The sequence below is a fragment of the Vombatus ursinus genome, unplaced genomic scaffold (genome assembly GCF_900497805.2).
Source record: "Vombatus ursinus unplaced genomic scaffold, bare-nosed wombat genome assembly UNPS02005286.1, whole genome shotgun sequence".
In the NCBI taxonomy this organism is placed as follows: domain Eukaryota; kingdom Metazoa; phylum Chordata; class Mammalia; order Diprotodontia; family Vombatidae; genus Vombatus; species Vombatus ursinus.
The window spans coordinates 16,299,186-16,370,652 of NW_020945064.1; the positions used below are offsets into that span (position 1 = coordinate 16,299,186).

The window sequence follows — 71,467 nt, forward strand, 5'->3', positions numbered from 1 at the left end:
AACAAAACAAAACCCAAGACTAGTTGGACCTACTGGCAAATTCTACCAAACATTTAAAGAGTAATTCTAGTTAATTTACCATGTAAATTGAAAAAAATAAGAAAAGTTCCTACCGAAATCCTACTGTGACACAAATGCAATCTTCGTATCAAAACTGAATGAAAACTTTAGACCAATATTCCTAATGAATATTGATAAAAAGAATTTTAAAATGTTACCAAGGAGACTGCAGCAACGTATCATAAAATTATATACTATAACCAGGCTGGATTATACTAGGAATGAAGAGCTGGTTCAGTATTAAGAAAACTACAAACATAATTGTATTAATAACAAAAATCATATAATTATATCAGATGCAGGAAAAGCTTTCACACCCCTGTTAAAAACCCTCGAAAGCATAGGGATAAGCAGAGCTTTCCTTAAAAAGATATGTAGTATTTATCTAAAACCAAGAGCCAGCATTATTGTAATGGGAATAATCTAGAGACCTTTCAATAAAATCAGGGGTAAAGCAAGGCTATCCATTCTCACCATTACTAATCAATATATTGCTAGAAATGTTTGCTATCACAGTAAGACAAGGAAAAGAAATTAGAGGCATAGGCAAGAAGAAAAGAAAATAATGACTTTTTGCAGGTAATAGGATGGTTTACTTAGAAAACAGAATCAACTGAAAAACTAATTGAAACATTAGTTTCTTTAAACTTATTTAGAAAAAATTATAACAAGCAAAGTTGCAGGATATAAAACTCACACTGATCACCATTTCTGACTATTACCAATAAAATCCAGCAAGAAGAAAGAGAAAATTTCCCCAAAAATAAATAAATGAGAAAATTTCCATTTAAGCAAACTACAGATAGTTTAAAACTTTCAGGAGTCAGCATCCCAAGGTGCACTCAGGAACTATGTGAACACAGTTACAAAACAATATCAATTGCTCATGGTTGGCTGAACCAATAAAATAAAAAAAAAGGACAATACTACCTAAATTTACTCATTGAGTACAATGCCAGTCAAACTACTAAAAGATTATAGAGCTAGGGGAAAATAGTAAAATTCATCTGGAGGAATAAAAGATCAAGGATGTCAAGGGAACTAATTTTTTTTTTAAGTGGCAGCAAAGAAACCTAGCAGTACCAGATCTTAAACTATACCACAAAGCTATAATCATTAAAACAATTTGATACTGAGTAAGAAATAGAAATGTTGATCTTTGGAACAGATTAAAGGAACACTATGCAGATGCAAATAAGCATGGTATGTTGGCATTTGATAAAAGATCCCAGCTTTGGGGGGTAAGAACTCTGTCCAACAAAAACTATTGGGAAAACATGGTCAAAGGTTACAAACAGGCAGTTCTCAGATGAAGAAATTAAAACCATGTATAGTAATATGAAAAAAATGCTCTAAATCACTATTGATTAGAGAAATGCAAATCAGAACAACTCTGAGGTACCACATCACACCTTTCAGATTGACAAAACAAGAAAATGATAAATGTTGGAGAAGATGTGGGAAAATTGCAACACTGATGCATTGTTGATGGAGTTGTGAACTGATCCAACCATTTTGGAGAGCAATTTGGAACTATGCCCAAAGGGCTATAAAAATGTGCATACCCTTTGACCCAGCAATAGCACTTATGGGGTTGTATCCCAAAGAGATCATACAAATGGGAAAAGGACCCACATGTACAAAAATATTTATAGCAGCTATTTTTGTAGTGGCAAAGAATTGGAAATTGAGAGGATGCCCATCACTTAGGGAATGGCTGAACAAGTTGTGGTATATGAATGTAATGGAATACTATCGTGCTATAAGAAATGATGAATAGGCTGACTTCAGAAAAACCTGGAAAGTCTTGTATGGTCTGATGCTGAGTGAAGTGAGCAGAACCAAGAGAACATTGTACACAATAACAGCCACGTTGTTCGATGACTAATGTTGATAAACTTAACCCTTCCCAGCAATGCAGGGATCTAAGACATCTCCAAAGACCTCGTGATGGAAAATGCTATCCACATCCAAAGAAAGAACTATGGAGTTTGAATGCAGATGGAAGCATACTATTTGCTATTTTTTTTCTTCTGTTGAGTTTTGTTTCCTTTTTCTGGTGGTTCCTCCTATTGGTTGTAATTCTTCCTTACAACATCACTAATGTGAAAATGTATTTAATAGGAATGTATATGTATAACCTATATCAGATTGTGTGTTGTCTTGGGGAGGAAAGGGTAGAAAAGTTTTAACCTCAAAAGCATATGGAAATGATTGTTGATAAATCAAAATAAGTTAATAAAAAATGGAAATGACAAATGCTGATGAGACTGGGAAAACAGGAATATTGATACACTATTAATGGAGCAGTGAGCTGGTCTAGCCATTCTGAAAAGACATGTGGAATTATGCCACCCAAACTATTGAACGGTGCATACCCCTTTCCCCTGCAATACCACTAGTATGTCTATAACCCAAAGAGATCAAAGAAATAAGAAGTCAGAAATAATTCAAAATAAAATAATTGATTTTTTAAAAATTTTAAGCAGAGGTAAGAAGTGTAGACAAAATATATACAGAAATATTCATAGTGGCTCTTTTTGTAGTGGCAAAGAATTGGAAATCAAGGGAGTGTCCATCAGTTGGAGAGTAACTGAACAAGTTATGGTATATGAATACCACGGAATAGTATTGTGCTATAAGAAATGATGAACAGGATGGTTTCAGAAAAACCTGGAAAGACTTATATGAACTCATGCCAAGTGAAGTGAGCAGAGCCAGGAGAACATTGTACACAATAATGGTAGTATTATAAGGATAATTAACTGTGAAAGACTTAGTCATTTTGATTAAGATGATTTCCAAGACAATTCCAGAGGACCCATGATGAAAAATGCTATCCGCCTCCAGAGAAAGAACTGATAAACTCTGAATGTAAATTGGGAACATACTTTTTTTTTTAACTTTATTTTTTATCTGTGTTTTGCAGCATGGCTGATATGGAGATGTTTTGCATAACTTCATATGTATAACTGATTTCAAATTGCTTGCCACCTCAAGGAGGGCGGAGATGTAGGAAGGGAAAAAATTTGTAACTCAGGTTTTGAAAATGAATGTTAAAATTTTTTTAACATGTAATTGGGGAATATTTAATGGAATTAACATATGTTTAAAAAAGGATGGTTTCAGAAAAACCTGAGAAGATTCATATAAACTAATTCAAAGTAAAGTGAGCAGAACCAGGGGAACAATGTATATAACAACATTAGAAAGACAAGCAACTTTGAAAGACTTAAGAACTCTGATCAACACAATGACCAACCACAATCCCAGAGGACTCCTGATGGAGCATGCTATTCACTTCCAGGCAGAGAAGTGATAGACTCAGTTCAAATTATGGTATTTTTAAAAACATGACTAATGCAGATATTTGTATTGCTTGACTTTACACATGAATTTGGTTTTTCTTGCCTTTTCAATGGGGGAAGGGAGAGAAGTCAGACCTGAAAATAAAATAATTGAATTTTTTTTAATTGGAGGCAATAAGTGTAGGTGACTAGTGGTTTAATGGGGGAAAGGAAGAGTTATAGAATGGTAACTTGATAGCCCATTTGGGGGAAAAGATAATGAAGAAAGTTTTGAAAACATCAAAAATAAGAGGACATTATCAGAGTAGTGTGAAATGCAGAATGGAAGGGCTGGAAATATAGAATTGTGAGGCATTAAAAAGATGGCAAACAAAGTTATGAGAGCTGATGAAGTTCTTTGGGAATGGGTAGAGAGAAGAACTACGGGCCAATAGTAATTTACTGTTACTATTATTGAGTAAGAGTACCTAGTAAATGGGCATGAAGATACAAAAGATGATAATATTTAAGATACAAAAATGGTAATATTTAGATGGAGCTATCAGGTTTACAAAGCTCTTTCCTCACAACCTTTCAGGGTAGTTAAATGTAATTATCTTTATTCTATAGATGAGGAAACAGAGGCATAGGGAGATTAAATCAAGTGCCCAAGGTCACATAACTGGTAGGTATCAGAGCCAGGCCTTGAACTGGTCTTCTGACTTTAGACCATCATTCTCTTCAAGGCAGTTGTGAGAGAGGAAGAGGACCAGGATGGTGCAGTGTCACAGAAACCAAGGGAGGATGGAGTTTCAAGAAGCAGGTCACCTCTAGGATGTTGCAAAAAGGATAAATAGGGCAAGGACTAAAATAAAGCATTTGGATGTGATTCTTCATCTGCAGGATGAAGGGATTGCACTAACTGGCAGTCCTCTGGTCTGGCTAGGGAGGAGGTCGTGGTGATCTTATGATTGACTCTGGCTGCTCACTGTTGGCCAGTCCCATGTTAATAATAACTTATAGTATTTTAAGACTAAAAGTGTAAGAAAAGATATTGGAAATCATCTAGCCCCATGCCTTTCTTTTACGGGAGAGGAAATTTTGAGGCCTCAAGATTTAGTGACTTGTCCGGCCGCATGGTGAGTGACAGAACTAGGAGCTGAGTGTCAGACTCCTGATGCCCAGTCCCTCTTCTCTGCCTGGTAACAGTGCCTCTTCCAGTGCTGGCCCCACACTTTCATTTTCCTCATTCCTGTACCCCATGCATTGACTGACCCACTGAGGTTTCCACTCACCTTCCTTTTGGCATTATTGCTCCTCAGGCAGATGTTCTCCTCCTGAAATGACCCTATCTCCATGTTCTTCTCCGGCAGTGGCTTCTTCCTGGAAAAACCCTGTTTTCTTGAGAGGGTCCATGACCTCCTGGCAGAAAGCCCCCTGAGCAGCAAGACTCCTTCACCAGTGATAAGCCTGGGCCCTTGCTTTATGTACTTGTTTTTCTTCCTCTCTCTCAGATAGACTTAAGCAAACCTTAGACCTTAGAGGACCCAGGCTTGTTTCTGGGTTAATATGTCAAACCAATCATTTTTCTTTTTTGGCCATGGATCTTGCAGGGTGCAACCTTCATTGCTAGGCCACTGAGAGATCAATTTGCATTCCTAATGGCTGATATTTATAGAGCTTTGTCATTTACAAAGCACTTTGCATACACAGTGTCTAGAGCTGGGTTGGGGGTCAGGAAGACCTGAGTTCAAATCCAGATGCAGATACCAGCTGGGTGACCTTGCCCTCTGCCTCAGTTTCCTCATCTATAAAATGGGGATAATAATATGGCAAAGCATGAAAAGAGCCCTCCTTCACACACCCCAGAAACATATCTGGGGACTGATTTGAAAACATAGACGGGGAAAAAAAAAAGGCAGATGATCCCTATCTATTTACTCTCCCTTTAACTCCTCCAGAGGAGGTGAGACTAGGTCCTGGAAGATCAGCTCCCAGGATTGTTGTGAGGGTGAAATGAGATAGTAATGGTAAAGTACGTATTATCATTATTTGATTCCTGGAAGGTTTATAGTCTCTGTCCAGTTTGGGTCCTGAGATTGCTCACCTAGCTGTTTATCCAGCTGTCACAGCTATTTGGAGCCCTTCCCGACCCCACCCTCTGTCCTAGGTGGGTAAACTGCTTTTTGTTGTATTTGTTCAGTGACCCCATTTGGGGTCTTCTAAGATGGCCAAGATCTTGGAGTGGTTTGCCTGTCTCCTACAGCTTATGTTACTCATGAGGAAATTGAGGCAAACAGGGTAAAGTGACTTGCCCAGGGTCACACAACTAGTAAGTGTTTTGAGGCCAGATTTGAATTCAGGTCTGTCTTACTAACTGCAGGCCCAGCACTCTATGCACTGCACTTCCAGGGTCTAGAGCTGCTGTTCAGGGCCTGTCTCTCCCTCCTCATATATACCTCCTGGCTTCCCTCAAAGGCAACCTTTCCAGTCCTCCCAGCTGCTCAGTCCCTCTCCTCTGAGATCATCTTCCACATACTCTGCGTGTATCTTAATATGTGTGTAGATATTGTTGCCATTAGACTGTGAGCTCCTTGTGAGGGCAGAGACTACTCTTTTCATTCATTGTATCTTCAGTGCATAGCGCAGTGTGCTTGGTATATAATAAACACGTAATAAATGCCTGTTGATTGATCTGGCTGGATGTGGATGTGGAAATGGCAAACTCATTGGACCAGTGGCCATGGCTTTCGTAAGAGCGACCCACACGATTCCTCTTAAAGAGTTTTGTTGGGAGAGAGGGAAGAGCATTCTGTATCTTTCCTTTCTGGGCATGAATTGGCTTTCCTCTCAGAGATTCTAGGTGGAATCAAAGGACAGTCCCCTTGATTAGTCTGCTATGGTGGGGACACATTAAAACAGTAGGCCACATTTTTCTTTTGGCTTAGATGTCACCAATCTTATTAGCTGGTGACTGGAACTTGATTTGATACCTGATCTCAGGTGCCAGGGGTGGAGGTGAGTGTGAGAGGATGAGCCAGAGTTCTTTGGTGGGACCCCCACAGCGCAGTGCAGAAAAGGTAGACAGGAGGCTAGAAAGAGCATTTGATTAGGTTTCAGAACTCTGGCCAGAGGCCAGTTGTGACCTCAGAACCCAAAGGGGGAGGCATGCCTTCGGCCTCTCAGCAGAGAAGTGATGAACCATGTGTGCAGAGCGAGGTTTTTTAAAGGTAGGCCATGTGTTGATTTATTTTACTCGACTGTACTTATTGGTTACAAGGGAGGGATCTGTTGGGATCTTTGGAAAGTTGTAGGAATGTAAAAAAAATACAGTAAAACTTTTAAAAAAGAAAAAATGCTCACTTAACAACAGCTAACATTTATTTAGCACTTGTGTGTCAGGCACTGTGCTAAGCCCTTCACATTTATGTGGACCCTCACAACGACCTTACTGATAACAAAACCTTACTGAACTACTGTTTTAGGGATATAGACTCTATTTCTGCCCTTTAGGGTTTTACTGGACTGAGGCAGAAAACATTCCCGCGAACCTAGGGATGCAGGAATGTGGATCTGCAGTCCAGAGCTTTCAATGCCTGTGTTTTTGTTGAATTGCCTCTTACCCTAACACCCGCTGTGCTCAGAGCAGCCCTGGTCCCTACGGGGAATGAGACGTTTTATATGCTTTGGGATTATCCTATCTGTTCATGTCTTAGCACAAATTATTGAATTCACTGCACTCCTATTTTTCTCTCATGCCTCATTGCCGGTGTTCATTTACATTTACCCCTGCTGTGCTTCTTCCTCCCACATATATATATAAATAAAGTCTAACTTTCTCTTGTTCCCAGCTACCCTTGCTCCTAACTGCTCAGACCTACTTCTAACCTTCTTTGCCCCAATGCCATCCTGGTTCCTCCATAGCATTTATGGGCAGCTAGGAGGTGCAGCAGATAGGTGGACTTGGAATCAGGGAATCCTGAGTTCAAATCCAGCCTCAGACCCTAGCTGTGTGATCCTGGGAAAGTCACTTAACCTCTGCTTGTCTCAGTTTCCTCATCTGTAAAATGGAGTTGATAATAGCACCTCCCTCCCAGGGTTGTTGGGAGAATCAAATGAAATAATGTTTATTAAGTATTTTGCAAACCTTAAATCTCTATAAATGCTAGTTACTATGAATTTTGAACTGGAAGAGACCTCAGAAATCATCTAGTCCAGCACCTACTTCACCTATGCCATTTTACACATTCGGTAAATGACTTGCCCCAAAGTCACAAGGTGGCAATCAGCAGAGACAAGATTTGAGCCCAGGTCCTCCGACTTCAAATCTGATGCTCTTTTCTTGACTTTCACCCTCTTCCCTACTCTCACCCTTCATGCCTCCTCAGTGAATTCTGGCTCACACAAGGGCTGATGCCTTGGGTTTGAATTGGTATGCTAGAATAGCCAGAGATGGTCCCTTTTCCCTCCTGTTTCCTAGCCTCTCCCCCTTAGGGATCCCGGCTCTACCCAGTACCCCAGGATGGAAGGTTTCTTTTTTCCCGGTACTTCCATTGATCCCAGACTCAAGGCCCCCTTGCTCGGAGCTTCTGGACTGAGGGACAAATGGCAGATCCCATCTGGTGGCCCCTCAAGATTGAGTCTATCTCTGTCCTGAGGAGTTTCTGGGGAGGTTCCACTTCACATCATCATGGTCTCAAAGGTTCATTTCTCTACCCTCCCCCACTCCTTCCCCAGTCAGTCACCACTAGCTGGCTCCGTTATGCACACGTACACTTTCCATGGCCACTGAGGGTCCTGATGACAGAAAACTCCTCATAGGTACAGGCTAAAAACCTGAATGTCCCACCCACCACAAACTTCACATTGGCTCCCCCGAGCCCTCATTTCCCTGCCTCAGCTAGACTCGTTAAGCCCAGGGACCACTCTTGCATCCTGACAACAGGTGTTTCCTGTGAAGGTTCCTGTTGGCTTGTTACTGTATTCAACTTCCCCAGCAGGTGGTTACGGGCCAAAGCCAGCCCCCCCACCCCCTTCACTCCCTCCAACTTATCCACCCCAATTCTTTTGGGGGTGGAGAGGATCAGGATGTACGGGGGGGGGGGGTCCCCAGGAGGGACACTGTCACACAAAGAAGTTACCATGAGTCTGAAGTAGAAGGGGTGTTAAGTCTGGAAACAAGTTTATAGTGTAAACACAGACCTGAAAGTAGACACAGTAAGCTTGTGTGTATTTGCTATTAGTACATACAGATTTGTCAGCCCGTCTCCTGCGTTGTAAAGGCAGGGGAGGGGATGTCTGGTAATGACATGTAAAAGAAAGGAGAAGAATGTAATGTACTGGGTAGAGTACGTGAGGGAACCCCTTCCCCAAATGTCTTCCTTCTTTCCACATGACACATGGAGACACCTAAGACAAATACAGGAGTAAGATATGGAATGGTTTGGGAAAGGGTTAAGGAGGAATCGGAATTGTGCTTTGAGCCCTGAGGTCTGAGGGCCCATCAGGCTGTTATTTCCCAGGCCTTCCTAAACGCTGCTGGGTCTTTGATGTGAACTGGCACCTTCCCCTTCTCCCCTGCCTCTGTCGCTTCAACTATACCCCCCTCCAGCCCAATTTCTGTAACTCCAGGTCTCTATGGTGCTCTTGCCCCACTCCGATTACCAGGCCATCCTTCCCCAAAACTCCCTTTGTAACCCTTTTAGGGCCTCCACTGGACTGGAGTTGGCAGCTCTAGATAAGTGAACACCTTTGCCACTTCACCGAGTACTTTGGTAACATAAAAAGGGTTAATTACAGAGACACTGTAGTTCAAGGTTCATCATAGGATCCCTGCTCCTATGAGAATCTAGCTTTAAGCTCTTTATTGGTTCTTTATTTAAGAAAATCTTTCAGAGGTCATCTCTCTTTATCTTGCCCCAGCCTGAAGTGCTGTGATCACTCATAAGTCCGACTCCAGTACTAACTGGTACAGAATATCAAGCTGGGCTGGTCTGCTTCTCCCCAGCAGCCTGGTGGCCTTCTGCTCTTGGGGTAGGGGAATTATATTTGTGGGCCACCATCCCTGGCCTTGAGGCTCTTTAGAAGGCACTTACGTTCCCTGCTGTCCCCCTTCCCTCACACATCTGACACTCATGGTCCTTTGGTCCTCTCGGGACCATGGAAACTGGAGCTGGAACAGACATCAGCTTGTCCAGCCTCAACATTTTGCAGCAAAAACTAAGACCCAGAGGAATAAAAGCAGCTACTTAAGGTCACAGAGTAAGGATTCGAAACCAGGTCCTATGACTTTAAGTAAAGTATGTTTCCACTATACAGCCTTCTCTTATTTCCATCTCCCCATAGTCCTGATCTTTGGCCTCCCCCACTCTCCCCATCAGTCTCCCTCATAAGCAGGACTCCTCCTCTTAGTGAGAAGGGAAATCCTAATAAGACTCCTAGGTTCGGGCCCTACTGTCCCTCCAGGCCAGGCCCTTCCCTTGCACAGAAGTGTTCCTTCTCAGCTCTGCCTGGCTCAGACACAGACTTTGGCGCCCTCTGGAGGAGGTCCAGCTCTTCTAACCAAACCAGTTCAGTCTGTCCTTACCTGCTTCAGTACCCAGACCCACTTTAGCTTGTTTTTTTTCCTTTTCCAGCTTTTGGTTTCTTGGGGCTTTCCTTTATCCTTTGGTCTCTACCTTGCCTCTTCCCTCCCACCCCTGCCCCCACCACTTCCAATATTTTCCCCATCCTCTCAAGAGTCCTCTAGCCTCCTGGGATCCAGCCTTGTCCAGGGTCCTGAGCTCCTAGTATTGGCCACACTAAGGGATCTGGAGGCTCAGGCTTGGTCTCCAAACAAGTTCAAAGACAAATTGCAAACAGAATTAAAGACCCATAGACTGTGACCACCCTTCCCACTAGCTTGCTGGGCTGGGGGAAGGAAGAGAGCTCAGATCTCCATGCTTGTTTATACAATTATTTTGTGCGTGCTTGTTAGTACATTGAGGAAGCAGCCCTGGATGTGGAGTCAAAGGATTACTGGTCAGACAAGATGGTTGGACAAGATGATCTTTGCTAGCTTACATAATCTGGGTTCAGGTTCCTCCTCTGACAATTACTAGCTGTGTGATCTTGGGCAAAAATTAGTCTCAAAGCCTGTTTTCCTATTTGTAAAATGTGGATGCAGTACCTACCTCGAAGGTTGTGTGTGTGTGTGTGTGTGTGATGCTTTGTAAATGTTATTTTGAGCTCTTATTGGGTACACACTCTTCTGCTTGTATCAATATACTTTTCGGTACATAGGCAGAAATACACGCCGAGGTCCCCAGTGAAACAGTGACAATAGTAAGGGTGAAGTAAAAGACACAGATTCTCCAAGTCTCCTCTCTCCCTTGGTGAGTTTAGAATTGGAGGATGGGCGAGATGGTGCTCCGCAATGATGGTGCTGCCCAGAATAGGAAAGAGATTTTGCCTTTTATTTTCTGCAAAACTCTGTAAATAAAATACAAAATCAGACATGAAGGGGAGAGGTGAGGTGACCAGGGATTAGAAGGGGATCCCAGACACCAGTGTGGTGAGGGAAGCCTGATGGAGGCTGGGGAGGCACTTGACTGCAGGTGGCGGTCTCTGCTGGGGGTAGCAGAAGAATATATTAAAGAGATTTATATTTATAGAAATCTGTAGGATGGGAGGGAACCCTGGAGCCTGGGTCCTGATACCCAGCCTACCCCTGCCAATGTCAGTTGGGCCCATCAGGTTGGGGGCTCCCAGGGCAGGGCCAGCCCTGAAAGGTGGTAGTAGGGGAGGGGCTCAGGGAATAGGCAGTGACTCCCGAGTCCTCTGTGTTCCTGGGGCAGAGAGCAGATAGGGAGCTCAGAACGCGGTGCTGGCCATGCTTCCTGGCCCGAAGATCCGGGGCAGAGCTTCCAGAGACTCTTCCAGCCGTCGGTGAGCTGACTGCCCATCCTCCCCTAGAGAAGGCACAATGGGTCAGGGTCAAGTAATGTCCTCTTGCTCAGCAGTCCTTCCCTGTCCAGGTTTGCCTTTCCTTCCCACTCACCTCGTGTGACCACCTCCCTTCCCCCCATCTCTGCCTTCTGCACTTGGTCATGAAGAGCAGCTCAGAACCGTAACACACTCACCGCACTGCAGGAGGCTCTGCCGGGCAGCTTCCCTCACAGCCTCCTTGTCTGTTTGGCACAGATACACCAACGGTTCAATGCCCTCTGGAGCCTATTTGGAGAAAGGACAAAGTGTGAAATGTGAAAAGAGCTGAAACAATCATGGAACGGGTCCCAGGCTGGTGGAGGCACCGAAGACAGAGAGGGTCAGTGGTGAGTAAGCATCCCAAAACAGATGGGATCAAAGCAATGGGGAAAGGACGAGGGGTGGGGGAGTAGAAGCCTAGAAAGGAGGCAGTGGAATGGTCACAGAGGAGTGGAGTGGTCAGTACAGCGTAGGGACTTTGGAGGGGCAGAACAGGAAGTCTGGAGGAACATTACCTTGAGACAGCCTAGAGCCACACACCCTGCCACCCGTGTCTGTATATCCTCATCCTCTAGCTGTTCCAAAAAACAAAGCAGGGCCTGGGGGTAGAGAGAGAGAGGGCAGAATGAGCCCCTGTGCCCACTGTGTTAAGCCCAGGCCCTTTGTTCTGTCCCTGACCTTCTTCCGGAAGTCCGAGCCCAGGGCTAAACTCCGAAGCTGGGTGGTGACAGCAGCCATCACTTTGCTGTTACCATGGATGAGAAGGGAGCTAAGGGCCCGGAGCCCATCCCGGTGGAGCCGCCCCTCAGGGGCCAGTCTCAGTGCCCGGAGCACCACGGCCTGGTCATCTGAATTCAGGTTCTTCACGATCAACACTGAGAGAAAGGGGAGGGAAGGGAGAGGTAGGCTAGGATGATATTGACAAAAGGGGGTCTGCTCCCTGCCCCACCCCATCACACCAGTATAGGTACTGCCAGCAATCATTCCAGTGATACAATGAGGACACTGTGTATATGTGTGCATGTGCACGCACGCGTGCTCTCTCTCTCTTACACATCTGTGGATCCAAGAACGAATGCTCACCCTCTTCGGCTGTCTCTGTGACATAAGCCTCCATGGAGGGACTATTCAAGGCCTCGATGTGGCTCCAGAACTGGAAGATTGTGAGCTGCTCCCCAGGCCCCGGGCGAGGCCTCCTGGGCAGCCTCTGTCCCATGGCGTCCTCCAGGAGCTTAATACACACTGGGAAAGGAGAGAGGAAGGGTGTGGGTGGGTGGGGGCACTCCTGAGGGATGTCATGGAAGACTCTGGACGTGCCCAGGTGAAGGCGTGCCTCAGCCACCTGATCCACGTCACAGATTCCTGACCAGACCCATTCTGGAGTGCTCGATCCCTTCTCTGACCTGTGACAGCACCGACTCTCTCTACCCCTCATCTGAACACGTAAGCTGCCTGGTATCAGAGCAAGAACACTGCGATTCATAGTCAGGACACCTGGGCTTGAGTCCCAGATTTGTCACCCACTACCTGGGTGAACTTGGCAAGTCACCAGGCCTCTCACGAGCTGATTTTGATCCTTCAATAAAGCAGGGAAGCTGGAAAAGGTGGCCTCTTCTGCACCTTCCAGCTCCAAATCTTTTCACCTGACATGCTGTGCCGTCTCCACCTGCACTCTCTGGGGTTGGCCAGTAGGCCATACATTTTTTGTGCATCTCAGTTCGTTCTTCACCTTGAACACGGTACGTACTAAGTAAATGTTTGTGAGTTGGTTGTGCGAGGGATTGGCCAGCACTTGGGGAAGACGGGGATTCTCACTCACCAGCCTCAGCCAGGCCTGGCTGGCGCAGCGAGAGGCGGGCTCCATACTGGCTGCAGAAGGTGAAGAGGATGCGCTCCACGGGACAGACCAAGAGATTGCCTCCCTCGGCGCATAGGTCCCAGAAAGGCAGGAAGCCCGGCCGGGGGACAGAGAGCTGCAGCACTGGCGGGGGAGGCGGCAGGGGAGGAAGCGGTCAGTGGGAGGAGGAGGGCCGATGAAGCGGGGCCGCGGGTGGGTCCATGGAGGGCTTGGTGGACTGGTTGGAGAGTGGGGGCAGGTCTCGAGGGGGAGGTGAGGGGAGGGACAAAAGGCAGAATTCTGGAGAAAGAGGACAGAGGCAGATTTCCCGACTTTGCTCCAGGGTAGAAGGGAGTGGGTGCCTTTACCTTCCTCAGCAGAAGTGGCCTTGCCCACTTGCCCCCCACAAAGTTGGCACACCACCTCCAGCACCAGGGCCTCCCGAAGCAGCCGCTCCAATGCTGATGCTTCCTGGCATCGTAGGGGCCCAAAGGTGCCTAGTTTCTGAAGAGCAGAGACCAGCCAGGGCCACCTCAGACACAGGGAGTAGGAGGAGCTCTATTCAGCCCCTATTCAGGGTTGGGGGTGGTGGGTAGCACAGGGGGCCTAGAAATATGGTGTGGAGCCCAGGGACTGCAACTCCCAGCATGCAAAGGGCAGGTGTGTGCATGTAAGGTTAAAAAAAAATGCTGGTGGAGATTACAAGCATGCAGCGGGGTAATGGAGACTAAAGGTCCTAGCATGCTAGACTCTTGGGGTCAGTAATGGGTTAATGTACTGGTGGGGAGGGCTGCTGGCCTCACCAGCAAGAGGTGGCCACAGTGCTGTAGGTGCAAGACCAGGGCTGTGTCCAGGGCAGGGCAGCCAGTGCTGAGGGGGCCAGGTGTAGAGGAGTCCAGGGCATCCTCAGACACACCACTAACCCCAGCCTCAGACCCAGGCCCTGGGCTGCTCAGCATCCTGTAGGAGAGACCTGAGTAGTGAGCCCCTGCTGTCCAGACCATCAGAGGCAGAGTATCACCATCATTGTGCCCAGTGTACATTTATTGAGACGCATACCCATCCTCAGCCCCTCTCCCACCTCTAGGGACAGACAGGATGGATGGATGGGGTACAACAGCACGTGGACAGTCAGATGGAGGATGACTTCACATACACAGACATGGCTGTGGTAACTGGACTTCCTGGATGTGGAGGCCTTTGAGCAGGGGCCAACGTGGGTTGTAGTGATGGCAGTGTATTTGAGCAGGGGTGAAAGGGATTTCAAGGAGGGCAGAGGGTAAATGTAGTCAGAGAGGCAGAAGACTGGTGCTGGCATTTTGAGTATTGGGAAGAGAGGTCACCAGGTTGGCGATGGCAAGGCTGTTGGTGAAGTGACCGTCTGACAGAGCACCAAAGGAAGGGACAGGGGCTCTGGCGGGAGGACAGAGGCGCTGAGGTTTGGGGCCGGAGCAGAGGTGAGGGGAGAAGGGGTAAAACTTGGTCAGTGAGGCGGACAGTACGAAAGCTGCTCCGAGGGAGTTCATCAAGGGACCAAAGCCTCCGCCTATGCTGGGCTGAGGGAGTGAGTGCTGAAGTGGAGACATGAAGATGATGAGGCCAGTTTCCAGCCATGGGTGAGTGAGGAGATGATAGGGGGGTATGTCCAGAGAGCAGGTCCAAAATGAGACTGAGGGAGAGAGGCAGAGCTAGAGGTAGACAGATTAGGGGTACTGGGAGGGGGTATCCTAAAGACTCTAAGGAAGAAAGACACTTGAAGGCGGACTGGGGGGAACGACACTGAGAGCCCCAGGAAGGGTGCAACTGGGGAAGATGGAAACACAGGGGAGAGCTGGAGATAAAGATTAGATACAGATCCCCTTCCCAGTAAATCCTAACTGTCTTCCCCTCAGCTCCCCCTCCACTTTCACTCTTCTGTGTTCTTAATCTCTCTCAACGGTCCCTCCCTCACCTGTACCCCAGCCCCTTCTTCACCTGTCCTCAGGCCCATCATCCTCGTCTTCATCATCATCGAGGAAGCTAAAGCTCTCCAGTGCATGCTCCACAGTGAGGCTGAGGCTGGATGCCCGGCTTCGGGACATGCCTTGTCTCTGCTGCAGAAATGGTAGAGAAGGGGGTGATGGATCACTCTTTCCTCCTCCTTCCCCTTCCTCTCCTCCCCATGTCCATTCCCCCTCACCATAAGTAGACTCTCAAGCCGAGTCACCTCCTGCTCCAGTCCTTGCAGCTCTGGAAATTGGCCCCGATAGTCATCCAGGGCAGAGCTCAAGGCCCCCAGGGCTTCTTCCAGCCCTGTGTCCCTCGGCCCTGCTCCCTGCTCCAGCAGCCCCTTCTGGGGAGGAACTTTGGCCTCCATTAGGGAAATACCAGCTGCCTCCTGGACTGGAACCTGAGGCACTACAGGGGGACTGGGGGCATGGTCTGTGAGGGCTGAATGTGTGGGGGTGGGATCTGTATGTGACGAGGCAGGGCATGAATGGGGGTAAGATGAGTCTGCATGTGGGGGTACAGGGTCTGAGTGTGACAGGGTTGGGGCTGGGGAAGGAGAAACATGGTTTGTGAGTTTGGGGCTGGTAAGTGGGAATACAGGGGCAAGGTCTGAGCGTGAGGGGGAAGAGTCTGAATGGATAGAGCCATGGTCAGAGTGCAAGAGGTCAGGCTCTGGATGGGAGGGAACGGAGTCTGGGCGAGAGAAGACGGGATCTGGGGAGGAGGGTGTGGGCTCTAGTTGGGTAAAATCAGACTCAGATGGTCTTGGATGTGAGGGAGAGGACTTCAGATTTAAAGTGACTGGTTCTGAGGGTGAGGGGATAAGGCCTTCATGCAGAGTGGTCGGGTCTAAACAATAGAGGGTGGGGCTTGGGTTTAAGGGGTCTGGATGCGCCTCTGGGGCAGGGAGTGGGGTAGTGTCAGTAGAGTCTAGGTGTACAGAGGAGGTGGGGCCCTGGGCAAGGCTCTCCGAGGCCACAGATTCATTGGTAGCCTCGGCCAACGCGGCATCCACACTGGCCTCACTGATATGGCTCAGAGTTCGGCTATAGGGGATGTGCCCATTGGCCAGGACTGGGGGTTTGGCCCCCTCCTCCTCCGCGGCCTCCCCTGAGGGATGGGGAATCTCTGGCCGAGAGAAGGCGATGTGGATCGGGGGAGCCTCGGGTTGTTGCACAAGGGGCCGAGAGGGTGGGGTGAGGCGGGCAGCCCCTGACAGCTGGGGGCTGGACGAGTCATCTGAAGATTCCGAGGACACAGACCAAGCCGTTCCATTCTCTAGCTCCTCCTGACGACGGAGCATGTTCTGGCAGGGAGAAGCAGAGGCAAGAAGCGTGTGAGAAAGAGAAGAGATATGACCCAATCAGAGCCCCCCCAATTCATCTGTGGAGCTGCACACCATTCCTTCCAGTCAGACTCTGTTGCCTAGGGTTGGGTCAGAGGAGAAAAGAGGGCAAGACTCCTGGCGTCTTGAGGTGATACCCCCACTGAAGACAGTGACGTGGACAGCATGGTCTGAGAGGCTGAGCAATCTTGCACAATGGGTCACTCCTAAGAGCAGACTCGGGAGGGAGCCGATGGGGTGGCTCTCACCTGGAGGGCCTAATCCATCCAGGAGGGGAGGTTAAGGATCACTCACATAGAAAGCCTGTTCCCGCAGTGAAGGGGTATCTGGAGGACTCTGGCTGTAGGTGGAAAAGCGTTTGCTGACGGTAGAGGTCTTGGTGACCGTGGACGCTGCTGAAGGTTGGTCATCCTTGTCGAAGGGACTGAAGGGAAAGTCAGGGTGCTGCTAGAGACAGTAACAATTGCCCGCTCCCCTACGTGACAAAAGGCCATTTCTTTTCCTTTGTCATATGGCAGCCCCCTCCCAGGCACTAACCTCCACGTGACCTCAAGGCTGAGTTTGATGGTGCCCAGGTCATTAATATCCACAGCCACAACCTGAGGCAGAGCAGCAAACAGGTCTTTGGTCTCACAAGAGACACTGCCCACAACCACGTGGTTTGCCAAGCTCTTTAGTTCTGTGACCTGTGGGGCAGGCCAGGGGGACAGTCAGTAGTGGAGAGAGCCACAGACGAGAGCTGGTGTCTACCCAGAAGGACTGTGGTTGGGAATGGAGAGGGCTAGGACCATGGGGATAAGGAAACTGTAGTCACCTTGATGGAGAGGAACTCTGTGAGCAGTGGCAGGAAGACCATGTCCTCGCTGTCCCAAACTTGCTTCCCGCTGCTTTCGATTCGTCCACGTAGCTTCCAGCGCTGACGCCCATATTTCATGTAGATCTGAGGAGGAGGGACAATGGACAACTCCATCCCCACCCCTCTGCCTGACAGAGAAGTGATAGTGACTACCAGAGACAAGGATGGTGCCCTGTAAGTCACTCCCCTGAGAGACAGATGATCCACTGGTAAAAACAACTTCATGCCCAATACCTTCCCCCGCCCACCATTTGCTGTTTCCACAGTACCTCGTATTGGTCCCCAACACACAGCCGGGCAAAACCAGCCAGCCCTGAAAAGAGAATGAATGGGAGAGAGTCTGAGAGCTTTCAAGTTTCCCTCCCTCTTTTGAGGCTCCCTATGTCCTCCTTGTATCTTTTCCCTAAGCTAGGATGTAACCTTCCCCACCATTTACACATACCTTTCATTTTGAGGTGGAATTCACCTAATTGTCCTTCAAGTTCACTTTCCAGCAAACACATGCTCTGGGGACAGGAAAGGAGAGAGGATCAGGAATTGTCATTCCTCCCCAGGCCTCATCAAAAGTCTTACAAAGGAGCTTCGCCCCACTCCTCTCCTTTGTTCTCCAGATGCCAATCAGCCTTCTCACCTCCGTGTATTCCCGGTGCCCACGAGTAGCCTCAGCCAGGCTGTCCCTGGCCTCCCGACTCCCAGGAGTCCCTGAAGTATAAGCCCGAACCATGTTGTGTGCTCCATCCCGTAACCGCCGCTGGATGCAATATCCGTCATACAGCTCATCAATCTGGAGAAGAGGACCAAGAAGGGATCAGAGAAGGGTGGAGATGAGTGAGAAGCATCCAAGCAGGCAGCCCCCGAGGACTGAGCAACTTCATCCTCATTGGTTCTGTAATTTGGGAATCCACCCGAAGGAGACTTTAAAGCACCAGCCCCAGCATCTTAGCTCAATGTCTCAATCTTTCCCTTGCTTTCCCCCTACCAATCCCCATCATGGTTCTGTGTCCCTCTGCCACTGCTTTTACCTTGCTGACATGGAACTCCAGGCGCCGGAGGAAACGCTCAATAGATTTCACTTGCTGTGGAAAAAAAGATTTTGGTGAGAAAAGGGCTGGTTGGCATGTGGGGGAGGGGAAGAAGGGGCTGCTTCTTCCTGTTCCCTCTCCCCAACCCTCTGACCTCTCATACCCTGACTTACTTATCCTCTCAGTCAGCCCCCAACTTCTGTCTCAGATTCACTTACCTTGTCCAACTCATAGAGAAAGCCCTGTACAGGGAAAAAAAAATTAAGATAAGAGATGGGGGTCCTGGATAGCAGGGGCGTGCAACATTGAGAATGAAGGACCTATTGCCCTATTGCTGGCATCACCTTATTCACGGATAAAGGGAACAGAAGAGGGGGACAGAAATCTATTGGACTTAGCTGGATATGTGAAGCACTCTCACTAGTTCCCCTCCCTGGAAATGGCTGTGAGAAGAGGAAGGGCAAAGGGAAGGGATGGGGATGTGCTGGAGCTCCAACCCCCTAGCTAGAACCTGTTGTTAAGTGTTCAGCGTGAGCATTTACTCCTCAGAAAGATGGGCATGCTATATTGTTTTGTTGATTGTCTAGGCTTGAGGAAGTGATGGAGAAAATCTTAATAATGCATATTAAATTTAAAAGTCTCTGTTTATGTTCCCACTCTCTCCCCCAAGCTCCCCAGCCAGGTGCTAAACATTTACCTGCACACTGCTGGCTTAGCTCCTTCTTATCCCATCGTTCTTTATTCCCTAACCTACATTCAAGATTCTGAAGGGCTCTGAGGGTTGGGGGATGTTGTGAAATGACCCTTTGTGAATTGAGTTTTTCATTTAAATTACAACGTTCTGTGTCATTAACGCCAGAGAGGCACCTTTCACCACTCTGTAAGACCTGTGATCGACAGGCATAGGGGAGGGCTTGGGGAGATGGGGAATGCCATGCCTTAGGAACACCTGGCCACTTCTGAGTCAAGAAGTGCTCTAGGAAGGGATGGGACTGAGAGAGGGCCAAGAAGAGATCCAAGGATGGGCCAGGATGGAAAAAAAGGCATGGAAATGGAAGAGACGCTCCCGAGGCTGGAAAGTGGAACTTTGCTAAGAGCACAAGTTTGAGCTGCTTTGTGGGACAAGAATAACATCGGTGGCTTGGATTCAAACCACATCAGAACTGGAACCTTAAAGCCCATGAGTCCCGGTCCCTCATCTTACAGAGAGCAAACAGGACCAGAAAGAAGCATCTTCCAAGAATTTCCACATAGTCCATGGCAAAGCCAAGCCCAGAATCCAGGTCTCCTGAATCTTAGTCCAAGACGCTTTCCACTATTCCAAGCTCTCTTTTACAACTTTGGGTACTTTGTACCTTTTAGTTTTCCTTAATTAAATTCTTTCCTTTAATATGTAACAATAGCAGGAGAGCTTTTGGGTACCTCGGTGAAGAAGGGGGGAGAACCAAACAGATTAGATGAGGGAGTAAGTCTGGGAAGAATTCAATTAAATTTCACCAACTTTGATTAAGCAATGGATGGAGTGCTGGGCCTAGAGTCAGGAAGACTCCTCTTCCTGAGCTCAAATCTGACCTCAGATATGTACTAGCTGTGTGACCCTGGGCTAGTCACGTTACCCTGTTTGCCTCGGTTTCCTCATCTGTAAAATTATCTGGAGAAGGAAATGACCAACCACTCCAGTGTCTCTGCCAAGAATACCCCAAATTGGGTTACAATGAGTAGGACACAACTGAATGACGATGTTCAGGGCACAGCTCTAGGATGTTGGGCATATGAAACTAAGAATTACACAGTGCCACCCTTCAAGGGGCATATACAAAATTAGGGGGATGACATGTAAAAGGATAAATATATCAATGGTTGTTCAGGGAAGAAAAGAATACTAATAATTGGGGGAAAAGAAAGGTTAATTCACAGAGAAGTTGGTAGCACTGCCTGAGTAAGGCTCTGAAGGAATACAAAGGTTATGACAAGGGATGAGGAGGAGGAGGCTGTGCCTTTCAGGCATGGGAGAAGGCCTGTATGTATGAATGCACGGACATAGAATGCTGAATTTGGGGGACAGCGAGGAGTCCTGCTGGGCTGGAATGCAGAGGGTGTGAATTGGAGTAAGGTGAAATAAAACCCGACCTGATTGGAACTCGATTGAAGCTAGATTTAGAGTTCTGTATTTGATATGGTGATAGGAGGCCATTGGAGGAAGTTCAGGGTCACTCCTGGGTTCTGGAAGATTGTTTTAGCAGAAATATGGAAGATAGATAGGAGAGGAAAGAGTCTGGATACAGAGAGACCATTTAGAAGGCTACTGCCAATAGTTCAAACTTTTGGAATCAGGAAAGAGTCCAAAAATGTCCTAGGTGCATTGTGGGATCACATGAGTGGCCTCTCCTGAGCCATTTTGGGCAATGGCAAAGAGAGATCCCTCCCAAGTGACAGTAACCAGGAATCAGCCCACCCACATTCCAATACAGAGAGATTGCTTTTTCTCCCCCAAGCTCCCCCCAAGGGCCTAGGTCTCTTCCCAACTCATGCTAGTGATCTAAAGGAAAGGAAGGGTCCCAAATCACTCACCAGCCTAGAGTTTCTCTTGGATTCTCTGATTTGAACTTGGAGTTTCTCCTGTTCTAACTGATGCACCTCCAGGTAGGCCCTGGGGAGGAGTATGAAAATATTTAGGATGGTGGTCCCACCAGTTCTCCCCAGGCAGATTCACACATTTCTTCTCAAAGAGGAAACCAAGACACAGCTTGGTCTGTCTGTATTTGACCTTCAGGGGAGGTGGTGTGGTATAGGGGCAGGATTCCAGGGCATGGTTGGGGAAGAGTGCAGGTTAGATAGGATTCTTGGTATAAGAGTATATGTGTGGTATAACCTATATCAAATTGCTTACCATCTGGCAGGGAGGAAGGAGGGAGAAAAATCTAGAACTCAAAATCTTATAAAAAATGAATGTTAAAAATTGTCTTCACATGTAATTGGGGAAAAATACTATTAAAAAAGTGTGGGAAAAAGGGTTTGAGGAATCGTAGGGGGTTGGACCTAAAATTTCTGTGGATGGGTGTTCTCCAGGATTGTGATGGGAGAGGGTCCCGTAGGTCATTTGGGGACAGGCCTAGGAAGGAAGGAAGAGTATCCTTACGTTAGGCCCCTCTTCAGGGCTTCATACACCTGGTCCAGCCGCTCTGGCTGAGGCACCTTTGGAGGTGGGTGTGCCATGGAAAACATTCTGGAGACTCGGACAATGGCAGGTGTTTTTCGGGGAACCACAGGGGGGCTGAAGGCTGCTAGGCTCCTGGAGAGAGGAAGCAGTTCAGAATGAGGGCAGGAAGAGTCCTAACCCACAAATTCACTGGCACCATATGTCTTCCACTTCTTACATCCCCTCTCCACATATTCCATCCTTATCAGCTGCCCTCCACCCTCAGTTGTCCCCTCAGTACCTGCCCCCCCGGTCCTGGCCACTCAGGACACCTGCGAAGGACTGGCTCCTATTGATCCTGGCACTGAGAATTCGACGTTGGGGCCGAACAGACAGCGACATCATCGAGTGAGTCCGAGAGGGGCTCCCTGATGGGAAGAGGAAGGAAGTAAGGGGAGGATTAGGTGGATGAATTCCCCAACCCTCAGGGAGCAAAGGATCAAGCTTGGAGTTCAGTAAGGACACACTCGCAGGAGTGGGAATCCCAGAGTTTCCTCCAGCTCTTCCCTGAAGCTGGGATCTGGGCAGAAACACGACAGAAATGGAGCAGAGGGCTCTAGAACTGAACCCAGGGGTCCAGATTCCCAACCCCTGACCGTCACAACTTGTTCCAGTTGGCTACACTTTAAAGGATAGGGTGAGGAGGGGATCCTGCCCCTCTTTTATCCAGTCCTTCTGTCTCTGTGACAACAGCTTTCCACTTCCTCCCCCTTCACCATAGGATTACAGATGTAATCCGATCAAGGAAGATGAGAGGAGGGAGAGGTCCTCGGCTGGACCCCTAAATCCCAATCCTAGGGCACCTTTCTTGCTCACTGCCCTGGGGCTAACTGTTCCAAACAGGGCAGTCCCTGGGGTGGGAAAAGGGAGAGAAGACAGCCTTCCTGATGCGCCATCTCTCAGCAGGGATGTTCCCAGTCAAAACATGAGGTAATGAGAGAAGCTCAGGACAGAGGTAATCACAGGGCCTGCAAGGCAGGTGGAGTGGGGACTCTGCTTGGCAGCTACCGGGATCTCCTTCCTGCAGCCCTTCCAACTTCCCAAATAACAATCCCACCCCCTCACAGCTTCCACCTTCAGCCTCCAAAGCCTAGGGCAGAGAGTCTTCTCTGCCAAAGCCCCCAAGGGGCCCTGGCCCAACTCCAGCGACACCCACGAGGGCAAGGGATTAGGAAAGATGGCTGGGATAGGTGAAAAAACTGGGGGGGAGGGCAGGGGAGGTCAAGGTAGAGGAGGAGAGGGGATGGAGAAAAACCTTGGCAAAAGTGCAAGGCAGAATCACAGCTGGCGGGACCTGGGACTGACTCAGCTCCTGAGCTGGCCCTCCCACCATTATCTCTGGGAGATTCCCTCCCTAAGCTACGCCCCCCCCAACCCCAACACATACACAGAGACACACACACAGACACTTCAAGCCTGGCCCTGGGAGGGGGCAGGAAAGGGAAGGAACATATTCTGAAGAATGGAAGGAAGCGAGTGTTTACCCCAGGGACACGAGTGGGCGGGGCTGCCCCTTCTGGCCTCCTCAGCCCTCCATTTCCAGTCCCCCTCCCCTCACTTAAACTATTTCCCCTTCCCTAAGCTCCCAAGGCTTGGAAGGGGAGGGAAAAGCGAAGGGTCCAGAACGTGGGTGCTTTGGCCTAACTTTGCACTTAAGGCCCCTGGGGGGCTGGGCAGGGGTGGGGGCAGACGGGCGGAGCTTCTCAGCCCCTCCCACTAGACGTAGGGGAAGAGAGGAGAGGCCCTGAGGGTCAGAGTCCCTCAAACCTTAAAGGGCTATAGAAATGTAAGCTATTAATTATTAGTAGTGATAATAATAATGATGACAGCCACGAGTCAGGGCCAGGATGGAGCACAGGGCAGAACACAAGGGCAGGACAGGAGGTAGGAGGTAGCCAGACCCAAGAGGCGTTGAACCTGCCTCCCTGAAACCAGCCTGACCTCTCCCTGATCCTGAGCCACGGGGTAGCACATCGCACCTACACAGTCTGTCATTCTGTGCCTGCTCCCAAATCCCCTCTACCGCCCCCAAATCGGAGCCCAGACGCTTGGGTCTGGGGAGACTGTGGAGGAGCCCGAGAGCTGCCAGCAAGATCGATAAATAAATGTGGCCACCCAAGGGGGCAAGGCCGCTCCTCAGCTACTTCTGTCCCCCTCCTTCTGGGCTATGCCTGATCCCCCAGGTCAGTCCGGAGGAGTTCCGGGTTTTAAAGTCCAGAGTAAAGCAGGGGATTCCCGGATGGCGGGGGGGAGAGAAGGGGAGAAACGTTGGAAGGAGGGGTCTCGGGCTCTGGGGGTTATGACGGGAAAAGCCCCGCCCCTGCCGGTCTTTCTGAGCTCCAGGAAGGGAAACCAAGTCACGGCTAGACTACTGCCCTCTCTATATCTCTATTCTGTCCACCCAGGTCTTCCGGCCCTAGAAACCCAGAGTTGACCACCCTGCATCCCTGCCAGTCCTCCCCAGGAGGCGAGGTGGGGAGGGAGGCGGTTACCTCTCTTTCTCGAGTTCATGGTGGGTGGGGGGTGGCTCCACTACACCGGACCTCTGCCGGGCCCCGTGAGGCGGATCTGCTCGGGCCTAATCAGCCCCGGTGCCCCGGTCCCGCCTGGCTGGGCTCTGCTTGGGCTCCCGCAGCAGCTGGGGCTGTGAGGCTTACTCTCCAGCTCCTCCCCTCGGCCCTGGCCCGGTACCCCCGCCCAGTTCCTGCTGTTTAGCGCCTGACTCAGAGTCCCTCTGGCAGGCAGGCGGAGGGGCACTGGGCGGGACTGGGGTGGGCTCCAAGGACCCCCTCTTCAATACTGACCCGGGGTGAGGGTGGGCCCTTTAAACTCCCCCCCCGCCCCCTTCAGGGGGTCGTTAGACTGGGTGAGCCTGCTAATGTAAGAAAAGGGAGTGGACATACACTCACCACTGCCCCCAAGATCTTCCCCAGGGGCCCGGGGCCCAGATTAGGGGTATGCAAGATCTGCGGCCACTTACTACACAACAAACGGGGGGCTCTAAGAGGGATACATTTGCCTTTCTATACTGCACATAGGGGCAGCCTGCCATAGTGGATAGCGATCTGGCCACAGAGGCAGGAAGACCTAGGCTCCAATCCCACCTCAGACCGTACAGGCTAGCTGACCTTAGGCTAACTTTTCAGGCTCCAGGCAATTCTCTTAAGTCAAACTTGCTGAGAGTTGGACTGGTTGAGGGAGGTTTCTCACAGGGCACCAATGAATTACATTCAGGGGGGAAAAAGTGCATCTATATTTAATACTAGAAAATTGTTCCTAAACTTTCTGTTAACCCGGCTGGCTGACCCTCAGTTTCCTCATCTATAAATTGAACAGATTGGACTAGATGATCTCTACAATCCCTTTCAGCTCTGACATCCTATGTCTAGATTTCGTTCCTTATTTGTAATAAGTTGTTACATGTAGTCAGTGAAGGCTCAAAGCCTCGGGGTGGACAGTTACACCTTTCCCCGTCTGAAAATGCCTTGTTCAGGTCTGGCTGGGAATCCCCCACCCCACCCTCAAGCCTGGGACCAGACCACTCAGGCTGGTTCCAAACAAGTGAGGAAATGGAGGCCAGCGGAGAGTAAATGAATTGGCCAAAGTTATACCCAGCAAGCTTCAGAGGTGGGATCTGAACCTAAGTCTTTCCCTGGGGTTCTGACCGTCCCCAGCTTGTTTCTCCTTCTGGGGGAGTGAGGTCGGAAGGTCCTTTGAATCAGACACTCTTTTCTGTTTGCTCCCCTCGAACCAGGGACATATCCAATAGGGGCTCACTTCTTTGCCCCTTCCCCTTCCCTCTTTGTTATCCAGGGGAAATTGGGTTAAAATGAACAGCCACATTGGTGTGGAAAGAGCAGTGCACAGGAAGTCAGGATTCCTAGGTTTTGTTCCCTGCTCTGACACTAACCAGCTGGGTGACTTTGAGCCTGTCACTTCCCTTCCCTAGCTAGACCTCAGTCTTTTTTTTATCTGTAAAATGAGAGTTAGATAAGATGATCTCTAAGGTTCCTTTGAGCCCTAGCTTTCTATGATAAAGAGAAGTCTTGGATGGGGGAAGGACCTTGCCTTGGTGATTAAGAAGGATGGGGTTTCTATTTGTGCACTTCAGGGCTTTAATACTCCTGGTACATTTTTTGAGCCCCTCCCTGGGCTAGTTTCCTCTTAGTCATTGGAGGAGGCACTTTCTGAAGCAATCTCAAGAAGCCAACATTTCCTAAAGCGTATGCCCCCCTGCACAAAGGAAGAAACTGAGGCACCAGGGACTGAAAGCCAAGGCCAGACCCACAGAAACAGATGGGGTGGAGGGATATGACTGGGGTGAGAGTGTGCAGAAAGGCCCGGGCTATTTGCTCAAATAAACCTGAAAGGAAAGAGCAGCTAAGGTGGAAAACCTCTATTACATGATCCCTTAGAGGGGTGGGAGTGGGCTGGGCTGCTAGGACTATGGGAATAGGGGGAGGTAGGACCCTGGAGACACTGGCAGAGGTGTCAGCATTGTCTGCAGCATTGTCCAGTTTACAGAGCTCTTTCCTCAGAATACTGGAAGTAGGTGAGATCTGTATTATTCCCCTCATAAAGAGGAAGTACTTGACAGCCAGAAGGGCCAAGTGATTGGGAAGGCTTACAGGGGACACGCTCTTACTTCATCTGCTTCAAGAACAATCAAATAGAGAGGGGGATTAGGCCTGTGCTGCTTGGCCCCAGTGGCCAGAATTAGGAGCAGTGGGTAGAAGTTGAAGTGGTAGAGGAAACTTTGAAATAATTTAAACATTGGCATTAACTGCTTCTGGACACAGCGGGTCCCTCCTTTCTAAAGAGCTACAAGAAGAAGTGGGATGGTCATGTGTCAGATGGAGAATATTCTTACTCAGCTGGGGCTGAGCACAGTGCCTGGAGGCACATAGTAGGTGCTTAATAAATGTTGATTGACTGAAGTATCTGCTATGTGCCAGGCACTGAGCTAAGCACTAAGTAAAAGATAGAAAGGAAGGCAAAGGGCAGTCTTTGATCTCAAGCAGATCGCAAGGTTCCTTCCAATTCTGGCAAAATTCTTCGCCCTTGACTATGAACACACAGCTAGTAAGTCTGGGAACTGGGATATGACTTCTAGTTTCACAGAGAAAGGGAAGAGAATAAGCATTTATATAATCCCTACTAACTGCTAGAGACTGTGCTAACTTTACCCTCACAACATCCCTCTGAGGTAGGTACTATTATCCCCATTTTATGGGTGAGGAAACTGAGGCAGAGTGAAGTTAAGTGACTTGCCCAGGGTCACACAGCTAGGAAATATCTGAGGCCAGATCTGAACCAACCTCTTCCTGATTCCATGGACCATCCACCTACCATGGATTAGCCGACATAGACTGTTAGATTTAGTAGCAACTCTAGAGATAGTCTGGGTTATCTTCTATTGGAATACCTTAATCCACATGGCCACACGTGGCCTCCAGGCTGCAGGTTCCCCACCCCTGCTAATCTGTTACTTACTATCTGTGTAAAACAGATTCACAGCAAAAAACAGATAAAAGCAAGTCTCTTAGCCTCTCTGGATCTCAGCTTACCCATCTGTAAAGTGGATTAAGTGACCCCTGATGTACCACCCTCATTTAAACACCCTAGTTCATATCTACAGAGGAGCAGAGATAAGGAAGTGATTTGTCCAATGTCTCACAACTAGTCAGTGGCAAAACCAGGTCTAGAACCCAGGCCTCTTGTAGACAGTAACTGACCCCCAACTCCCATTCCACGGCTGGGATCTTCACCCAGGCACTGTTTCCATCCAGGCTGTCATTCAGACCCAAAGTCAAGTTAAGTGCCTGAGTCTGAGATTGGATGGGGATGGTGAGGGGCCAAAATGGAGGAAGAGGAGACTGGGTAAAAGTGAGGCATACTAACAATAAGTACTAGACTTAGGATTTCATTGGTATTGGTCATTCTCAGATAAGAAAACTGGTGACCCAATGGATAAAGCACTGTTACCTGGAGTCAGGAAGACCTGAGTTCAAATTTGACCTCAAACACTTCCTAGCTGAGTGACCCTGGGCAAGTCATTTAACCTGGGTCTTCGTATTTCCTCAAATTGCAGCATCCTCAACTGTAAAATGGGGGTTGCTGTGAGGATCAAAGGAGGTATTAATTGTAAAAAGCTTAGCACAGTGCCTGGCTCATAGTAAGCGCTTAGTAAACACTCATTCCCTTCCCTTCTACCCATCTAGATAAGATACCCCTTCTTTGCAGCCCACAGAGTCTGCAACCTAGAGTCAGAGAAAGTTGCTTGGGGGCACAGAGAGTGATTTGCTCAGTCACCCAGCCTTTATGTACTCGGCAGAGGCTGGATTTGAACCCAGGACAGGCTGGCTCAGAGACAGGCTGCCTATTCACTACCACTTCCCAATGCCATAGGAACCAGATTAAAATGTGACTGAGAAATAGTTAACAAAATCACTAAAAAGACAATAAAACACAGATATTTAATATTTAAAACTAAGGCAATGTGGGGTTGCAGGAATCCTTATGTACACACCATAGGACCTCTCAGAGGAAAGGCAATAATAGTAAAATAGCAGTGACAGCTCATATTTATATAGCACCAAAAGGGCTTCATACCTGGTATCTCATTTGATCGTCAGGATAAATCCTTCTTCTTTGGGATAGGCAGTTAGGGCAGTATTTTCCCCATTTTATAGAAGAGAAAACTGAGGCCCAGAGAAATGACACAGTGGCAGGTCCAGGACTTCTGATCCAGATTTCCCAATTCCCACGGGACAAGTAGGTGGCGCAGTGGCCTGGACTAGGGAGGATCTGAGTTCAAATGTGGCCTCAGAAACAAAACACTCACTAGCTGTGTGATCCTGGACAAGTCACTTAACCCCATTGCCTAGCAAAAAAACAAAAACAGATGTCCCGACTCCCAAGTCCATCATTCTTTCCTTTGCCTTTTCCGCCATGCCACCTCTAAGGAGACCTGGGCTATAAAGCAAAAGAATAGGTGGATGAGTCCTGAGTCTGTAGAAAGGCCTGAGGCTCACAAGTCTACGAGGCTCCTGGCTTCCCTTAAGTCCCAAATAAAATTCCATCTTGTATAGGAAGCCTTTCCTAATCCCTCTTCATCTAGTGCCTTTCCTCTGTTAATTATTTCCTATTTAACCTGTACATAGTTTGCTTTGAATAAATTATTTCCTATTTAACCTGTACATAGTTTGCTTTGAATAAATTATTTCCTATTTAACCTGTACATAGCTTGCTTTGAATAAATTATTTCCTATTTAACCTGTATACAGCTTGCTTTGAATAAATTGGTTTGCTTATGGTCTCTCCCATTAGATTGTAAGCTCCTCGAGGCCCAGAGGTCTTTTGCCTCCCAAGAGCTTAGCTTGTTTCGTTGTGGTTCCATCACTTCAGCTGTGTCAGTCTCTTCATGACCCCATTTAGGCTTTTCTTGACAAAGTGGTTTGCCATTTCCTTCTCCAGCTCCTTTTACAGATAAGGAAGCTGGAGCAAACAGGGTGAAGTGAATTGCCCTGGGTCACACAGCTAGTAAGTGTCTGAGGCCAGATCTGAACTCAGGAAGATGAGCACATGGTAGGTACTTAATAAATGTATATTGACTGATTCTAAATCACAATCCAGGCAAAGCGGCGGCACTCTTTCCCTCCTGATCACAACATATTCTTCTTTAAAAAAAAAGATTTTACTCCTGGTCCCCCAAAAAGAGGAACCATGTGTGTCCCCCTCAAAGAAGGAACTAAAAATGTCTCCTTTCCAAAGTTCGTGTGGCAGCCCTGCCTCTCAGTCTAGGCTAATAGTTATCACCATATATATATGGGTTTTTTTTTTTAACTCCAGTTTCATCTGGGGGGTCCACAGTGTGATTCCTCTGGCACCAACTCTGACAAGCTCCAGCTATGTGGCCAAAGTCACTTAAACTCTGAGTCTCAGTTTCCTAATCGGTAAAGAGGTGGTAACAATACTCCCTCACTGGACAATTTCAATAGCCTCTTAGTTGGCCTCCCTGCCTCAAATCTTCTTCTCTTCTGAGCCATCCTCCACCCAGTCATCAAAGTGACATTCTTAAAGCACAGGTCTGCTCACGTCACTCCCCTACTCGATAAACTTCACTGGCTCCCTCTATCACCTAGGATCAAATCCACACTCCCCCATTTGGCATTTAAAGTCCTTCACACCCTGGCCCCAGCCTCCTTTCCAGGCTTCACTACACATTGAGCCCTTCATGCACCCTGTGGTTCAGCCAGACTGACCTTCTTCCTGTTCCTCACTTAAGACATTCCATCCCCTCCCTCTTTGCTGTCTCCCACACCTAGCGCCCACTCCTTCCCACTCCTTTGCATCTTAAATTCCCTAATCTCCTTTAAAGATCACCTTAAGTGACATAAGCTATGAGTCCTCTGCTGATTCCCTCAGATACAAATGCCTTCACCCAAATAATCACCATGTATTTATTTTGTATATATCTTCTATATGCTTACATGTATACATCAGTCAGTCAGTCAACAAACATTTAATTAAGCCATCACCATATCACAGACACCATGCTAAGCACTAGAGATACAAAGAAAGGCAAAAGGTAAAAGTCATAGCACAGTGTCTGGCACACCAGAGTCAATGAATAAATGATGATTAATGGAATTTGAGCTCCTTCAGGGAAGGAACTGATTCATTTTTGTCTTTCTAGCCTCAGCCCCTAGCAGAGTGTCTTGTACATATGAAGCCTTTAATGCTTAATTCCATCAGAGGACTTTTCTAAGAAAAGTGCTTTGTAAACCTGCAAGTGGCTAGGTGGTTCAGTGGATAGAGCACTGGACTTAGAGCCAGAAAGCCCTGAGTTCACATCTAGCTTCAGACATTTGCTAGCTGTGTGATCTCGGGCAAGTCATTTAACCTCTACCTGCCTCAGAAGTTTCCTCATCTAAACAATGGAGATAATAATATTACTTTATAGGGTTGCTGTGAGGATTAAATGACTATATATGTACACACACACACACACACACATATACATATATGTAAAGTGCTTTGATATCTCAATAGACATCAAAATGTTCCAAACGGAACCTATTCTGTTTCCTCCTAAATGCTTTCTTCTTCCTAACTTCCCTACTACCCTTGAGGACACTCAGGTTCACAACCCAGGCGTTGTCCTCACCTCTTTACTCTTACCCCTCCCTAATATCCAATATGTTCTTAAGTCCTGTTATTTCTACCTTCCTCATACCTCTCCCACACATCGCCTTTTCTCCTCTCACATTACCACCACTGCTCATTGGTCACCCTGCCTCAGTTTCTCTCCAGTCTAGCCCATCCTCCAATCTGCTGTCAAATGGATCTTTCTAAGGTTTGACCATGTCACCTCCACTTGCTCGGTTAACTTCAGTGATTCCCTGTCACCTCCAGAATCACCAAAGCCCTCCATAGCCTGGCCCCTTCTTGCACCTTGCTTCTCTCCAAATATCTTTGAGCCAGTGACACTGGCTTCCTTACTGTTCCTCACACTTGTTACTCCATCTCTCACCTCTGGACATTTTCTCCCACGCCTGGAAACACTCCCCTTCCTCATCTCAACCTCCTGGCTTTCTTCAAGTCGTGACTAAATTTCTACCTTCTTTAAGAAATCTCTGTCCTTACTCCTTAGTCTTAAGTGTCTTCCCTGTAAGATTATCTCATAGAAAACTTATCCTCTATATAACTTGTTTGGGAAAAAAAAAAAAAGCTTGTTTGCATAGTTTGTATTAGAAGGTGAACTCCTTGAGAGCAGACACTCCCTCCCCTTTGTATTCCCTGCACTTAGCATAGTGCCTGACACATGTTTGTTGACATGACCTTAATATGCTATATGAATACTAGCTATTATTATTGTTGTTGTTGTTACAAAACCCTATAGACACGTGAATATATTTTTACACCTAGCAGAGGGGGCAGGAGCCAAGGGTAGGCTGCCAACTGACATACTGGAAAAAGCACTTATCTTTCATCCAGACCACCTGAATTCCAGCCTCAGTCCTGTACCTCTGACCTCTCAGCCTTTTTCCAACCTCTCAGTTTTTTGCATCTATGAATTGCAATTGATGCTACCTACCTATAGGGGTAGGCATAACATACCTTATGAGGTTTGATTTTTTTTTTAACCTGACGGATGGTTTCATTGGTGTATCAGGGAGCTCCCAGTGCGGACATTCCCGGTTCTAAAACAGATCCTCAGGCAATTATTATGCAACCTAAACTTTTATAGAGTTGCCTGGGTGCTCAGAGAAATTTAATGACTTGCCCAGGGTCTCTAGGCCGATATGTATCAAAGGCAGCCTTGAACCTCGACGTTCCACACAGAGGCCAGACCTTTAGCCCACTGCCTTTCTTTGTGAGGAAACCTTATCTTGTTTTTTAAAAAAAATCTTTGCTATTCTTATTAAGAGTAGTCTGGGCAAGAATGTCTCGCCGAGGGCACCAGCAGGAAGAGAGAGTCCAAACTCCTGGGTCCTGTTCGCAGTTATCTCCAGCCTCTTTCTCCAGGAGCCTTTCTCGGACCCAAGCCCCTACTACCGTTCTGTCTCGGCACTGGGGAGGTGACAGTGTCAGGAACCCAAGCCCGAGGGCTTCCCTCCCATGCCTTGCTAAGCTGGCAAGGGGCCCGCGCTGCGGCCACTGCACGCGCTGAGCCAGAAGCCCTGCCACCTGCCGCCCGTCCCCTGCGCTGGGACCGGGGACCGAGCAGCCAGCTGGCATGGCCGCCCGCCCACCCCCGAAACCCCGATCCCCTCTCCAGAGAGCCCCCAGCCTCAGGGAGGGCCCGGAGTGAGCCCCTCCTTAGGAGGGGCGGGGGACAGGATGTAAACAGTGGCTAGGAGGACAGGGGGTGGGTGAGTGGGGGATGCCAGACGGCGCTCTCGAGTGTCCGGGTGGCTCCCAGACCAGCGCAGCAATCCCCCAGGGTAGGGCCCCCCCGGATCCTCATGGGTTAAACCTCCTCCCCTCTATCCAGGGCCTAGTCACCCCTTTGTCTCAGAGCCCCGCCCCCGAGCCCCCTCCCCCTCATTCCCCATGACAACCGCCCCAAACCCTTCAGCTGACGCACAGCCGGAGTTGGCGCCTCCGACTCCTCCTCAGTACCCCCTCCCTTCCCCCAAGCAGGGCGCTCAGGCTGAGGGTCTGCCAAGCTAGGGCCGGACAGCCTCCTCACTCCTCCCTATCCAAGGGGGTCCCGTGTAGGCGATCCGTGCTGACCCTGGAGAAGCCAGAGGTCCGGGAGAGAGACGGCCTAGCCAGGCTCACAAGAGCTAATTTCCACCCACAACGGTAACAAATAGAACCAGAGTCGTCTTAGGTTGCTTTGGTACCTTGGCATGGGTGGGGTGGGCTACAGGGAGAGGAAGCAGGCAGACTGAGGGTGGCTTTGCCCTCACCATATGGGCTTCAATTTTTTTTGAACTGCCACCCTCTCCGGCCATCACCCCAGGCACCGGGTCAGTTGCACATCCTGGTCAGGCCCCTCCCTCCCAAGGGTCAGCTGGTCACATTCCCAAGGCTGTAGGCTCACTGAGTACTTGGGGACGGAGGCGGAGGGACCCTGTGGCTCACCCCATTAGGCGGCAGGGAAGGAGGGTGGGAGGGATTTTGTCTCCCCTCCTTAGGGGCTGGGCTTGAGAAACTATATGAGCCCCCCCCTTCCAGCCAGCAAGAGGAGGGGTGCCTGCAAAGGAGTGACTCAGCCTGGGACCCCTCCTGCCTTCGTCAGCTTTTCCATCTGGCCAGAGAGCCACCTCTCCCAGGGCAGGGCTTGGGTGCTGGAGCCTCGGGGATTAGGCGCAAACACTATGTATAACTACCTCCCTGAGCCCAAAGAGTTTTGGGGGCTGCATCCCCCCTCAGCAGCTGCTTTAGTTCCTTTGAACCCTCTAGCTCCAGACCTCCTAACCTGAGGTATAACCCAGCTCCCTATTCCCTTCTACCCGGAGCAGAGATACTGAGCAGATGGATAGACTCCCATAGGGGCAGTGTGGGGGCTGGGGCACAGCAAATAGAGGGGGAATGTTTCCTCAATTTAATCTCCTCTCCAGCAGAGTGGGTCAGACTGGTAGTACTGGCCCTTCGTTCATCCCCAGAGTTCAAGGGAAGGAGCCCTGCTACTTTTCTGAGGTTAAAAACAACAAAACAAACAACAAAAAAAACAACAAAACAAAAAAACCTAGGGGGCTCAGTGAGAGCTATTCTGTCAGGAAGAGAGACTGTTAAGAGAGGACTGACTGACGATATTCCAAGTTAAGGTTGTCCTTGAGCAGACCCTTTCTCCCACAAACTTAAACCACATCTGTTTTGTTCTCAGCACAGACCGAAATAACTACATACACTCGAGCAACTGAAGGCACTGGGACCTGCAGACCCATACAGTCACCAAAATATAAATTCACACAGACACGTGAGGAGTAAGGGGGAAGGGAGTCTTTTCCTAAAGCTATCAGAGCAACCATATAAACTACTGCTGAAGCAGACACTATGGCTGGGGGGGTCAGGAGGGTGGGCAAAATCAGGATGGGGGGGGTTCTAGAACACCGTCCAATTCTTCCCCAAAGCCTTAGCCCCTGCTAAAGACCTCCAGCTTGGACTACCCGTTCTACTTGGGCCTCCTGGGCTGAACCCCCTCAATTTGCTTAAAACCTGAGTGGAGAGTGATGTCAGAGTCAAGTAATCTGGAAAAGTCTCTAAGACCCCAAACTCTCTACTCCCATTCCAACTGCCCTCCCAGAGAGAACACTAACTACAATTGAGTGAGGAGATATAAAAGTGGGCGCTTTCCTCAGTTTCCCCATCATTGCCGCCCCTACTTCCCCCCATCCTGCTTCTACCAGAACTCACCTATCTACCCCCAGAAGCGTCCCCTGTCTCTTTCCCCATCAAACCCCTTTCTGGTCTTCGCATTCTTTAGTTCCTCCTTCTGTCTCTTCCCTTTCCAAATTGTTTCCTGTGTGGCTCAGCCTTCCCAACCCCCAGTCTCTGCTTCCCCCGACTCCCTTCTATCTCCCTCCCTCCCCCCAATCTTCAGGTCTCTGCCTCCCACACGCCCAGAAACAGCTGCTTCGACAAGCTGCAGAGGGTGGGGGCGTCTGCGGAGACAGAGTGGGGGGCCACCAGCTCTCACCAAGGCAGAGCCTTTGTAGGGCTCAGGTCCCCCCCTCACCCTAGGACAGGGGAAGGAGGCTGGGCTCAAGGAACAACCGGCTGGCCTGAGATCTGGGGCACTCGAAAATGGGTCCCCCACCCCCACTCCGGCTGCGCTGCCGGCCTGGCGGGGCAGGGAGTTGTGCTTCTGGTTGGGGTGGGGGGGATGGACTGGGCCTGAAGGTTCTGGGTTTCTTGGGGTGCCAGAGGAGTCCTGTTAACCGCCTGACCCGGGTGCCCAGGAACGCCAAGGGGAGTGATTCTGGGGTGCCCGGGGCCCAGGCAGCCGGCCCTGGGTGGGGTGGGGAAGCCAGGACCAGGCTGCAGACCCAGGTCCCAGGCTCCCCTGCACAGATTTCTCGGGTTACTGGGACTGAAGGCTGCCGATGGCGCGGATTGCAGGCCCTGGCGCTGGAGACCCCGGTGGCAGGGCCCAAGTAGGACAGGGGGACGTGGGGAAAAGGACGGACAGACAGAGGGGTTTGGGGGACAGACAACACTACCCAGACCCACGTTAACCTCTGCGGCGCCGGGGGAGGAGGCGTGGGCGGGACCTGCCGGACCGGAGCCCCCCTTCCCCTTCTTCAGGCCCAGCCAGTAACCCTCTGCGACGCCCTGCAACCCTCTGCCCCAGACCCCGGTCCAGGCTGGGCTCGGGGCGTCCCCACTCACATGGCTCCGCCGCTCTGGGCTGCGCTGGGCCCGCCGGCCCTGCTGCTCTGATCTGCCCGCTCGGCCGGGGCCTCCTCCTCTGCCGCCGTCGCTGCCGCTGAAGCCGGCGCCGGCCCCTCCCTCTTCCCCCTCCAGCCTCCCCCTCCCCCGTTTCCCCTCCCCCTATCCCCCCCCCGCTCCTCCCCAGCCCTGCTCGGCCCGGCCCAGCGCTGCGGCACCGCCCCCCAGCCCTGTTCCTCAGCTCACACTGCTTTTTCTCCCCCCCCCCCAACACCCCCTTCCACCCTGGGTAATGAGAGGAGCGGCAGCCCTCGGAGCCCCCCCAATCCACCCATTCCCGGGTTAGGGATAGAGGCCTAATCCACCCTCCTCACTCAGGGTCAGGCCCTTCTGGACCCCAGAATGGTGGAAAGTCAGCCCCCTCCCATACTCTGAAATCAGAGAAAGGGAGAGAGAATCAGCGCCTCCCAGACCCTGGAATGAGGGGCAGACCAGTCCCTTCCCCAAGGCATTGGTATTTATGGGAGACTTCCCAATAGGGAGTAGTGTTTGCAAGACCCACCAGCTGTGCACCAGAGACATCCCGCTGCCCCAGGTCTATCCAAACAGTCACCCCCTCTGGGGTCTTCTAGGGGCATGTGCTTTTTTTCTAAACTGATCCCAGCTGGGTTTGTGGACTTGGTGGAACTCTCCCTACCTTGGATTTCCAGGAATGAGGGAACAGGGAGGAAATCTCCTTAGGACCCAGTCTGACAGTAGGGTGGGGTTGACACACCACTAAAGGATTTAGCCACCTCATCGTGAGGCATTGTCTAGTGAAGAGAGCTGGTCTCTGTCACTTACTATCTGGGTGATCTTGAACAAATAACTTCACCTCTCTGGGCCTCAGTTGCCTCCTCTGTAGAATTAAAGGTTTGAACTAGATGACCCATCAGGTCCTTTCAAATTCTCAATCTGTGACCCTGAATTCTGCCACACACACTTGGGGGGGGGGTTGGGAAGGTGATTCCCTCCCAATCTTTGACTCAGCCATCTATTATCTTAAGACTGTTCTCTATCTCTGTCCCAGTTTCCTTCCTCCATTCTCTTTTTCTTTCTTTCTTTTCTTTCTTCTTTCTTTCTTTCTTTCTTTCTTTCTTTCTTTCTTTCTTTCTTTCTTTCTTTCTTTCTTTCTTTCTTTCTTTCTTTCTTTCTTTCTTTTTCTTTCTTTCCTTCCTTCCTTCCTTCTTTCTTTCTTTCTTTCTTCTTCCTGACCCATTCTGCTTTGTCTTCTCTCTCTGCCCTCCAGTCTCTCTCTGTCTCTCTTTCTCTCTGTCTCTCTGTCTCTGTCTCTCTCTCTTTCTCTCTCTCTCTACTCCTATCCAACTAGTTTATCACGATAAACTCCACTTCAGGCCTCAGGAAGAGGAAAGACAGGGCCCTAGGCTATTTCTCAGGATCAAAGCCTTGGCTGCCCTAGGGTCCAGAAGGGGGTCAGGTGCAGAATTCTGGAGTTGGGTGAGCTTTCTTCCTGGCCTCCAGGCCAGTTTTGCCCTGGACTCAGCTCCCACAAAATCCAGATGTGCCCTGACCTCCAGAATGTCCTTCGCTCAACCTCAGTTTCCTAATCTGTAAGGAGAAGAAACGGACAGGTTGGGTTGTACAAGCAGATTCCTGCCTGGGGGTGGAGGTGGGGGGCTTCAACAACTAAAATGTGACCCTAGTACCTCTGTGAGTCCCACCCCCACCCCCAATTGTGGCCTCTGGCCAAACTTAACCCGTGACGCCTGGAAGGGGGTGGGGGCACGTGAGTTATAAAGATATCCTTCCCTCCCGTCCTATTTATAGAGAGCTTTCCCCCAGAGAGAGTCTCAGTGGACGGAGCCTGCTCTCTCCCTCCCCGCCCCAACCCCTGCTCTGCGCAGGCGCGCAGGGAGACAGTTCTTGTGCTGAGCCCGTCAAAATGCCAAGTATGTAGTACTGTCATGGAATTAGCGATCATTAAGGCTAGAAAAGTCTAAAACTTCCATCTAGTCCAACCCTTTTATTTTAGAGGTAGAGAAACCAAGTCTCAGTTAGGTTGTCATTTGCCCACGGTCACACTGGTAGTAAGGTGGAGAGCTGGGGTATGATTCTGGGGTATGATGAATACAGGGTCTTGTGACAGCTAGTGCTCCCGATACAGTGTTCTTGCCACTGAACCATCCCACCTCAAAAATAATTGAATCCCGGAATTTTTGACTTTGATTTAACTAGTAGATTTCAGGGGGTTCTGTAAACTTGGCAGGGAAAAATACAGCTTTATTTCCATATAATTGGTTTCCTTTGTAATCCTATATATTTGTTTTAGAATTTAAAAATGTTATTCTGAGAAGGGGCCCAGTCAGTCAAAAAGCATTTATTAAGTGCCTGCTATGTACCGGGCCTTGTCTAAGCACTTCTCTACACTGAATGAATGGATGAAGCATTTATTAAGCACTTACTATATGTCAGGCACTGTGTTAAGCCTTGGGGATATATATAAATAGAAGAGTAAGCCAGTCCCTGCTCTCAAGAAGCTCACATTCTAAAGAGGAAGACAATACACATCTTTCCAGCTTGCAAGTCAAGTGGAAAAGTCCCAGTGCCCTTAAGGTACACTGGCAAAGCAAATGTTAATGCCTCTTCTGTAATGTCATTTCCAGTGACAAAAAGATATCAGTTTCTGATGTTGAACGTTTGACAGAGCCTTGCAAGAACCCTCCTTTCTGGGTCTTTAGGATTTGAGGCTGTAGCCCCTGAAGGAACAGCCATCAGGCTGTATCTCCTCAGGGGTTGCTTCCCAGGAGTATGTTTGTGGCCACTGGGCTGGATATATTGCTATTCCACTAGCTCTTGGGTCCAGTCTCCTGAGCTGTCTCCATCAGGATCTTATGGAAGATGGTGGTCAAGGTGATGAGGGTGATTTGACTTGCCTGGCACATGTTTCCTCCTGTTTCTCCCTTGGGGTGCTTTGTTGCTTCAGTTCAACTGGCTTGCCTGCCCTGGGAGTGGCAGTTGGCTGGCATTTGGCGGGCAGTTGGAAATGGCTGGCCCCTTCTCCAGAGGAGTTGCTTCTCTGGATGATGTCTGTGAGGGCTGGGCTTGGCTGGAAGCCAAAAGGGTCCATGACACAAAGAAGGTTAAGAACGCCTAATTTAATCCAACCCTTTAAAGTTTCTTTACTTTAATTTTTAAAATTCTGAACTTAAACATCTGTAAAATCAGGAAGTTGGATATGATGACCTCAAGCCCTGAATCTACGACCAATTAAAATCAGGACTTCTACATTCACAATAGAACAGAACCAAATGAATTTTTGAGAATTTGAGAACATGAATCACTATGGCATTTAGCTTGCTTTTTCAAATATAAAACAAATTCAAAATGTAACTTTCAAAGCTGTCCTTTCAAAGCTGTTCTTTCTGGCCTTCCTTCTTTCTTCTGCATATAACTCTTCATTTTACAGATGGAAAAAGAGCCCAGGAAGGGGAAGGGAATTGTTTAAAAACAAGCCTAGTTAACATCAGAGTCAGAACTAAAATAGTCAACAAGCATTTATCAAGCCCTTACACTGTACCAGGTACCATGCTAAAGGCTGGCGATATGAGGAAAGGCAAAACAGACCCTGTTCTCAAAGCACTCTGAGTGTAATAGAGGAGCTCACATGCAAACAATGATCTGGTACAAACCAGTTATATACAAAGTAAGTTGGAGATAATCAAAGAGGAAAGGCACTGGAATGAAGGTGGACTGAGAAAGCTTTCTTGAAGAAGGTGGGATTTCAGGTGAGTCTTGAAGGAAGCCAGGGAAGTACCAGGAAGCTGAGATGATAACGGAAAGAATCCCAGGGATGGAGGACAACCAGTGAAAATAGAATCGGGAAATGGAGTTTTGTGTGAGAAAAGGCCAATGGCTGTGGATCACAGAGTATGTTGAAAGGAGTAAGATGTAAGTAAGCTGGAAAGGTAGAAATGATCCAGTTATGAGGGATTTTGAAAGCCAAACAGAGGATTTTATATTTGATCTTGGAGGTGATAGGGAATCGCTAGAGCTTATTTGAATTGGGGAGGGAGGCAGTGTATGTGTGACACAGTCAGACCTGTACTTTTTTTTTTTAATGTAAACATAGCCTAATTTATTGATAGAAAGAGCATTAAGGATTCAGTGGAATCAAGAAAAGCTTCATGGACATGATACTTTAGCTGAACCCTGAAGGAATATAAGGATTTATATAGGCAGAGGTGAGAATGGAGTATATTTCAGGCATGGGGAAACAAGCCTGTGTGAATTCATGGCTGTGGAAGATGTAGAGTTGAGTTTTGGAGAAACAAGTCAAGTCCATGAGATATTATTAAATGCCTACTGAGTGCCAGACACTGGCATTGGGAGATATAAAAAAAGCATTGAGAACATAAAACAACAAAAAATATCACATTCTCTGGTCTCAAGAAGCTCGTGGTCTAATGGGGGAGACAATATGCAAATCAACTATACAGAAATAAGTAAGACCTGTACTTTTGAGAACATCAATTTGACAGCTGTAGGGTGGATGAATTGGAGTGGGGAGAGACTTGAGGTAGGTAGATCCACTACCAGGCTACAGTAATAATCAAGGCAGAAGGTGATGAGGCCTGCATGAGAGTGCTGGTGGTGTCAAAGGAGAGAGGTGGGCAGGAGAGATGTTATGGATGTAGGGACAATCAGACTTAGCAACCGATGGGGAGAGGGGGAGAGTGAGGAAGTAAGGATGACAAGTAGGTTGTAACCCTGGGTAGTTGGGAGAATCCCAGGTCATTTGACTTCCAAGTGCTCATCTTCATTGGTCCAAACAGTGAGAACATTCAAACATGTTCCCGAACAGCCAGTGTAACTTCAGAGATAGGCATAGCTCCTCTATACAGTGGGTACCGAGGGCTCAGGAGAGGCAGAGGGGTCTGCCTGGGAGATGGGGGATGGAAGAGGCTGGCCAATTTATATGGACCTTTGGAAGCGAGGTGATGTCTCTGCTTTTTAGTACCCTTCCAGATTTGCCATAGCTTTCTTTCCAAGGAGCAAGCATCTTTTAAATTTCATGGCTGTAGTCACCATCTGCAGTGATCTTTGAGCCCAAGAATATAAAATCTGACACTGTCCTGGGTTCAGATTCTGTCCCCAACACATATAAGCTACAAGACCTTAACTTCTCAGTGTTCTAGGTAACTCTGTAAGACTCTAACTCTCAAAGAAGATGAACACCTCTACTTGTAGAGAGAGTGCCCTATATCAGTAAAACCACTGGTCCCTATCCCCTACCCCTATTCCCAGTACCTGGCACACAGTAAATGCATGTTGGAATTGATGGGAGGGCATCATTGCCCATCACCCAGAGACTGCTGGTATCCATTTCCAAACCTTGTTAAATGACACTCTGACCATTATCCCACTGGGGTCAGAGAGACCTGGTACCCACTGACCTCACCAACATCGTTGGCTGAGGAGCCCTACCCACTGTACAGAATGTAGTGAAAATCAGCCAGGACAGGAAGTCAGGAGATCTGTGTTCTAGTCCCAGGTCTACTGAGTTCCTTCTTACTATAGCTATTCAATCAGAAAGATAGATAGGTGGATGATAGATAGATAAATAGATAGAGAGACAGAGAGGTCTACTGGGTGACTTTGGGCATTTCTTTTCCCTTCTCCAACATCAGTTTCTTCCTCTGTAAAGGGTGGATTAGATAAGCCCTAACATTCCTTCCAGTTCTAATATTCCATGTTCTATGAAACTCAGTGATGAATTGGTCAGGCCCCTTCCCCATTGGCAGCCTAGATCCCATAGACTGAAAGTTGGAAGAAACCTTAAAGATCATCTTGTCCAATCTCTTCATTCAGCAGATGAGAAAATAAGCTCAGAGAGGTTAAATTAATTGCCCAAGGGAGTATAGCTCAGAAGCAGCAGATCCAGGATTTGAAACTAGGTCCCCTGACTGTAAAGATGTTTTCATTAGAACCAGTACTTTTGTTGAGGGGTTTAATCAACTTCATCCAATCACTTGCATATGTAAAGAAAAGAACAAATTGGTTCCCCTTCTCTCTACAACTGGGCCCTGGGGGAATTTTTTCCCTTCTCCGCCTCCTCCCTTCCTTCTGGAATTGGGGATGTTATTGCTCACCCTCTCCTTGAATATTTAATCTGGGAGTCCCATTCCCCACCCAGAATCCTTTGCTGGCTCCTCTCAAAGGTCCCTCTCTTCCCTACGGGTGGAGTTTCCCTCTCTTGCTACTCAGGCTGCTTTTGCAGTGAGGACTGACCCTCCATGTAAATTAGTCAGATGGCCCTGGTGAGATTTAGCCCCACAGGGTCCCCAAAGCATATGCTTCCCAAAACAATGCATGAAATGCACACCATTAGAATTGCCAACAGGTTTAACAATAGTGGGAGCATTGTCTTAAGAAGACACACCAACTTCTGGAACTAGTCAAATAAACATAGAGTTCCTCTGGTCTTCTTTTATTAGCCCAGATTCACTTCTCTGATTATTGGGCTGTCAAGTTAGAACTAAACAATTCAAGTTAAAAAACAAATAATAAGTGTCGACCATGTACAAAGTACTGTGCTAGGCAGTGAGGCCCATAAATCCTGACTTGGGAGGATGGGACACACAGGAAGTATGAATAAAGATCTCAGAGGAGCCTGGGGGTCAATGTGAGGATAACCGAGCCACAGGGGAAGGAACATGTGATAGGACATCCAAAGGTGGGGGATGAGGGGAGGGAGGGACGGAGGAAGAGGAAGGGCCACACTATGCCTGGCTTACTGTCTGTGTGTGAAAGAGTTGTGATGTAAGGATAAGAGCATGGGGCGTGGAGTCAGAGCACTGGAATTTGCTCTATTACAACTTACTGATTGTGTGACCTTGAACAAATTATTTCTACTTTCCAGGCCTCAGTTTCCCCATCTTTAAAAAGAAGGTGTTGAACTAGACACTTGACAGCTAAGGTCCCTTCCAGCTCCAAATGGTATGATCCTATGTGAATCTGCATATTTCTGTACTTTGGTGTTTACATATGTACACTTTACATATGTGCATTCCATGCAGTATTTCTGTATATCATATTTAGTCATTAAGAGATGGTTGGTGTGCACTGGGTACAATAAAGTCAAAATGGGTACACGATTTAGATATAAAGGCTGATACTATAAGCAAACTGGGACGGTAAGGAATAGTTTACCTGTCAGATTCACAGAGAACAGAAGAATTTATGAGCAAACAAGAGATAGAGGACATTATTAAATGCAAAATAGGTAAGTTTGATTACATTAAATTGAAAAGTTTTTGCATAAACTAAGGCAATGCAACCAAGATTAGGAGGGAAGCAGAAAACTGGGAAAGAATTTTTATAACTAGTTTCTCTGATAGGAGCATCATTTCTAAAATATATGGAGAACTGAGTCAAATTTATAAGAATACAAGTCATTTCCCAATTCATAAATGGTCAAAGGATATGAATAAGCAGTTTTCAGATGAAGAAATTAAAACTATATATAGTCTTATGAAAAGAATGCTCTAAATCACTGTTGATTAGAGAAATGCAAATCAAAATGACTCTGATATACTACATCACACCTATCAGATTGGCTAACATGACAAAACAGGAAAATGATAAATGTTGGAGAAGATGTGGGAAAATTAGAACATTTTGTTGGTGGAGTTGTGAACTGATGCAACCATTTTGGAGAACAATTTGGAACTATGCCCAAAGGGCTATCAAAATGTGCATACTCTTTGACCTAGTAATAGCACTTTTAGAGCTGCATCCCAAAGAGATCATAAAAAATGGAAAAAGGACCATATGTACAAAAATATTTATAGCAGCTCCTTCCGTGATGACAAAGAATTGGAAATTGAGGGGATGCCCATCAATTGGGGAATGACTGAACAAGTTGTGGTATGTGAATGTAAGGGAACACTATTGTGCTATAAGAAATGATGAGCAGGCAGGCTTCAGAAAAACCTGGAAAGACTTGTATGGACTGATGCTGAGTGAAAAGAGCAGAAGCAAGAGAACATTGTACACAGTAACAGCCATGTTGTGAGATGATTAACTTTGATAGACTTGACTCTTCACAGCAATGCAAGGATCTAACACATCTCCCAAAGTTTCATGATGGAAAATGCTATCCACATCCGGAGAAAGAACTAGGGAGTTTGAATACAGATCAAAACATATTATTTGCTCTTTTTTTCCTTGTTTTGTTTTGTTCCCTCTTTCTTGTGGTTCCTCCTATTGGTTCTAATTCTTCTTTACAACATGACTAATGTGAAAATATGTTTGGTAGGAATGTATGTGTGGAGCGTATTATCAGATTGTATGCCATCTTGGGGAGGGAGGCAGAGAGTGAGGGGGAGAAAATTTAAAATTCAAAAGCTTATGGAAGTGAATGTTGAAAACTAAAAATAAATAAATTAATTAAAAATACCAAAGTGATCCAGAAAGTGTTAACAATGTAGTTAAATTTAAAAGGGTGTCATTCATGCATTTCTTTTTTTTCCACCAGAGAGCGGGTTATTAAGTATTTACCAACATATTGCTGTATATATCCACTCCAAGTCTCTCTTCTGATCTTCAGTCCCTGTTACCAATTGCCAATTAGATGTTTCAAGCTGGATGTCCTGAAGACACCTTCAGTTCAATATGTCAAAAACTGAACTAATTTTCTTTCTCCCTAAACCCTCCCCTCTTCCCTCTTCCTTCTTTCTGCTGAAGGCATCACCATCCTTTAGACTTGGCATTAATCTGTATTCCATCTTCTCCCTCACTCCATATATTCAATCAATTGACAAACTTTTCTGTTTCTGTCTTCTCAACATTCTGACCCCATCTGTCCACCCACATACACAACTACTACCATGGTTCAGGCTCTCATCAATTCCCAATAAGATTATTGTAAGGGCCTCCTCATTGTGTCCCTACCTCTAGTCTTTCCTCACTCTAATCCTTGCTATATATTCTGCTCCCAAAATAATTTTCCTTAAATTCAAATCTGACCATGTGACTCTGATACTCAACCAACTCCAATGGCTTTCTATAGCCCCTGGGATAAAAATATCAACTCTGCTTAGCTTTTGGGTGAGGCAATTGGGGTTAAGTGACTTGCCCAGGGTCACACAGCTAGTAAGTGTCAAGTGTCTAAGTTCAAATTTGAACTCAGGTCCTCCTGGCTCCAAAGCCAGAGCTCTATCCATTGCGCCACCTAGCTGTCCTCTCTGCTTAGCTTTTGAAGTCCTTCTCCACCTAGCCCCAACCCTTCTTTTTTGTCTCATTGGCTATTATTCTCCCTCCCATATTTTTCTGGATAAAGCCAAATCAACCTTCTCTCTGTTCTTCATACATGATATTCCACCCTGGGTTTTCATGCCTTTGCCCTGGCTGTCCATACCTGAAATGCAGGGCCTCCTTACTTAGTGCCCCTCTCTTCCTTTAAGATGTAGTAAAAACACCATATTTTGCAGGAATCTTATTTGGAGCCTTCCAACTGCTAGTACTACCTTATATTTAACTACAGAACTTTGTATGTGTTTATATTTTTAAACTTTATTTATGCCATATATATCTATATATATATATTTTTTGCCATCTATATTTTATGTGGCATTGTGGTCTGTCCTCATTGGAACATAAACTCATTGCAGATGGGGATTGTTTCATTCTTTTTTTTTTTAAATTTTCACATTAGTCATGTTGTAAAGAAGGATTAGAACTAATGGAAGAAACCACGACAAAAAAGAATCAAAAATAAAAGAGAGAACAAATAACATGCTTCGATCTGCATTCAGACTCCATAGTTCTTTTTCTGGATGTGGACAGTATTTTCCATCATGCGTCTTTTGGAGCTGATGGATTGTTTCATTCTTTACATGTGCACATGCATCACCTAGCCCAGTGCCTGGCACATAGTAAGCACTTACAACACACTTTTTCACTGATTGATTTCTGATCCTTAGTTCCTTCATCATCAATCTATAAACACTTATTAAACTCTTACTATGTGCTAGGGTCTTCGATAGGCTCTAGAAATACAAAGAGAAAGTCCAGGATCCCTGCCCTCATGATATTGGGGGAAATAGCAGGCATACACATAAGTAGGATGGGAGGGGAAGGAGACAAGCATTAATTCAGTGCCTGCGATGTGCCCGGCACTGTGCTGAGCACTTTACAGATATACAATGTACGTAAAACAAATACGAGGTAATTTGTAGAGGGAGTCAAGAGCAACTGGGGGGATCAGAAAAGCTTCATGTAGGAGGTAGTGTTTAAGCTGAGTGTCTAGGGATATTAAAGTGGAGATGAGGAGAGACTACATTCCAGGCATGGGGTGGGGGTAGGGGTTAGGGGGCAGGGAGAGGAGGACAGCCTGTGAGAGGAGGCAGAGATGCAAGATGGAATGTTTTTATGTGAAGGGCAGAAAGGCCCTTCGTGGGAAGGCAAGTTTGACTGGACCATAGAGTGCTTGAAGAAGAGTAATGTGTAAACAGTCTAGAAAGGTTGACTGGAGTCAGATTGTGAATCTGTAAAGCAAATCGGTAATAATCCTCATACTTTCTACAGAAAAGTGTTTGTAAACTTTAGATTGTTATTAAAATGTCAGTGATTATTACTGAGAGGGCAGAGGTCAAACCATCCCCAGTATTCCCAGACTCTTCCTAACCCTGGATCCTCAGACACCATCTTTTCCTCCCTCCACCCCCAGGGCTCTCCCCACCTCTCAGGACTAAGGGCAGACCCAGGAGAGGTCCAGATGCTCCATTCCTCAGGAGTCTCAGGGCTAAGGCTGGTCAGTTTCCTCATAAAATCAGGGGGTAGATTACATAGAGCTCCTGGCCAGAAGTCAGGAAGATGGGTCTTCCTGAGTTCAAATCTAGCCTCAGACACTACCTGTGTGACTCTGGGCAAGTCACTTCAACTTGTTTGCTTCAGTTTCCTCATCCATAAAACGATCTGGAGAAGGAAATGGCAAACTACTCCAGTATCTTTGCCAAGAAAACCCCAAATGGGGTCACGAAAAGTCAGACATGATTGAAATGACTGAACGACAAAAACAAGGTTAGATGACCCATCTTTCCAGCTCTAAATCTGTGAATCTCTGATTCTGTAACACCCTAGGAACTCCTCTCATCTCACCACTTGATGGTGTCAAAAGCTTTATACTGTCCTGGAAGTTTAGGGATCTGAAGTTTGGTGGAGAAGTGGAAGGTAGATATTCTTTAGTGTGGGGGTCAGCTTGGAGACCTATACCTGCCAAAACTTCCATCGTCTTTGAAAGGAGGCAAGGTCGTGGAAGCAATGTCATGTTCTAAGGTTTAGCTTGGCAAAGCAGAATTCTGGCCTTGGTGTCAGACCTGGGTTTGAATTCTGGCTGTGTTACTTACTATCTGTGTGGCCTTTAGAAAAATCTCTCTGGGCCTCAATTTCCTCATCTGTAAAGTGAAGGGGTCAGGTTAGATAATCTCTAAAGTCATTTCTTGCTCTAATCTTATGACCATTCCTGTGGCCTCCAGCTTTGGTCAGGAATGGAGGGAGGGCAGGTTCCCAGTCATTCCTGGAATGTGCATTTCTGGACCTTTGAGTTCAGTGATGTTTACCTAGGGCCTCAGGCCTTGGCACCTTGCCTACCCCTCTTCACAATCCTCTCCACCAGGGATCTGCTCACTGGGGCAGGGACAGGACTCCCAAAGGCTCTCTTTCTAGCTCTATTTCCTGGCCTGCTGGAGAAGTGATCCCTACACTGTGTGGGAGGTGTGGTCTGTAGGACCCCTCTCGGTCTGATCCCTAAATTCTACTACCCTGGAGCTTTGGGAACTGGAAGGAGGTGGGCTGGGGTTCAGAAACTGAAGGGCTGGCCTGGGCCAAGACTAGGGGTGGAGCTGGTTTGGAGTCATCAGTCATTGTAGCTTGGGTGTGGTGAACCCCTTGTCCAGTCCGTCCTTCCTTCCTGGACCCCTCCACCCCCACAATGTGAAAAGGGTGGAGGCGTATGGGAGGGGAGCTGTGACCCTGAGAAGGGATGAACTTCTATTTTTGGATACCAAGCCAATTATTGGTACTATGCAGTCCCAGTCCGGTCACTCCTGCCTGGAGTGAATTGTTGGAGCTTTTTAGACCCAGCTCTTTCCTTCTATAAAAAGGGAGTTACCCTGTCGACCTAATGACTCTGTCACAAAAGGAATCATTGGTGCTATGGAGACCCACTCCCCTCCTTCTGAAGATGGACTATTGGTACTTTGTAGAGCTAGCTCTTTCCTTTGCTCCTAAAATCAGTTTTTGGTAATGTGCAGGACCTAGACTTTCCCTCCCTAGCAAAATGATCTATTAGTTCCTTTCCTCCAAAAGTGAGTTACTGGTAACCTGTCGATTTAATCCCCCAAAGTGAGTTACTGGTAACCTGTAGATCTAATCCTCCCAAAGCAAATGTAACCAATGTGAGCACCAGAACTGGGCCCAAGGGGCTGGGACGCTTTGTCCATTCCTTTAACCAGTGAAAGGCCCCTTTGCTTGGACCCTTGCAGATCAATTCTAGGGAAGCCTGGCCTCTAAGGAGGCTGCTTTTTCTCATATTCTTTAGTTCATTAAACCTTCACTCCTGAGCCCTGGGGACAAATTACTTATTGTTAGATGTTGGCTCACATTTGGGGCCTCCCCAAAAGTGGGAGTAAAAAGGATTTTTTTTACAATGCAAATCAGGTATGGGACAGGAATTTATTTCCTACAAACAAAAGAAATGCTAATAGACACAAAGCCTCATAGAGCACATTGATAAAGTAAAGAGAACTCAGCAGCTTAACTTGTAACTACTCTCAGGCTTTCTCAGGAGGCTAATATTTAAACCCTTTCAGGATGGGAAGAGGTTAACAAGACTGCTGATTAGAGATTTGACATTTCACTTTGACTCTGTACTGTTTACTGTGCTAAAGTGAGCCAGGTTTGGGTCAATCTTTTTGTAGTGGTCATCCCCTGGTAGATTCTCTGGGGACTCTTCTCCCTAACCAACATTCAGCTCTCACCAAAAATACTCAGAACTTCTTCACCTCACAAGATCACCTTAATGTCTGGACATCTTCATGTCAGAGTAGATATATCTTCATCTGAGATTGGAAAAAAAACCCAACACAAAATCCAAAATGGCAACCAGGGACCCAGTTCTCCTGTACTAGCTGCTAGATGAACAAGTCATGGTGTTGAAGGTGAATAAGGGCTAGCTTATTGAAAGACTTGGAGTTATGAGATCTCACGTGGTGAGTTAAAGGAAGATATTGAGCTAGAAGCTGTCTCTCTTTTTAATTGACTTGGGACTATCCACCTAAACTTTTCCCTTCCCCACCAACCTTGATCTGCCCACTGCTTGAATTATGCTCTCTGGAATGCCTGCTTCATAATTTAACAAACTTCCTTTCAAATTCAACCTCTTTCATTCTCACTCCTTTTGTCTTCTAGTGAGTCACAGCTCCCTCTTGAATACATTTCTTCCCTTAATATCATTTCTAGTACTAGTTATTCTTTCTTTTATATCCCTTGACTCACTGATCCTGGTAGAAGAGTCTCAATACTCCTTGTTCCCCATTGCCACTTCTGGATCCTTCTTCTACCGTCTTCACTAAAGAACCTCTCTTTCTTTGAGATTCATACTATCCAAATTTATCATCCAGTCCAATGCCTGGCAGTTGCTATCTAGTGATCCCTTGGCATTTTCCTTCCTTCCTCAATGAGTTCAGTGTTTGGCTCACAATCTTTTTCTTCTACCCAGCTTCTGTCCTTAAAAATACTCGGGGAATTCAACAAGCATATCGATACCTCCTCAAATACATTATCTCCCAGTTCCTCAATAAATTTAATTTTCATGACTTACTTCTCCATTCTACTTCAATCACACAGAAATGGTCACACCTTTGGCTTTGCCATCATTCCTTCAGCACATGCCTTTGATCCCTTTACCCCAGACTTCTCAGCAAATTACCCCCACTAACAGACTCACAATTTTTTTTCTTTCTAATCCCTCCCTATCTACTAGCTCTTTTCCTAGTTTTCCCAAATTTTCCCCATCTTTAAAAATACTTATATTAGATCCTACCATCCTTGATACCTTGTAGTCTATATCTTTCCTCCTCTTTGTGGTTAAACTCCTTGAGAAAGCCATCTACATTTAGTGTCTCTACTTCCTTTTCTCTCATTCTTTTCTAGAATCTCTAAAGTCTGGCTTCTGATCTCATTGTTCAATTAAAACTGCCTTCTCTAAAGTTACCAGTGATCTTTTAATTGCCAATATAGTGGTTTTTTTTTCAACTGTGATCTTATTTGAACTTTATGCAATATTTGACTCTGTTGATCATCTTCTGCGTACTCTCCTCTCTAGGTTTTTGTGACACTTTTTTCTCCTGTTCTCTTTCAATTTTTATTAAAAGATATACTCTTTCTCAATATCCCCTTTACTGACTTCTCATCAATGTCATGCCCTCTAACCATAGATTCTTTCCTGGGCCCACTTCTTTTTTTACTCTGTACTATCTCACTTGGTGATTTCGTCAGCTCCCATAGATTCAAGTATCATCTGTACACAGGTGATTCTCAGAGCCATATATTCAGCCTTAGGCTATCTCTGGAGTCATGTATCTCCAGCTGTCTCTAGGACATCTCAGACTGGATGTCCCATTGGCATTTCCAACTCAGCATATCCCAAATAGAACTCATTATCTTACTCCCCAAACCCTCCCTTTTCTGAATTTCCCTTTCACTGCTGAGCGCCCTCTGTCATTCAGGTTCATAACCTTAGTGACATCTTCAACTCTTCACTCTCACTCACCCCACATATCCAATCCTGGCTGACTCAGAATATCTGACCATGAGCAGATGAAGCTGGATTGAAATGGTTTCCCTAGCTTTAGTTAGTTCTCTGTGCTGGATTCGGTACCACACACGTTTCATTGCTCTGTTTTGTTTTGTTTTTAATTATAGGGTTGTAGAGAATGAATGTTGCAACAGGAGAACATGAAAAAATTCTAAGTCTTAAAGAACACATTTCAGTCAATGATTGTTAGAGATATTGTAGCTGCTTTTGGTGTAGGGAAGTTAAAAGTTTCAAGGATCATTCAACCCCACAATGATTGAATCAAAGCACCAAGGAAAAGTATGATCAAAGATGAAAAACAATGCCCTAAATGGACAAACTATTTGTTTGGTATAGCCTAATTAACAATCAAGAAATAAACAAAGACCTTCAGAGGGACCTGGCAGTGGGAGAAGTTGTTACTGATTCCTTTGTAGTGGAGCTTGGAGTACCGAGAAGACCAGGTTGTCTTTTGTGCTTAGCACAGTACCTGGCACGTAGGCGCTTAGTAAATGTTTACTGACTGAATGACTGATAAGCAAAAAACAGGTACTAAGCATTGCTCTGAAGAAAAAAGAAAACAGTTGTCATGGGTAAGAAAGTACAGAGACTGGAATACTGATGATTGGAAAAAGGTAATTTTTGTTGATGAAAGTTTTATCATTCAAGGATATGCTAAAACTGTTCTCAGAAGAAATCCAGGTAAACTTATATGTTCTGGGCCTCTTCCTTAGACTGTAAAACATCTACCCTAAAAAAGTTTGGAGGGTTTTTTACTTCCAGTGGATCTCAAAATCCTATCCCTATTGAGGTAGTGATGAATTCTGAAAAAATACATTGAAATACCAAGAAGTAGAATTGTTTTGGAATTACAGACATTCCCAAGTAAAGATAGAATGCCACAACATAGCCTAGCATTATCCCATACCTCACAAACGTTAAAAAACCTAAGCAATGAAAAAAAACGTACTTCTTTAGCCTGGGTATTTGCCTGATTTAAACATCATTGAAAACCTGTGGGCTAGACTTAGGAGCCAAGATGGTGGAGTGGTAGAAGGCAATGCAGTGAGTTCCTCTGCTCTATAGACTCCTAACAGATTTAGAAAATGAACCAGATTGAATTCTGATAAGGAAACTCAGAAAAAGTCATGAGTCCTTTGTCCAGTCCATGTTACCATAGTGAGAAAGACAGACAGAGAACTCTGCAGACACTGGGCATGGGTCTAGCTAGGAGAACTCACCATGTGGAACACGCCAACACCCAGGGAAAGGCTAGGCTCTCCACCAGGGCAGGAAGATGTCTGAGATCCTAATAGGGGCATCACTAGCCCCATACCAGGGCCAACTGGCAATTTTGTTGCCCACTACTTAGTCTTAGGTCACAGATTCTGGCTGGAGGGAGTAGGGGATCTATGTAGGGCAGTGATATTCCCTGGCAAGGAAGCCCTGGGCAAAGTATGGAGAAAAGAAGTTAAAAAAAATCATCATCAGCAGTAGCTTCATGGCTCAGGCCCCGGGTTCAAAGCAGGATCCCACTTCCAAAATCTAGCCCAGTCTGCAGAGAAGTAATTAGAGTAGAAATCCCAGGTCAATGAGGAGTTTTCAATTCTAATGCTCTGAGCTAATAGAGCTTTCCAATGGACTGATAGGAGTGGAGACCAGCAGTGGTCAGTTCTTGCTCAGATGCAAACCCAGGGTATAGAACTTGCAGAAGTCAGACCAGAGGGGCAGCAATTACATTTGTGCTGGATCAGACCAGTTTGGGAATGCTGAAAGCTTACAGGTACTCAGCCCGTCCCTGAGATCCTGGAATAACGCAACACTCAATACCCCAAGAAACCTGCTCCGACCTTCCCTCCAGAGCCCAGCCCTAACATCAAGTCTGAAGTCAGGAAAAAGGTTAGAAAAATGGGCAAACAGAAAAAAGAACTCTAACATAATGAGCTATTTATTGTGGTAGCATGAGCACTCAGGATACAAGCACAGGAGACAACAACTCAAACACATCTACAAGCTTTGCCTTAGAGAAAAACACAGCTTGGGCACAAACTCAACTATGATTCCTGGAACAGATGAAGGAAGAGTTTAAAAAAAAAAAATGGGTTTTTTTTTGTTTTTTTTTTTAGTAAATGTTATTCCATTGAGGAAAAAATTGGAAGAGAAATGAGAGCTATAGAAGAAAGAATTAGAAAGGGCATTAACCGCTTGTCACAAAAGGTGCAAATCCTTATCAAAGCAACAAAGTCCCTCAAAATTTGAGTGGATCAAATAGAAGCTCACAAACTCTGGTATGCTAGTGCTCTTCCTCACCCTGGGACTGCCACCCAGGACCAGTTGTCTGACCCCCTTACCATGTGTGGGCTGAGAATTCCAGAAGCAGGTCCTGACTCAGTTGCCCCCAAATCCTGCTGCTGGTTTTCTGGGCTCTGGCCTTTGCTGGGGCAGCCGGAGCTCGACTACACTCCACTTTCATCCCGCTGGGACAGAACTTTCCTGCTGGCCTTCTAAGTTGTCTTGAGCTGGAAAATTATTTCACCCTGTCCTTTTGTGGGTTCTACTGCTCCAGAATTTGTTTTGAAGCATGATTAAAAGTTGTTTGGAGAAGAAGCTTGGAGAGCTCCGGTGAGTCCCAGCCTTTTCTCCACCATCTTGGCTCTGCCCCCCAAGACTGAAGTGACTTGAGGAGACCATCTAGCTTGAAGAAGACTGAAGAGCTAGCTCACTTTTCTCCTGCTCTCGTGAATTCTGCTTGGCCCCTCATGCAGGTTCCAGTTATTGATCTCCGCCAGTGAGGAGAATGTCCCACACTAATGGACTTTGGGACTTGGGTTATATTCAACTATACATGTTTGTAGCAGGGTTTTTGTTTTTCTTGAGGGGAGAGGAAGGGAAATGGGAGGGAAGGAAGGCTGATCTTTGAAAATAAAATAGGGGCAGCTAGGTGGCGCAGTGGATAGAGCACCGGCCCTGAAGTCAGGAGGACCTGAGTTCAAATTCGGCCTCAGACCAAACATTTGACATTTACTAGCTGTGTGACCCTGGGCAAGTCATTTAACCCCAATTGACTTAAAAAAAAAAAAGGACAAAATATTAGGGGCAGCTAGGTGGCGCAGTGGATAGAGCACTGGCCCTGGATTCAGGAGGACCTGAGTTCAAATCTGGCCTCAGACACATAACACTTACTGGCTCGGTGACCCTGGGCAAGTCACTTAACCCCATTGCCTAGCCAAAAAAATAAAATAAAATAAAATTTAATTTAAAAAACTCTGTGGGCTGTAAGCAAGGCTAGATTTGAAAAAATGTATTGTTACACATGACTAATATGGAAATATTTTCGCATGATTATACATGTGTAACCTATATCAAATTGCTTGCTTTCTCAGTGAGGGGGATGGGGAGGAAAGGAGAGAATTTAGAACTCCAAATTTTAAAAACAAATGTTAAAAAATTGTTTTTACATGTAATTGGTAAAAACAAAATACCAAATAAATAATTTTTAAAAAATGAATTGTTAAAAGTATGCTTAATATCTATTGTGATAAGTGTGATTTCATGATGAAGAATTAAAAAATAGGTGTCAAAATTTGATAAATTCAATGCCAAATAATGTAAAATAAGTGATTGTAGCAAAAAGAGAACACGTTGCATATTAAAAGTCTTTTTTTTTTTAACATGCAAAAAATTGAAAGCGTTGTTGTGGAAGTCAATAAAACTTGCTTATCTTCCTTCCTCCCAGTTAGAGATCCTGTAGGACCGCAGGTCGGGAGCTAGAAAGGACAATCCTCCCATATTACAGATGAGAAAACTGAGGCCCAGAGAAGTCAACAAGAATTTAAAAAATGTCTACTAGAGCCAGGCGCATGCCAGAGAATTTGAGAACCTGCACTCACACAGGAAGTAGATGCCACAGCAGGATTTGAACTCAGGCCTCAATAATAGAGCCAGACTCCGCCCTTCTCCCGTTGCCTGTTGTTAAGACTCGTGCTCGGGCTTGGACTCCTGCCTCAGCACTTCCCCATCCTGTTCTTCACCCTGATGCCACGGGACACAATGACCAGTCCCCTGCTTAACGCTGGTGGGGCGGTTTCCCCACTTTGGGGGCAGTTTTCTCCGCCCCCTCCAGCACTAGAGGTCAGGCAACAGCTCTCTGTGGGCGGTGGTGGTGCCGCTGTGCTCAGTAATCCTGAACCCTAGATTTAGAGGTAAAAAAGGACCCAGGGACCAATTCAATCCAATTCAATCTGACAGCACTTGGGTGCTAGGTTAGATTACCTTAGTCAATCCTGAGGCACCTAGCTCCCACCCCTCCCCCCATTTTACAGATGAGAAAATAGAGGCCTAGGAAGGTTAAATGACTTGCCCTATATGATCCAGCTGGTAAGCAACAGAACCAGGATTCAGAGTCAGACACTCTGACTCCAGATCCAGTGTCCTGCATTCCCTAATGCACTACACAGCCTCCCTACATTGGTTGTGATGCATGTTTGTTAGTGAGTTTGTGTGAGCGTTAGAATACTTGGATCAGTGTGCATATCAGCGTTAGTAGTGGGACAATGCCTGTATTTATATACATGTACAAGTTTTGAGAACAATATCTCGATGAGAGATAAATTAATAATAACAACAATAATAATAATATCTAGTGTTCATATAATACTTTAAAGTTTGTAAAATGCTTTATAAATATTGTCTCATTTTATCCTTATCAATACCCTGGGGAATAGGTACTATTTTTCCCTTTTTTACAGTTTAGGAAATTTAGGCAGAGAGCAGTTAAGTGACTTGTCCAGGGTCACACAGCTAGTAAGTACCTGAGTCTGGATTTGAACTCAAGTCTTCCTGACTTCCTGACTCTATCTACTGCACCACCTTGCACCTATAGTTGCCTCTATAATCCTCATAGGTCACGGGCAGAAGAATTTTTCTAGTTTTTAAGTCATTTGCATTATTCATAGAACAAAATTTCCCTTCTTCCATCCTCCTACATGGTGTGCCAAGGAGGCCTGCCTACTCTAGCTCCTCCTGGAAGGTGGTGTCTTGCCTTTGAGTATGTCAGTGTGCGTGTGTGTGTGTGTGTGTGTGTGTGTATGTATGTGTGTGTGTGATTGCATACATGTGTGGGTGTATGTTGGTATGTGAAGAGTTTGTTTCACCACACACCTGGCGTCATGCCTGTGTGGAACGGATGTCCCTCAAAGGGGCTGGGAAAGGAGAACCCTTTACTCTATGGCTTATCTTTTGCGTCTTTATCTTACTCCAGATCCTCCTCTCTCTAGTTCCCCGGCAGCATATGGAGGTCCTCAGGCTTAGGAGGCTGCGCCATTTTGGGTAATAAAGACTTGAGGCCATGAAAACAGAGAAGAGGGGAGGTTAGGCACTTCACAGGATCATGGGATTTAGAGTTAGGAACGACCTAGCAAATCTATCAATCAACAAGCATCTATTGAGGACCTATTATGTGCCAGGCACTAGGGATATGAAGATGAAAATGAAAGTCCTTGACCTCTACATTCTACCAGGGTCGCAGTGAGGATCAAATGAGATAACCTTTGTAAAGTGCTTTGCAACTCTCAAGGTGCTATATAAATGCTAGCAATTATTATTAATAAATGTGAGGCCATATCAGATGAAAGGCACTTGTTGGTTGGAGGACAGGAAGGAGGATAGCTGGATTCAGAGGAAAGATAATGAGTTCTACTTTGGACCTGTTGAGTTTGAGATGTCCAAGAGAGAGGTGGTGATGGGGACTGTAGACAGAATGAGTCTGATTTGTAAATCGTCCAACAGTTTCTTTTTATGAAGGAGGAAACTGGCAGGGAAGGGACAGGAAGGGATTTGCCCAAAACAGGCAGCTTTAAGTGCACAAATGGAACTCCAACCCAGGTCAATTGGGTGGCAACTGTCTACAAATCCAATGCCCTCAGGCCAGAGTCTCTCGCTGATCTGGTCCTTGTAGAGATGAGCCCTTCCTGTTAAAAGGATGGAAACCTGGGTGGAGTGGGGAAGGCAGCAAAAACATTACCTCAATTGACTCCCAGATGACACCATCACTCAATAATAACTTTTCCCAACAAAACATTGGATTTCATGGTGGCCTTTGGCGCCATCGTGTGGTCAATATTGTGTATGACACCTGCGAGGTTCAGAAGAGAGGGTTTTGGTGGGAGGGGAAAAAGGGCTATAATAATTTAAGAGGAACAAGTGAGTGCCATACACTACCATGCCAAGCGCTTCACAAGGATTATCTCACTTGATCCTCACAACAACCTTGGGAGGGAGGTGCTATTATTATTGCCACTTCACAGTTGAGGAACCTGAGGAAAACAGAGGTTAAGTGACACGCCTACGGTCACACAGTTGTCAAGTGTCTGAGCTTTGGTCTTCCTGACTCCTGTCCCAGGGCTCCATCTACTGAGTCCCCTGGCTGCCACTGGGTGGAAGGAATCGTGAAAACACAGAATGTCAGAGCTGGACAGGACTTCAGAATTTAGAGTGTTGGGTGGGAAGGGACTTAAGAACACTGATCATTAGAGCTGAGAGGACCTTAGGTCATAGAGCATTAGAGAGCTGAAGGGGATATAAAAGCAGAGAACACAGAATGTCAGAGCTGGTTTCTACCTTCCAGATCCTCTAGCCCTCATTTTATAGATGTGCCAACTCAAAGGGTAAATTATTTGCCCAAAATCACAGAGGCGGTGAATAGCAGAGTGAGGGATTTAAACCTGAGTCCTCTGATTCTGAATCTAGTGATATTGCCACTATGTCAAGCTGGACCACAGCTCAGTTAAGTGCTGACATGTGAATACTGACTGAAGGTTACCAGCTGCTGAAGCCAGCAACTACATTTCCTTGGCATGGGGAAAGTGTTCTCTCTCTGCTTTAATTAAAATTTTCTTTAAAAAGTTAACAAACATCTATCCTCTTTCCCTCACATCTCCACCTCCCTCTTAGGAAAAGAAAAACAAAAACAAAACTCCTGCAACAAATATGCATAGTCAAGCAAAACAAATCCCTATATTAGCCATGTCCAAAATAGCATGTCTCACTGGGCATATTTAATCTATCATCCCTATGTTAGGAGGTAGGCAGAATTCTAAGTTATCAGTCCTCTGGAATCATGGCTTATCATTGCATTGATCAGAATTCTTAAATCTTACAAAATAGTTTGTCTTCCAAAAGATTTTGTCATAGTACAAATAGTTCAGGGGCAGCTAGGTGGCACAGTGAATTCAGTGCTGCACCTGCAGTCAGGAAGACTCAACTTCCCTGGGCTCAAATCTGGTCTGAGACAATTACTAGCTGTGTGACCCTGGGCATGTCACTTAACCTTGTTTGCCTCTGTTTCCTCATTTGTAAAATGAGCTGCAGAAGGAAAATGCAAACCACTCCAGTGTCTTTGCCAAGAAAACCCCAAATGGAGTCATGAAGAGTCAGATACAATTGAACATACAAATGGTTCTCCTGGTTCTGCTCACTTCATTCTGTATCAAAGCATGGTTCATGTACTCCTCCTACCCTTTCCTCATTTATAAAGTATTCTATTTGCATCTCCCCGCCCCCCACTATGTGAGAAAGTTCCCCCTCTCATTCTTTCCTTTTTCTTCCTCAGTAGATCCTCCTCCTGGACCACTTCCTTTTTTTTTTCTTTTAAGATCATCAAAACAGGGGCAGCTAGGTGGTGCAGTGGATAGAGCTCTGGCCTTGGAGTCAGGAGGACCTGAGTTCAAATCCGGCCTCAGACACTTGACACTTACTAGCTGTGTTAAGTCACTTAACTCCAATTGCCTCACCAAAAAGGAAAAAAAAAATCATCAGAACAAAAAATAGTTCCTAGGCTCTCCATCTTATCTGATCCCGTCTACGACCCCTGCTGACATTTTGGTTTTCAGGGGATGCTTGTATCCCTTCCCTTCCCCCCCTCCCTTAGAATGCAAACATTTCATCCTTATGAAGTCTTTTCTGATGACTCATTTATATCTACTCCAGAGGGCTTTGAGGTAGTTCTGATTTGTATGCTGGTTCCTGAGTAAAGATCTGGGATTTACTACCAGATAATAATGAGGACCTCAGTAGTGTTGGATTGCTTCTGGTCCCCCTGGGCATCTAGAACCTCTACTCCTGATCCTGGTTTTGAAGGAAGGAAGAACTATGACATGAAGGCAAGAAGGACTGCTCCAATCACAGTCCCAAAGGAGGGGAAATTTGGGACTCAAAACTGGGGAGATCTGGGACTCAGCCCTAGTGAGATTTGGGATTCAATTTTTTTTTCCCATAACCCAAGAATTTTTTATTGTTTTTATTTTATAGTCATTTGTGCCATGAATTTGTAGGGGATTGCCAACAGCTCAGGTTCCTTGCCCTTGGTTCTCACATAGTGTGCTTCTCTGGGTGGAGCAGGCTGGCCCTTCAGTTGAACCGAAGGATGTTTTTCTTTGGCTTCCTTCTTCTTCTGATCATTTTCCTTTACCCGCTTCAAGAAGCTATCTCCGCTCTTGGAATGCTTCATATGCTCAACACACACATTAATTCTCTTGGCTAGAATCTTGCCCTTAATTTGCTTGTTTATAACAATGCCTACAGCATGTTGAGTAACATTATAGACCCGTCCAGTCTTGCCATGGTAACATTTGTGGGGCATTCCTTGCTGAACCGTGCCCATACCCTTGATATCTACAATATCACCTTTCTTGTATATTTGCATATACGTAGCCAGAGGGACAACACCATGTTTTTGAAAGGGCCTAGAAAACATGCATCCTGTCCCTCTCCTTTTTCCTTTTGTGTTCATCATTTTGGCAACTCATTGGAATATGGCGGAGCCAGCGGCAAGCAGGATTCAATTTTTAAGTAGGGCGGAGCCAGCGGCAAGCAGGATTCAATTTTTAAGTAGGTTGCCTCAGTTCTAATTGTCTCCAGAGGAAAGAACACCAGTGACTCACTGAAGGCAAAATAAAGGGCCTACCAGGGTCACTCTGACATGAAGGGCACAAGTCTGGGACTTGACCCTTAGGTTAGGAGCAAATTCTGGGAATGGTCCCAGAGGGTATGCAACTTGTGACTTATCGTTGTTTGTCCTTGATTTTCTTTTCTTTTTTTTAATACTTAGTTTTTAATTTTTATTTTTCAACAATCACTTCCATAAGTTTTTGAGTTTTAAATTTTATCTCCCTCCCTCCCCAAGAAAGTGTGTAATCTGATATAGGCTCTACATAAACATTCCTATTAAACATATTTTCACATTGGTCATGTTGTAAAGAAGAATTAGAACCAATGAGAGAAACTACAAGAAAGAAGAAACAAAACAAAACAGAAGAAAAAAAGAGCAAACAGCGTGCTTCTATTTGCATTCAAACTCCATAGTTCTTTTTCTGGATGTGGATAGCATTTTTCATCATGAGACTTTTGGAGACGTCTTAGATCCTTGCATTGCTGAGAAGAGCTAAGTCTATCAAAGTTAGTCATCACACAACATGGCTGTTACTATGTACAATGTTCACCTGGTTCTGCTCACTTCACTCAGCATCAGTCCATACAAGACTTTCCAGATTTTCCTGAAGTCCACTTGCTCATCATTTCTTGTAGCACAATAGTATTCCATTACATTCATATATCACAACCTGTTTAGCCATTCCCCAATTGATGGGCATCCCCTTAATTTCCAATTCTTCGCCATCACAGAAAGAGCTGCTATAAATATTTTTGTAGATGTGGGTCCTTTCCCCATTTTTGTGATCTCTTTGGGATACAACTCTAGAAGTGCTATTGTTGGGTCAAAGGGTATGCACATTTTGATAGCCCTTTGGGCATAGTTCCAAATTGTTCTCCAAAATGATTGAATCAGTTCACAACTCTACCAACAATGTATTAGTGTTCCAATTTTCCCACATCTTCTCAAACATTTATCATTTTCCTGTTTGGTCATGTTAGCCAATCTGATAGGTGTAATTCGGTATCTCAAAGTTGTTTTGATTTGCATTTCTCTAATCAATTGTGATTTAGAGCATTTTTTATATGACTATTAGATAGCTTTAATTTCTTCACCTGAAAACTGCCTGTTCATATCAGCATTTAGGTATATTACCAATAAGACCCAGCAAAAGAAGATAGAAAAAGTAATTCAATTTAAAATAACTATAAAAGATATAAAATATTTGGGAGTTGACCTAAAGGTACGAATAGGAATTGAATTAATACAACAACAAAACATTGTTTATGGAAATAAAGACAGATCTAAATAATAAGAGAAATATTAATTGCTCAGGGATAGGCTAAATCAATATACTAAAAATGACAATGCTACCTAAATTAGTTTATTCAATGCCATACCAATTAAACTACAAAATAATTCTTTTATAAAACTAGAAAAATATAAAATTTATCTTGAGACACAGAAAGTCAAGAGTCTCAAGGGAAATAATAATAAAAAAAGTGAACAGGAAGGAGACCTAGCAGTTATCAGATCTCAAACTATACAACAAAGCAGTAAGTATCAAATTTGGTTCTGGTTAAAAACATAGATAGATCAATGTAACAGATCAGGTACCCAATATACAGAGGCAAACAAACCAAGTAGCTTAATGTTCCACAAACACAAAGACCCTACCTACTAGGGTAAGGACTCACTATCCGAAAACAAACGCTGGGAAAACTGGTTATCAGCCTGATAGAAATTAGGTTTAGACCAGTACCTTACACTACATACCAAGGTAAGTTATACATGACCTAGAAACAAAAGGTCACATCATATATGAATTAGAGAAAGAGGGGGGAAATTGCTTTCAGATCTATGGATGGTGAAAGAATTCATGACTAAACAAGGAATACAGAGAATCACAGAAACTAAAATGTATAGAATTAAAACTTTTTTTTTTGCACAAACAGATCCAATAAAGCTAAAATTAGAAGGGAACTAGTTAATTGGGAAAACATCTTTGCATCAAATTTGTCTAATAAGGGTCTCATTTTCAAGATATAAAAGGCACTGATTCCAAATGTTAAGACTAAGCCATTCTCCAATAGATAAATGATCAAAGGATATGAACCAGCAGCTCTCAAGGGAAGAAATCCACGCTATCAATAGAATTATGAAAAATGATCCAAATCACTAATAATTAGAGAAATGCAATTTTTCAAAAAAATAAGTTTTTACTAATATCTTGTTTCTTATATCATCATTTCCTTTCTCTCCCTCAGAGAGCCATCCCATATAACAACACATTTTTTGGGGAGCGGGGCGAGGCATTTGGGGTTAAATGACTTGCCCAGGGTCACACAGCTAGTAAGTGTCAAATCTCTGGTCTGAGACTGAATTTGAAATCAGGTCCTCCTGACTCCAGGGCTGGTGCTCTATTCATTGTGCCACTTAACTGCCCCATCAACACATTTTTTAAAGAAGAAAAATATCAGCATAACTGATTGATACATTGAAAAAGTCTGAAAGCATGTGTAATGTTTATTATTTGTGGACCTCCCACCTCCATGGAGGGTTGGGTTGGGATTGTCTTTTTGTATCTCTTCATTTGAGTCCTGGTTGATCTTTATAATTATTTAATTCACTTTTGATTTTTTGGTGTGTAGTCATTCTTTCCATTTATGTCATAGTTATTGTGTATATTGTTTTCTTGGCTCCACTTACTTCATCCTACTTCAATTCATGGAGATCTTTCCATGCTCCTCCGTATTCATTACACACATCATTTCTTATACCACAGTAATATTCTTTTATGTTTATAAACCACGATTTGTTTACCCATTTCCCAAATGATGTTTGTAGTTCTTAGCTATCTTAAAAGTTATTGCTATAAATATTTTGTTTCTTCTTATCAGTGATTTCCTTTGGGTAAAAGCCCAGTATTGGAATTTCTGGTTCAAAGGGAATGGACATTTTAGTCACTTTACTTGCATTTTAGTCACATTTACTTGCACCAAATTGCTGTCCAAAATGTTTATACCATTTCATAGCTTTACTAACATTGTATGTGTGCTTATCATTCCACAGTCCTTCCAGCACTAGTCATTTTTGCCAATTTGCAGGGTGTGAGGTAAAACCTCAGGGTTGTTTTGATGTTCATTTCACTTATTATTAATACTTTGGAGAATTCTTTCATGTGGTTGTGAATACTTTGCAGTTCTTTTGAGATCTGTTCATATCTTTTGGCCATTTATTTATTTGGGAATGGCTGTTAATCTTACATACTTATTTTAAAAAGTTTTAATATTTTATTTTTTCCAATTATACAAAAAATTAAAATTTTTTTTTTTTTTGTGAGGCAATGGGGGTTAAGTGACTTGCCCAAAGTCATACAGCTAGTGAGTGTTATGTGAAGCCAGATTTGAACTCAGGTCTTCCTGACTCCAGGGCCGGTGCTCTATTCACTGTGCCACCTAGCTACGCCCTCTCCCCCTTTTGTTCTTTTTTTACAATTTTAAATTCTAAATTCTTTCCCACACTTACTCCTCCCTCCCACCCCTGCCAGGGGATCTTATTGAGAATGCAAGCAACTTGATAAAGGTTATACATGTGCAGTCATACAAAACATTTCCATATTAGTCATGTTGAGAAAGAAAACACAGACCAAAACAAAACAAAACACAACAACCTAAGAAAAATTAAAAATGTTAAAAAAAAAACACCCCAACAGCAATATATTTCAATCTGCATTCAGATTCCATTTATTCTTTCTCTGGACGTGGATAGCATTTTTCATCACAGGTCCTTCAGAATTGTCTTGGATCTTTGTATTGTTGAGAATAGCTAAGTCATTCACAGTTGATCATTGTACAATATTGTTGTTGCTGGTTCTGCTGATTTCACTTTGTATCAGTTCATGTAAATCTTTCCAGGTTTTTCTGAAGTCTACCTGCTCATCATTTTTTATAGCACAATAGTATTCCATCACAATCATATACCACAATTTGTTCAGCCAACCCTCAATTCATGGACATCCCCTCAATTTCTAATTCTTGGCTACCACAAAATGAACTGCTATAAATATTTTCGTGTATATAGGTCCTTTTCCTTTTTTTTTTTTTTTAAATCTCTGAGATACAGAGTAGTAGTACTGATGGGTCAAAAGGGTTTGCACTGTTTTATAGCTCTTTGGGCATAGTTCCAAATTGATCTTCAGAATAGTTAAATCAATTTACTACTCCACCAACAGTGCATTAGTGTCTCAATTTTCCCACATCCCCTCCAACATCCAACATTTTCCTTTTTTGTCATATTAGCCACTCTGATAGGTGTGAGGTGGTGGTACCTCAGAGTTGTTTTAATTTGCTTTTCTCTAACCAATAGTGATTTAGAGCATTTTTATGTAACTATAGATAGTTTTGATTTCTTCATCTGAAAACTGCCTTTTCATATCCTTTGCTCATTTATCAATTGGGGAATGATGACTCAGTCCTTTATATATTTGAGAGATGAGGCCTTTAACAGACAAACTTGCTATACCACCCCACCCCCAAGCCCAGTTTTCTATTTTCCTTCTAATCTTGGATGTATTGGTTTTGTTTGCACAAAACTTATTTAATTTAAAATTAAATTTTATTAATTAGTTAAATATTTTATTTAACTTTATAAAATTATATGTTTATATATAATATAATTATATTACAAATAACTATACATTGACACAATTATATAAATATATTGTATTATAATATTTAATAAAATTAAATATTAAATAAAATTATCCATGTTATATCCCATAAAGCTCTTTGTCTCTTGCTTGCTCATACATTCTTTTTTTTTTTTTACCTAGGCAATGGGGTGACTTGCCCAAGGTCACAGAGCTAGTAAGTGTTATGTGTCTGAGGCCAGATTTGAATTCAGGTCCTCCTGAATCCAGGGCCAGTGCTCTAGCCACTGCACCATCTAGCTCTCCCTCTTGTTCATACATTCTTCCTTTAACCATAGATTTGACCATTGAACTATTCCTTGCTCTCCTAATTTTCTTATGTTATCACCTCTTATGTCTGAAGCATGTACCCATTTTGATCCTGTCTTGATGTATGATGTGAGGTGTTGAACTATACCTAGTTTGTGTCTTATTATTTTCCAGTTTTCTCAGTGGTTTTTGTCAAATGGTGAGTTCTTGTCACAAAAGGTTGGATCTTTGTGTTTCTTAAATACAAGATTACTATGGTTGTTTCCTACTGTGTATTGTATACCTAATCTTACACTGGTTCACCACTCTGTTTCTTAGCCAGAATCAGCTTGTTTTGATGATTACCACTTTGTAATACAGTTTGAGATCTAGTATCTAGAAGGAAGGCCACCTTCCTTCATTTTTTTTTCATTAATTCCCTTGATATTCTTGACTTTTTGTTTTTCCAGATGGATTATTATTTTTTCTAGCTCTATAAAATAATTTTTTGGTAGTTTGCTATGACTAAATAATTATGTTAATTTAGGTAGAAATGTCATTTTTATCATATTGGCTCAGCCTACCCATGAACAATTAATATTTTTCCAATGTTTAGATCTGACTTTATTTGTGTGGAAAGCATTTTGTAATTGTATTCATATCATTCCTGGGTTGGTCTTGGCAGGCAGACTCCCAAGTATTTTATATTGTTTACAGTTATTTTAAATGGAATTATTCTTTCTATCTCTTGCTGCTGGACTTTATTGATAATATATAGAAATACTGATGATTTATATGAATTTATTTTATATCTTGTGATTTTGCTGAAGTTGTTAATTATTTCAACTACTTTTTAGTTGATTTTCTGAGAGTGTTCAAGTATACTATCATATCATCTGCAAAGAGTGATAGTTTTGTTTCCTCATTGCCTATTCTAATTACTTCAATTTCTTTTTCTTCTCTTATTGCTATAGCTAGCATTTCTAGCACAATGTTGAATAATAGTGTTGATAATGGGCATACCTGCTTCACCCCAATCTTATTGGGAAGGCTTATCTCCATTATAGATAATACTTGCTGTTGGTTTTATTTTTTTAATTAAAAAAAATTTTTTTTAAGATAGGATTTTATTTATTTATTTTTTGTTTGTTTTTATTTTGGAGGCAATGGGGGTTAAGTGACTTGCCCAGGGTCACACAGCTAGCTAGCTGTTGGTTTTAGATAAGTACTACTTTAAGGAAATCTCCATTTATTCCTGTGCTTTCTAGAGTTTTTAATAGGAATGAGTCTTATATTTTACCAAATGCTTTTTCTGAATCTATTGGGATAATTATATGATTTTTTTGTTGGTTTTGTAAATTATGCTGATACTTTACTTAATATTGAATCAGCCCCAAATTGCTGGTGTAAATCCTACATGCTTATCTTTGTGATATATTGCTATATCCTTGCTAGTATTTGATTTAATTTTTTTTTTTTTTTTTTTTTTGGAAATTGACCTATAATTTTCTTTCTCTGTTTTTGCTCTTCTTAATTTAGGTTTCAGAACCATATTTGTGTCATAAAATGAATTTGGCAGGATTCCTTCTTTGCTTATTTTTCCAAATAGTTTGTATAGTATTGGAATTAATTATTCTTTAAATATTTGATAGAATTCACTTGTGATTCCATCTGGTCCTGAAGATTTTTTTCTGCTCATTGATGGTTTGTTCAATTTCTTTTTCTAAAATAGGGTGAAGTATTCTATCCCTTCTTCTGTTAATCTGGGCAACTTATATTTTTTAAAAAAATATTCACTCACTTCACTTAGATTGTCATATTTATTGACATATAATTGGGCAAAATACCTTCTAATAATTGCTTTAATTTCCTCTTCATTGGAGGTGGATTCATCCTTTTTATTTTTGATGCAGATAATTTGGTTTTCTTCTTTTTTTTAAATCAAATGAACCAATTATTTATCTATTTTGTTTTTTCAAAAAACCAGATCCTAGTTTTATTTATTAGTTCAACTATTTTCTTACTTTCAATTTTATTAATCTCTTCTTTGATTTTAGGATTTCCAATTTGTTTTTTTTTTTTAGTAAACTTCTTTTTTTCTTTTCTCTTTTTAAAGAAATTTGTTTATTTTTAGTTTTTGACATTTACTTCCACAAGATTTTGAGTTCCAAATTTTCACCCCATTTCACCCCTCCCCCCACCCCAAGATGGCATGCATTCTGAATACCCCTTCCCCTAGTCTGCCTTCCCTTCTATCTCTCCCCCTTCTCTTATCCCCTTCCCCTTCTATTTTCCTGTAGGGCAGGATAGATTTCTGTACCCCATTTTCCTGTATTTCTTATTTCCCAGTTGCATGTGAAAACATTTTTTTTTTAAAACATGTGTTTTTAAAACTTTGGGTTCCAAATTTTCTCCCTTCTTCCCTCCCCACCCACCTACATTGAAAATGCAAGCAACTCAATATAGGCTATACATGTGCAGTTATGCAAAACACTTCCATAGTAGACATGCTGTGAAAAACTAAGTATATTTCCCTTCATCCTATCGTGCCCCCCCATTTATTCTATTCTTTCTTTTGACCCTGTCCCTCCTCAGAAGTATTAGTTTCTGATTACCCCCTTTCCTAATCTTCTCTCCTCTCTATTATTCCCCTACTCTCTTGCCCCCTTCCCCCCCTATTTTCCTGTAAGACAGATTTCCATACCCAATTGAGTGTGTATGTTGTTCCCTCCTTAAGTCAAATCCTATGAGAATGAGATTTACTCATTCTCTCTCTCCTTCCCCCATTTCCTCTCTACTGTAAGGGTCTTTGCTTTTTTTTTTTTTTTTTTTTGTGAGATAATTTACCCCATTCTACCTCTCCCTTTCTCCTTCTCCTAGTATAATCTTCTCTCACCCCTTAATTTTATTCTCCAGATATGACCCCTTCATCTTCAACTCACTCTGTGCCCTCTATCTATCTATCTATCCATACATACATACATATAATTTTTTCCCTCCAACTATCCTAATATTGACAAAGGTCTCATGAGTTACAAATATCATCTTTCCATGCAGGAATGTAAACAGTTCAACCTTAGTAAATCTGTTATGATTTCTCTTTCTTGTTTACCTCTTCATGTTCCACTTGAGTCTTGTACTTGAAAGTCAAATTTTCTATTCAGCTCTGGTCTTTTCATCAAGAATGCTTGAAAGTCCTCTATTTCACTGAATAACCATTTTTTCCCCTGAAGGATTATACTCAGTTTTGCTGGGTAGGTGATTCTTGGTTGTAGTCCTATCTCCTTTGCCCTCAGGAGTATTATATTCCATGCCTTGTGGTCCCTTAATGTAGAAGCTGCTAAATCTTGGGTTATCCTGATTGTCTTTCTACAATACTTGAATTGTTTCATTCTGGCTGCTTGTAATATTTTCTCTTTGACCTGGGAACTCTGGAATTTGGCTACAATATTCCTAGGAGTTTTCCTTTGGGGATCTCTTTCAGGAGGAGATTGGTGGATTCTTTCCATTTCTATTTTGTCCTCTGGTTCTAAAATATCAGGGCAGTTTTCCTTGATAATTTCTTGAAAGATGATGTGTAGGCTCTTTTTTTGATCTTGGCTTTCAGATAGTCCAATAATTTTTAAATTCTCTCCTGGATCTATTTTCTGGGCCAGTTGTTTTTCCAATGAGATATTTCACATTGTTTTCTAATTTTTCATTCTTTTGGATTTGTTTTACAGTGTCTTGATTTCTCATAAAGTCACTAGCTTCCAATTGCTCTATTTTAATTTTTAAGGAAGTATTTTCTTCAGTAATCTTTTGGACTTCCTTTTCCATTTGGTCAATTTTGCTTTTTAAGGCATTCTTCTCCTCATTGGCTTTTTGGACCTCTTTTGCCATTTGGGTTAGGTTATTTTTTAAGGTGTTATTCTCTTCAATATTTTTTTGGATTTCCTTTAGCAAGCTGTTGACTTGTTTTTCATGATTTTCTTGCTTCATTCCCAGTTCTTCCTCTACTTCTCTTACTTGCTTCTCAAAATCCCTTTTGAGCTCTTCCAAGACCTGGGACTGATTCATATTTTTCTTGGAAGTTTTGGCTGTAGGAGCTTTGACTTTGTTTTCTTCTTCTGGCTGTACTTTTTGATCTTCTTTGTCACCAAAGTAAGATAGTATAGTCTGTATCTTTTTGCGCTTCTTACTCATGATCCCAGCCAATTACTTGAGTTATAAACTCTTTGTTAAGGTAAAAGTCTGCTTCCAATGTGAAGAGTATACTGTCCCAAGCTTCGGGGGTTTGTACAGCTGTTTTCAGAGATACTTCCAGGGACCTGTAAATTTTCAGTTATTCCAAGGTGCTATGATATGGGGCGAGGTGTTTCCTCTCCACCGCCACAACAAGCTCCACCACACCAGCTTTCCTCCTCGCCCCAGGACCGCCCCTCAGAACTGTGACCCGGATCCAAGCACTGGTAAAGGAAGAGATTCCTGCCTCAGCACTGGCAAAGAGATCCTTGCAATCCCCTTCTGATCAGTCACTTGATTCCCCCTCAGTCTGTGGGCCGGAAGCTCAAGAGGCAGCCGCCATTCCAGGCCACGCTCTGGACTTGTGGCTGAGACCTAGCTTCTCCCTCACTGTAGTCACAGACTTTTCCCACTGACCCTCTAAGTTGTCTTTGGTGTTGGTGGGTTGAGAAGTCTGGAAACCGCCACAGCTGCCTGTGATTCAGTCCTCTGAGGCCTGCTCCAGGGTCACTGTGACCTGTGCGCCCATGCCGAACTGCGCTCCTCTCCCAGCCTGGCGCGATATACCTTTCCAATCAACCCCCCAGGTTGTCTTGGGCTGGAAATTTGTTTCACTCTGTCTTTTTGTGGGTTCTGCTGCTTTAGAATTTGTTTAGAGTCATTTTTTTTACAGGTATTTGGAGGGGTTTGGGGGCGAGCTCAAGCAAGTCACTGCTTTCACTCTGCCATCTTGGCTCTGCCCCCGTAAACTTCTTTTTTTAATGTGGGGTAACCTCACCCCATAAAATAAGTACAGTATGTACCTCAATGAACTCTCACTGAAGGACTGATAAAAAACAAAAATATTTTACTACATGACCTTGTTTCTTGTCCTTGGCAAGCTTAACAACCTCTACCCAAGAGGTTGGGCAGATTTTTAAAAAAATTAATTAATTTATTTTTATTTTTCAACATTCACTTCCACAAGATTTTGAATTCCAAATGTTCTTCCCATCTCTCCCCTCCACTCACCCCAAGATGGCATGCATTCTGAATACCCCTTCCCCTGATCTGCCCTCCCTTCTATACCCCCCACCCCCACTTTCTCTTATCCCCTTCCCCTTCTATTTTTCTGTAGGGCAGAATAGATTTCTATACCCCATTGCCTATATATCTTATTCCCCAGTTGCATGTAAAAACAATTTTTAACATTTGTTTTTAAAACTTTGGGTTCCAAATTCTCTCTCTTCCTCCCTCCACACCTCTTCTATGGCTTGGGACCAATTCCTATTTTTCTTGGAGGCTTTGGATGTAGGAGCTTTGACTTTGTTGTCTTCTTCTGGTTGTATGTTTTGATCTTCTTTGTCACTAAATTAAGATTCTATGGTCTGAGATGTTGTTTGTTTGTTTGTTTTGTGTGTGTGTGTGTGTGTGTGTGTGAGTGTGTGTGTGCTGTTTACTTATGTTCCCAGCCAATTACTTGACTTTTAAACTGTTTGTTAAGGTAGGGGCCTGCTTCCAGTGTGGAGGATATACTGTCCCAAACTTCAGGGGTTTTATGCAGCTGTTTTCAGAGATACTTCTAGGAACCCATAAATTTTCAGTTCTTCCAAGGTGGTACTATCAAAGGAGAGGTATTTACTCCTTTCCTGGCCTGTGCTCTGATCTATGAGTGACACAAGCACTTTTTTTTTCTTTTTTCTTAATTGATTTTTAGTTTTCAACAATCACTTCCATACACTTTTGAGTTTTAAATTTTTCTCCCCCTCCCTCCCCAAGAAGGTATGCAATCTGATATAGGCTCTACATATATATTCCTATTAAACATATTTTCACATTAGTCATGTTGTAAGGAAGAATTAGAACCAATAGGAGGAACCACAAGAAAGAGGAAACAAAACAAAACAGAAGGAAAAAAAAAGAGCAAATAATATGCTTTGATCTACATTCAAACTCCATAGTTCTTTCTCTGGATGTAGATAGCATTTTCCATCATGAGACTTTTGGAGATGTCTAAGATCCCTGTATTGCTGAGAAGAGCTAGGTTTATCAGTGTTCTTCATCACACAACGTGGCTGTTATTGTGTATAGCATTCTCCTGGTTCTTTTCACTTCTCTCAGCATCAGTTCATACAAGTCTTTCCAGGTTTTTCTGAAGTCTACCTGCCATCATTTCTTTTTCCTTTCTCTCTTTCTTTCTTTCTTTTTTGCTATAGTATTCTTTAATGTTCAACGTGCACTTTGAATAATTGTACATTGAAGGGATCTCATAACAGGAATGTCTATAGGAATGACAGAAAGGAAAGAAACTTTTCTTTTCTATTATGGTGATTAGCTTCTCTATTTTATGGCATTTACTTATTATTTGATGGAGTTTGCTCCTAACATCTAGAGTAAAAAGAGAAAGAGAAAAGCAAGGAAAAAAGAGAAAAAACTAAATTTAATGGCATACTTCCAACACAAAAATAAAGTCTTTAGAAACATCTGAAGTTTCAATTTTTGAACTGCAGGCTCTTATGTTGGCAGGAATATATCTTCTTTTTTTTTTTTTTAAATCATTAATGGAAGGAAAATTTAACATATATAGGTATTTGTTAAATTTCCACAAACCCTTTCAAATTACACAGGATGTCACAAAATATATGCTTGATTGCAAATAGCAACCTTTGTATTAAAAAAAATCACTTTGTTACCACCTATAAACATTTTATGATTCTGTTCAGCTCATGATTGAATTAAAAGAAAATGAAAGCCTGAGACAAACCTCAGTGAATTCTTCTCTTTATTTTTCAAACTGCCTTCATTAGAACCATAATTTAGTGCTTTCTGTAACTGGGTAAAGAGATGGGACAAATCTACTTTTATTGTTCAGTCAAAGGTTGAAAAATCTCTCTTTGCTGTTGATAAATTTTTAATACTTTTTTTCTTATTCTTTAATTAATTAATTAATTTTTAGTTTTCAACATTTACTTCCACAAGATTTTGAGTTCCAAATTTTCTCCCCATCTCTCCCCTCCACCCACCCAAGACAGCATGCACTCTTAATACCATTTATCCTAATCAGCCTTCCCTTCTATCTCTCCTCCCACCTTCTTTTATCCTCTTCCTCTTCTATTTTCCTGTAGGGCAGGATAGTT

The 71,467-nt window shown here is 44.7% G+C and overlaps 1 protein-coding gene and 1 pseudogene across 3 annotated transcripts; both read right to left on the reverse strand.

The window, feature by feature from the left end:
• Positions 1-10,780: 10,780 nt before the first annotated feature.
• On the reverse strand, positions 10,781-35,476 carry RIPOR1 (RHO family interacting cell polarization regulator 1). 3 transcript variants are annotated; one of them, XM_027846865.1, is made up of 22 exons: positions 35,406-35,476; positions 21,802-21,928; positions 21,501-21,653; positions 20,933-21,011; positions 18,580-18,603; positions 18,362-18,415; positions 17,971-18,123; positions 17,782-17,845; positions 17,609-17,652; positions 17,298-17,423; positions 17,021-17,169; positions 16,778-16,907; positions 15,329-16,444; positions 15,124-15,242; positions 13,953-14,109; positions 13,518-13,653; positions 13,132-13,293; positions 12,396-12,554; positions 11,991-12,187; positions 11,828-11,911; positions 11,468-11,558; positions 10,781-11,296 (listed from the first exon to the last, which is right to left on the reverse strand). In XM_027846865.1, exons 2-22 carry the CDS (start codon positions 21,903-21,905, stop codon positions 11,199-11,201), a joined length of 3,399 nt encoding a protein of 1,132 aa, XP_027702666.1. In that variant the 5' UTR covers positions 21,906-21,928; positions 35,406-35,476; the 3' UTR covers positions 10,781-11,198. The 3 variants fall into 3 exon arrangements, with proteins under 3 accessions (XP_027702666.1, XP_027702660.1, XP_027702673.1); XM_027846859.1 differs by lacking the exon at positions 35,406-35,476 and adding an exon at positions 24,053-24,188; XM_027846872.1 differs by lacking the exons at positions 10,781-11,296; positions 11,468-11,558; positions 11,828-11,911; ... (4 more) ...; positions 13,953-14,109; positions 35,406-35,476 and adding exons at positions 14,116-14,818; positions 24,053-24,190.
• Positions 35,477-54,234: 18,758 nt separating this feature from the next.
• Positions 54,235-59,053, reverse strand: LOC114031854 (annotated as a pseudogene).
• Positions 59,054-71,467: the final 12,414 nt, after the last annotated feature.

Excerpts from the sequence above, each read along its gene's own strand:
- RIPOR1 (XM_027846859.1), bottom strand. Across the intron at positions 18,604-20,932 it reads CCAAGAGAAACTCTAGGCTG|GGCTTTCTCTATGAGTTGGA; the intron begins GTGAGTGATTTG and ends TTCCCTGTACAG. Across the intron at positions 13,654-13,952 it reads ACTGTGGCCACCTCTTGCTG|AAACTAGGCACCTTTGGGCC; the intron begins GTGAGGCCAGCA and ends TCTGCTCTTCAG.